The sequence below is a fragment of the Lissotriton helveticus genome, chromosome 4_1, assembly GCF_964261635.1.
Source record: "Lissotriton helveticus chromosome 4_1, aLisHel1.1, whole genome shotgun sequence".
Lineage (NCBI taxonomy): Eukaryota > Metazoa > Chordata > Amphibia > Caudata > Salamandridae > Lissotriton > Lissotriton helveticus.
Genome location: NC_136063.1, coordinates 542,850,487 through 542,922,575, shown reverse-complemented (window position 1 = coordinate 542,922,575; position 72,089 = coordinate 542,850,487). Strand labels below are relative to the sequence as shown.

Here is a 72,089-nt window from a genome sequence, read left to right as displayed (position 1 = left end):
GGTGTTTGCCCTCTCATGCTTTTTCTCATCAGCATTGAGCATTGAACTGAAGGAACATTTTTAAAAGTGAGTGTAGATCTTTTTTATTTCAGCACTGGGTGCATAGGATTTCGATGGGAAATGTATGTTGAAAGTTTTGACAAGAAATGTTCACTGTGAGATGTTCTAACATCTTGTTCCTAAATATATATCTCTTAGTGTTTGTATTGCATTTTATTGTTTTTAAGTGTTATGGGCTTTGTCCTGAAATACACTTGATTGACTGACTGGCTGTCTAATGAACTCAGCCTTACAATCAAGTATCACAAATTATTGGCTCAACAAGCCACATCTCCATTTCATATCTGTGATTATAGCAAGCATTTTACTAGTCCGTACCATGACCTGTGTGTAGCCCTTGCACACCACCACAACAATAGTTTTTCATCTAGCCCACTCTACTCAGAGTGACCTGATCAGAGCATGAGGGGACTGAAAAATACATCACCACAACTCCTCCTGCACATATACATGAAATATTCTCTTGAAAATCTTCATGAGATTGCACTACTGAGGCCAGCAGTGAATTGACCCATAGAAGTGACTCACATTCGAGATTCCACCACACTATAACTTCCGTATATGATTTGTTCATTTTTTAATTATACGTATGCATGTTCTATGAAATCAAACTAAGGGCTACATTTCTAACCATGCCCTAGTATTAGGAAAAGATGTGGCCAGTATAACTTCCAAAATGAGACCTTTTAGATACATAATAGATGTATGACTATCTAAATTAATCAAGAAGAATATAGGTAGATGATATCATATGTACCCTTAATGCCTTATTGGAAAAACATTGTTAAACAATAGATCTCAAATGAGCTGTAGGTTTCCCACTACTAAAGAAACCGAAACTTGATACTACTTTTGATTCTAATTTCTGGACTATATCCAACTTGCCATTTATGGAGACAACTCTGTGATTGAAGCAGCTGACTGGCTATAGAACTATATAGAAACATGTAATCTTCTATCAGATATCCAATCGGGTTCAAACACCACATGAGGGATGTGACAATAATTATACACATCAGAGAAAAGATTTTGGAGTTGTTTGCCTGTGGAAATAGACCTCTTGGATCTCTCTGCAGCCTTTGAAACTGTAGGCAAGTGCGTGTGGATCCCTTAATAATCTAGTTCAACATCCCAGTGAATTCTGGGACTAAATGAGATCATTTGTAGGGAAATTAGGTCAACAGAGCCAACTCAGTTAGACTGTGGTGTCCCACAAATCTCATCCCTGCCCATAATTTGTTCTGTGCACACATGCTACAATTGTCACATTTGAACAAGGGATGAGAGAGCTCCGGTGTCAGATATATGATGATGACCCCCAGTTCTTATTTGATTCCATCGAAGTGCCTGTAGAGAATCATTGCTCTTTTGGTAGTTACATGTTGGATTAAAATTAATGTGTTAACAGTAGAAAAACACAGGTTTTGTTGATGGAACAAGTGCTTACCACTTTGTTAGTGTTATTGTCACCTCCAAAGTTTGCTCAGCCTCCAACTCAAGCTGAAACTGTACCTTACCTAACTATTATATTTATGACCTTTGACTTGTTGTTCATTATTTTTAATCCCCGGTGGTGGTTAAATCAGCTACACGTCAGCTGCTCACATGATCTAATATCTGCCAATTCCTGACTTGTGAGCACAGACAGCTGTCAGTGAATGGTCAAGTCCAGACTGCACTACCACACGGATGCTTACCTGAATTAGAAAATGGCTCAAAAAGAAAAAAATACTTCTAGGAGCTGATGAGTAGTAGTGGAGTAGTGTGGCTCATTGGTTAGAGGCAGTAGACCCGGGAGCAAAAGTCGGACCGGGACCAGGGTTCAATTCCCGACGCGGCAGGGTCGTGGACTTGGGTCAGCGGACCCGATAATTCTCGCTTCGGTGCTTACTCTAATCAGGGGTTCCACTCGGCAACTCTGGGCATTAGCTTGCCTAATCTCCACAACGGCCCCATCAATTCCGGGGATGCCTGGCTCCACCTTGGGGACTCCCAGCAGGGACCATCCCACAGGGAAAGCCAGGACGGGTTCCCCAGAGTTATACAGCACCAGGAAACCTATGGACGGGTAGCAGTGCGCTTTACAAATTCAAATACATGAATGAATCTTATGTCTGTCAATTTGCCACCAATGGTTTGGTTGCAGCATCAGCTATGATCTCAACCAGACTTTGGGGTCTGGTTGGGAAAGCCATGGGAAAATATCCAAGGAATTATTTTCCATCCATCAATCTGCCTACTTATGCAAGTGCTACATGTCATGTGCGGGTTGTGATATTCTATGGGGTGTTTTGGACATTATTTGGTGAATGCTCTGAGGTAGTGACAGTGGTGATAGTTGGAGGGGGAGGATTAACTGTCCTGGCTATAGTCATCCCAAATGGGGGAGCTCTTACTGGGAAACATGTTAATAAATGCATCTTTTATTCATCCAAGCAGTACCCAAGTTCCTTTAGCTTCAATTGTTACGCTGGAGATGGTTTGTTGATGAACAACAGGAGCTCTGGATCAGGAGTGCTGACAGAATCACAGACTGTCAGTTACCACTCTTGCAGGCAGTAGGCAGTGAGCATGGATTTGAACACTGCTAATGTAACATCTCCTGTCTAGACTATGACTGCACTGTCATCACGCTACCACATGCTTGATGAGTGGCCAATATGAATTGTCTTTTATGTGTAGACTATGACTGCCCCATCTGTAAGTTACCTCAAGCATGACATATGGCCATCTTAATTGATCTCTATGCATTACTGATACATCTTTCCTGTTTGGACTGTCCTCACGGAATCGATCTACGGTCATTCTTGAATATACTTTCATATGTACAACTACATTTGACTGAACACTTTTGTTGGCCTGATTTGGAAGTTATGATTGAGAAACAATTGAGGTCATGTGAACAATGTTCTGGCAGTGATAAAGTGGCTAAAGCTATCCTGTAGAATTGCCTGATGGGCCATTGAGAAAGTTAGGCATTGATATTGTTGGTCCAGTTTCTGTTCTTCCTAAACAAGAGTGACATGGGGTAGTAATCATGGACTATTTTTTTAAATGGCCAGAAGTAAAAATAGTTGGACAATTTACTTCAGATAATATTGCAAAATGATTAGATGAGTTGTTCTGCAGAGAAGGTATTGCAGAAGTCATTGTGTCAGACAATGGGCCACAGTACTCTGAAAGTCTCCAGAGAGAGAGCATTTTGCCTGATCCTGTGGATTCCCGCTTTCAGTTGGATCTCCATGACTCTTATCTCATTACGACCCTGAGCTTACCACAACACACAGGGCCTCTGAATCCCATAAAAAGAAAAGAAGAAGGCTAATCATGCAAGTAATGCTATGTAGTGAGAAGCATTACCCGATGCTGTGGAAAAAGAACAATACAGCGAAAGATTAGTGCAGGAAACAATCTTTGCAAATCTATTAACTTCTTTTGAACTACGTATGTAAGAATTATTAAGACTTTAAGATCTGGGTACAAATATAAAAAGGGTTTGCCTTGACCAAAGAACAATTCTTGTTAATAGAAAATATTCTTTTAGAGCCTTCCTGTTGGTTCATTGCATACATGATCCAAAAGGTAAGTAGAACAAGGTATTGTTATAACCCCTTAAGAAGAGAGTGTGTTGGTGTTTAATGATTGTGTTGGAAGCCCTTCAGCGTTCAATTCTATACTTGAGGCAATCTTGGTTGAGATCAGGTGGAAGCAGAAAAGTTGAACAATCTCACATAAGAGACAAAGGATACAGAAATATATTTGTGATTTTGAGAAGACTAAAGATCTACAATATTTTTGGAAGCATTCATAACTCTTGCATCTTATTTGAAGGCCTCACTGAGGGAATCCTGAGCAGAAACAAATCAAGGCCCAGAGTAGCGCAGAAAACAGAATGCATAAGAAGACTCCTTGTCTTGCTTTTGCTCACTCTTTCCCAACTCCACTTCCTCTAAAAGCTACTTCTCTCTGCACTGTTGTCATCCGGTGAGGAGAAATTACCTTTTGGATGAGTGGGAGACTTCAAGTGAGTGGATTGGCCTGCCTGACAGTTTGAACTCAAAATAAGGATTCACTGCGCAGTGGAAATGTGTATGACCCACAAATACCGCTTTGCAAGGAAGGGTTCAATGATGGTAAAACTGATGGCAAAGTGTTGTTATGTCTATCTGCATTGGAAGTTCAATTTGAGTCTTCTGCTACAGAAGGATTTTCCAATGTGAACACTGAGAACATTGTGCCTAAATTATCAAGGTGACATGTAAAGGGTTTGGAACTCTTTGTTGATATGCAGAATATAAGGAATATTTTTAATATCCAAAAATGCCTGTTCAAGTTCAATGATTAAGTTTTGAGTTTTTAAAAAAAATCTATTTACAGTCTTAAATTCAGTATCAGATGTTTGACTCTGTTGTTATTCCTACTTTTGTAAATTGTTGTGCATTCATTAACCCTGGGCTTAGGACTACGCTAAGCTTGCGCAGCATGCGTTGTTTGCGCAACTATGCACTACGTGAATTGCACGTAGCACAGTGCAAAAACGCATAGCGTAGCAGGCATTTTTTGCTTGCTCGCGGTCCTCAACGTCAAGTTGCCGACCGCGAGTGAGCAAAATAACATCCCGGCAAGACTTTTTTCTCATTCATTCATAAATCTTTATTTCGGCACATAGCAGCCATAAAAGATACATACAAACAACGACACATAGCACATTTGTAAGTAGATGTAGATTTACATACAGTTGGATGGGGTAGGGAAATAAATACAATAAAATCCATAATTTAATTAAGAAGGCAATATTATAAAAACATAGACATTATAATATCGATATCAACAGTTCCAATAATTAATTTTATATGGGGAATTCAGAATACAACCAATTAATAAATCGGAACAAATACATCAGATACAGAGTACTCAAACACATGCCTGGTCACTTATAGGTCCAGACCCAATTTCTTGCGTGCAAAACTTACTGCCAATAGGAATCTACTGACACCAAAGACAATCACTCGTCTAGTGTCCGTTTTTATGATCCTATATGCTTCATTATATGAGCGCACGCCTATAGCATTACACAGTGGCTTAATCCATCTTTTCCTGGCTATCACGTATGCTGCACAGAAAAAGAGGATATGATTGTCATCTTCTTTAATACAGTTCTGACACCACATGCATATCTCGCTTGATGTTGGTCCAGTTGACTTAGACCACCTTGCTAGAGTTACATTAGTTTTCAGCCTTCCATACCTGAATTTTAAATATAGGCTTTTGGCCAAGGGTGGGCGGACCTCATCTAAGAAGTCCTCAAAGTATGGAATACCCTTGTAAGCCAGAGAACTGCTTTTCATTGATCCACCAGCATGGCTGTTTGGGAGATTGCATGTTATGTAAGCCCAGAAATTCGTTTTCACCAATTTCTTGGAGGTTTGCGTCAGGCTTGAGGACTCTTCCCAAAAATGTGACAGCCCAATTCCACATAGCCATGTTCGCACATGTTTCAACCATGCATTAAAATTATGCAAATCTAATCTCATTATTTCAAGAAGACCATCTCTGTAATCTTCGAGTTCTGGTGTACTCCAGAGTCTCACCCAGAAGGATAATGGCCGTAGGATTGCATAATGGTCAGTCCGCTTCATATTTAGGTCTAGCATTAGAGGTAAAAGTGGGGTTCGTTTAGGTAATCTTAGAAGGCTATTGTAAAAATTATTTTCATTTTCATAAAAAGATTCCCAGCTATTGGCCCCCATATTTCAGCGCCGTATAGCGCTGCGGACTGGGCCTTAAAGTTAAACACTTCTAATGCTGGAGATACTGCCTTACTAAGACTCGCCCCATGTTTCTTTAAGATTGGTAAAGTGTTCTGGGATAAAATAATTTTACTCTTCTCTGCTTGGGTTATCCATGAATTCTTTGAATCTAGAGAAACACCCAGGTAGGTAAAATTCGTTACTAGTTCCAACTTTTGATCTTTTAAAAATAAGTTCCCCTGAAAGGTTTTATGAGGGTTTATGGCCATACATTTTGTTTTTTTCGTATTGATCTCCAGGCCTTTTTTGTTGCAATAAAGTTGAAATGAGTTTAAAAGGGATTGTAAACCTTTGGGGGTTTGCGAGATTAAAATTGTGTTGTCTGCAAATAAGAGGGCAGGGACCCTTTCTCCATTCAACTTAGGGCAATCATTGTTACAATCCTCTAAGTGGGCAGAAATATCATTGACAAATAATGAGAAAAGCGTAGGAGAAAGCACACAACCTTGGCGGACTCCACGCATTATCAGGATAGCTCTCGTCAATTCGCCATTTGGTCCCCATCGCACTCTTGCATCATTATTTTCGTGAAGCCTTATAATCTGTTGGAGTGAGCAGACCGGCAATCACTGCGAATACAGGCAATCCCATAAAAGATCTCGTGAAACTAAGTCAAATGCAGCCCTAAGGTCTACAAATGCAACGTAAATGTGCCCTTTCCTTAAATAAACGTACTTCCAACAAATGCAACAAAATCTAAAAACTTGATCAATAGTACTTATACTACTCCTAAAACCAGATTGGAACTTCGTAAGTATGGCATTCTCATCCAAGAATTCATACGTGTTAAAATATGCCTAGCAAATATCTTTTGTAAAATGACCATTAAACAATTTACGTGCCCCTCCAACTGTCAGGGAAATCTGCGCCAGCTACTAGAATAATAAAAAGATGGATAATGTAGGGTGCCCAGATGTTTATCTCATGTTTATATAAGTCACGTGGGACTTTGTCTAGGCCTGGTGCCTTGCCATTTTTAAGTACATTAATAGCTAGCACAGTTTCTTCTATAACAAACTCTAAAGTGCAAGTGCAAGGAGAATGCCAGGGCTGGTCCTTTTCCCGAGATCCCCTGTATTCTGGGGCTTTATATAAGAGAGAGAAGTGATCTACCCAAGTCTGTTCATCAAGGAACACATCCTGAGCCACTCTTCCTACAAGATTCCCATTTGCCACCAATCTCCAAAACCCCACATTGTCCCTAATCTTTGCTGCCAATAACATATTCGCCCAACTTTCCTCGTCCCAATTTGATCTAGCTTTTGCCTGGGTCATCTTATATTCTTTTCTTGCCACCTTGATCACTTCTGGTGCTTTACTTTTTATCGCCTCTACAAGTGTAGCTTTGCCGATAAGGCAATCCTTATCATATCATTGTTTTCTGCCTACTGAACTATTTTTCTTTGGACAGTTTTTTTTAGGCATTTTTGTAACATATGGTATTAATGATTTAAAAAACCCATTATGTAGATCGATAAAAGCATAATCCCCAGCTGATGGACTTATATAACTGGAGAACGTGTCTGCTTAGAGCGAGTAAATGCATGCTAACACTTCTCCATGATCCAATATTTGTGCCCATTTGAGCGATCGTCTATCATTGCTTACTAATGGAGCATCATTCTTAATGTTAATCAAAGCGGGGTTCTCATTCTCTACGCTATCACTGGGAAATAAACATGGGCGATTAACAATTGAAGTGGACGATGGTCACTTTCAAACCTAGGCATAATCTCTAAGTCGATCAAATATGGTCAGATATCAAAGGATGCTAGGATGTAGTCAATTTTACTTTGAGAGTTATTCTTTACAAAGGTCGAGGCCTTTTCGGAATCAGATGGGAGACGACCTTTGCAGGCCCTTAGCCCATATGCAGTTGCCAACCTTATTATTTGGACTGCTAGGGCAGTGCAACGCACCGCCTCAATGTTAGATAGAGGTGGGATGTTATTAGCTCTGTCCTCTTCATCAAAAACGTCACAAGACCCACAATTGGATCATAGTTACAGTTCAGGTCTCCACCTAGTATCATACTCGGTATCTCTTCCAAGCTATTTATGAAACGATCTCATTTTTCCAATATCGGAGACTCCTTAGATAGGCTGCATGGTCTGTTATAAACAAGTAGGAAGAGAATCCTGCCTTCTTTCGTAGTAACCGTCAGACCAATTATGTCCACTGAATCAATAACTAGTAAACTTATGCGGATCTCCAGGGATACCTTTACCCATATAGTGAGTCCCCCGGAGGGCCTACCTCTGACAGAGGGCACTGCCTCAATATTGTAGGTCCTAAATCCGACCCTGTGCGGCGTTTCCAGAGCCCACGTTTCCTGTAGGAAGCAAATATCGCTAGAATCTATGTAATTACTCCATTCAGGATCACATAGATTTTTCATTAGGCCCGCTATTTTCCATGATGTTAATTTTAGGTTTGAAGGTGTACCACCCATCCTATCTATCTTTTGTCCATCTAAAATTATATTTTGAATACCTTCATTGGTGCCAGTATTTGCCCTAATTATAGCTCCTGTAACACCCATTGTTAGAGGCGGATCCTGACTCACCTGAACGTCTATTCCTATTGCCTCCTTATTCAGCACCTGAACAGCAGTTTCTACTTGGGAAGCATTAGGCTCTTTTCCCCCACACGTTTCCCTGCCTACCTCTGGTTCAAGACTTAAGGTCGTTGTTGGAATTAGTCAATCAACCATCTCTAAAGTTGGTAGATCCCAAAATCTATTGGAGATGTGAAGGGGAGATGGTGTGACCGGCTTCCTACCTGCTCCCTCGATGGTTGATCTGTAAAAATATCCCAATGGGAGGGCATGAATATTGGTGCGAGCCATCTGGGTCACATCACATACTCTCAGTAGGTGGCGTACTGTATTGGGGCGATTTAAATTTACAACAATACAGTCCCCATCTATGTCTTTCTTTTGTTCCCCCCACCCATCCTACCCTTCAAACCATAATAATCTTGTTCATTTTTTTCGGGCTAAATCCTTTATACTTTTGTAACTAATCCACAACCTTATTCCTAAGGGTGAACCAGGTTTCTGTTTGGTCTCTCCTTAGTGCAGGTACGCCTGTTAAGATTAAAACATATGGGCATGTGGCTGGAGGTAATCTTAAGTTGTCACTATTAGGGCTTACATTGGGATCACTAGGCTTTGATATAGGTACAGGCAAATTACTACAATAACCCAACTTCCCTGGTACTTGATCAACCCTTCTACCACCTGAACCGGAAATAATATTTTGAGGTTCAATCTCATTTGATAAACGAATACTCTCACTTGGGGTGATTGTTTCAAACGAGGGAGCTAACACTGTCTTGAACATAATATTCGTACTTGAGATCACTTCTTTATTCCTAGCTTCACTTAATGTTTTTTCCACAAGTACTTTAGCACCTTCCTCAAAAATATCTTTCCCCTTTTTAATCATAACATCCAGTTCCATTAATGCCTGATTCATACCTTTGAATTTGACATCTAAGTCCTACATTCTGGAGATCATAAGGTTATTTATTTGCACCTGTACAGATTGCAGGGTGGATTTAAAAATGTCAGCAACAACAGATTCCAACGACTCCACCATACTATCGGTACCGATGGGAGGTGAAGAATAAGCCATCTCAGTTTGTGTACCAAAAGATCTACATTTGTGGCTTATGTTGTCACTTGATTCAACCTGACTATTCACTGGATTCTGTTTCACCCCCACTCCTCCCTTTTTGTTGTATGTCCTTTTCCCTTGCAACATAGGGTTTGCTTTACTTTTTTCCTGAATCCCTATCTGTGCCCCCTCTATCTAGTCACCATCGGAGGTGATGAAGATACCTCTGAGTCCAACTGAATTCTATCAGTAGTTTGGGGGAGATCCACTGTTATACTCTCTAATGTGTGCACAAGGGATGATGTCTGCTCGCTTGGAATTAATTGCGGAGAATCTATGTGAACAAGTGGGCTAAGAGCTTTATATGAATGTAAGGTTGAGGGGTCCAAGGACAACCTTTTTTCCACGAATGCTATCTCATGGCTTAAAAGTGATTCAGCACGTATGATAAAACCATCCAGTGTTCCCGTTATGCATTTCTGTTTACTCATTTTGTTAACCAATTATTGGATAATCCCTTAATAATTATCCACACTAAAGTACCACCAAACTTCTCACTGTGTACACACTTTACAAATCCTCTATGCATAAGCAGGTAATTTTAGCAGGGAATAGCTGTGACAAAGCAACAACACCTAAACCTCCCAGAAATATCAGAAAGAAAAAAGCAAGGCAACACTCCCCGGCTGTGCCGCCCCCGCCAAATTTCGCCACAGATAAGCGTAAGTAAGTCGGCTAGGAATAAAACAATACAGTGCCTTGGGCCCAGCCCACCCTTTAGTTAAATTACCCGACCTAATATTAGTATCAATGGGGGTGAATCAATAACACGATACAGTCAGTGTTCCATACCCAGTCCTGGATATCGCCAGTACAACAGTTGCGAACCAAGGGGGGTGGCCCGGCCCTGCCTCCTCCTGCCCCGGAGGGCCACAGATGGCCCGCCCTTTGCCCGGGCTTAGCCCGGCTTAGCCCGCGCGCGTCCTGCGACGAGGGGGCTCTGCTGGGTTTTTATGCACCTCCGGGCGCGGTACAAGCGTGTACGGCTTCCTGCCATTGAGGATGTGGTCCCCCCCTCCTTGCGGCCGCGCCGAGATTTCAAGAGGCTGCGGCGGCAGGGGGAGACCAGCGTTAGGGGCAAGATGCGTGGTGCTGTCAGGAGGGAACCAAGAGTCACCAGGAACCAACTGAGAGAAACAGGTCAGCCCAAAGTTTAAATTGAAGCCCCCGCTCCACCGGGGCTCTGCTGGGTTTTTATGCGCCTCTGGGCGTGGTACAGGCGTGTACGGCTTACTGACGCTAAGGACTCTGGGTGATGTGGTCCCCCCCTCCCTGCGGCCGTGCCGAGATTTCAAGAGCCTGCGGCGGCGGGGGGTGACCAGAGTTAGGGGCAAGATGCGTGGCGCTGTCAGGAGGGAGCCAAGAGTCACCAGGAACCAAACGAGAGAAACAGTTCAGCCCAAAGTTTAAATTGAAGCCCCCGCTCCACCGGGGCTCTGCTGGGTTTTTATGCGCCTCCGGGCGCGGTACAGGCGTGTACGGCTTCCTGCCGCTGAGGACTCTGGGTGATGTGGTCCCCCCTCCTTGTGGCAACGCCGAGATTTCAAGAGGCTGCGGCGGCGGGGGTAGACTAGCGTTAGGGGGAAGATACGTGGCGCTGTCAGGAGGGAGCCAAGAGTCACCAGGAACCAAACGAGAGAAAGAGGTCAGCCCAAAGTTTAAATTGAAGCCCATTCAATTCGCGATCAGCAACATCAAGTTGCTGATCGTGAGCGTTTAAAATAAACCTCCCGGCAAGATTCTCAATGCGGGGAGGTCAGGTTTATCATTGCGAGTGGTCGCATATGCTCACAACCGCTCGCGATGAGAAACTACCAGTCCACGTTGAGAAAGCTGCCGCTCGAGTACAAATCTACTAGAGCGGCAGAAAATGACCGCTTGCACTGTGCAATTTGTGGTTTGCAATGATTGCACAGTGCAGACAAGCATCCGGCACTGTGCAATCAGTGCGAACAGCATTTTCCCTACCGCACTACGCAGTTCGCGTAGCCTGTGTAGTGCGAAGTGCACTTCATGCAGCTACGTGTAGCGCTACTACGCGAACTACGCTTGGGGTTAGCATTCATACCAGCCAGGTATCTTTGTTTCTTTTAAGGCAGAAGGTGTTTGGTTACTTATGCGGGTTGTCATATTCTATGGCATGTTTGGGACATAAATAAGTAGATTGCTCTGAGGTGGTGACAGGGATGACAGTTGGAGTGAGGGGATCTACTGTCCTGGTCATCACCATCTCAGAGAGGGGAGCTCCTGTTGTGTAACCATCTAAACTTGGATAAACACATCTTTATTCATACAAGAATCACCAGATACCTTTATCTTCATTTGTTAAACTCCCTCCCTCCTGCAGTGACCTCAAGCTGTCCATCCCAAAATAGAGCCTCTCTAAGCACAGCGTCGTCAGGACATTAAAGGTGTCAGGGGCTAAACTGTGGAATAGTATCCATTAAAACAAGCATTGGCATTGCCAATAGGTCTTGCTTGTGGGACCTTATAAGTATTCAGTTTTGCAGCACAATATGATGAGTTGCGTTGCGTGTGTGAGTGGCGTTGCTTGTGTGAGTGGCGTTGCGTGTGTGAGTGGCGTTGCATGTGTGAGTGGCGTTGCATGTGTGAGTGGTGTTGCGTGTGTGAGTGGCGTTGCGTGTGTGAGTGGCGTTGCGTGTGTGAGTGGCGTTGCGTGTGTGAGTGATGTTGCGTGTGTGAGTGGCGTTGCGTGTGTGAGTGGCGTTGCGTGTGTGAGCGGCGTTGCGTGTGTGAGTGGCGTTGCATGTGTGAGTGGCGTTGCGTGTGTGATTGGCGTTGCATGTGTGAGTGGCGTTGCGTGTGTGAGTGGCGTTGCGTGGATGAGTTGCGTTGCGTGTGTGAGTGGCGTTGCGTGTGTGAGTGGCGTTGCGTGTGTGAGTGGCGTTGCGTGTGTGAGTGGCATTGCGTGTGTGAGTGGCGTTGCGTGTGTGAGTGGCGTTGCGTGTGTGAGTGGCGTTGCGTGTGTGAGTGGCGTTGCGTGTGTGAGTGGCGTTGCGTGTGTGAGTGGCATTGCGTGTGTGAGTGGCGTTGCGTCGATGAGTGGGGTTGCGTCGATGAGTGGGGTTGCGTGGATGAGTTGCGTTGCGTGTGTGAGTGGCGTTGCATGTGTGAGTGGCGTTGCGTGTGTGAGTGGCGTTCCGTATGTGAGTGGCGTTGCGTGTGTGAGTGGCGTTGCGTGTGTGAGTGGCGTTGCGTGTGTGAGTGGCATTGCGTGTGAGGGTGGCGTTGCGTGTGTGAGTGGCATTGCGTGTGTGAGTGGCGTTGCATGTGTGAGTGGCATTGCATGTGTGAGTGGCGTTGCATGTGTGAGTGGCGTTGCATGTGTGAGTGGCGTTGCGTGTGTGAGTGGTGTTGCGTGTGTGAGTGACGTTGCATGTGTGAGTGGCATTGCGTGTGTGAGTGGCGTTGCGTGTGTGAGTGGCGTTGCGTCGATGAGTGGGGTTGCGTGGATGAGTGGGGTTGCGTGGATGAGTTGCGTTGCGTGTGTGAGTGGTGTTGTTTGGGTGAGTGGCATTGCGTGGGTGAGTGTGGTGTTGCGTGGATGATAGCGGGCTTGCGTGGGTGTGAGTGGCGTTGCGTGTCTGTAAGTGTTGCTGTGTGGGTGAAAGTGGCACAGAGCCTTTGATGTGGCCACTTACTGATTAGCATTATTAAAATCTGCATGAAAATGTATTTTATTATTACTATTTATTCTTTGCCAAGCACTCATCACTGATCTGGGCAGCAGTCAAAGTGCATAAATAAAAGTAAGTGAACTCTGATCCTGGGGGATTTTGGTAGATGTTTACGTACAGACATACACAATACAATGCACATACCTTAAATGGAAAATATAAATGCAACTTACCTTTATCTGTCGGGAAAAAAAATTGGGTAGGAAAACTAGTTTGATTAATGCAATCACTTTAGGCCCCTGCATGCTAAAAGCGGGGACGCATTTTTAGTTTGAAGAATGTGATAAGCTGAAGGAGGAGGGGGTGCAAGGGATGAGGGAACACGGCCTGGGGGAAGCTGGCTGGGGAGGGGGAGGAGAAATGCAAGGAAGTTAGGGGAGGAGAAGCCGAGAAGCCGCAGAGCGCACGCTGGGCGAAGCCCTTTGATGTGCTGTGCGGCAAATGGAGGGAGGCTGATGCGCGTTCATGTTTGAACACGTGGTAGCCATAGCCAATAGGTCTCGCTTGTGGGACCTTATAAGTATTTTGTTTTGCAGCACAATATCCTTGTAACTAAATACTTATAAGGTCCCACAAGCGAGACCTATTGGCTATGCCAATGCTTGTTTTTCATGTGCTTCACCCCAGCCGTGGCTTTTTTTGGCAATAGGTGTAATCTGTCAACATTGAAAACGCAACAAGAGATAGACTTCAGGAAAGCATCGTGGCTATCGCGAACCTTTTTTTTTTCTTCATTGAATACCTCATAAAACATGTCTACTGTTTCTAGGCACAGTAAATAGCAGATGTCACAATTTTTTTTTAATTGATTTTTTTCTGCAGATTTATATAGGGCGAACGTATTGGAGCGCTTTACATACGCACTAAGTTACCTTACACAAGGACACATTCATTTCTAAGTAGGCACGGGGATATTAAGCGATATGCCCAGAATCACTGACTGAAAGCTGACCAAGGACAGGCTCGAACCTGGTTCCGCCGATCCAAAGTCGGCATCTCTGGCTGGAAGGCCATAACCTCTCTTCGGCTCGCTCTCCGTACTATGGGGCTTATTCACAAGCCCCGTGTGACATACCGGCGGCGCAAGCGACTTATAAATAAGCCCCTATCATTGGAGCGGTAGTTTGTGAACTGAATTAAGAATGAATGGCAAATGAAACAATATGAAGCGATGCCAGCATTTGCAACAACAATTGGACAACACTGGCAATGGGCTGAACATATTAGGGCCGTTTGTATGGCCACCCCACCCCCACAGAGCACTGAAGGGCATGGAAGGACACAGGGGACTCAGTTTAAACCCTGGCATACATAATGTGCACGTCTGCTCCTGGTGGGAAAGGAGCGGCGGTAATTATAGTGCCCGGTAGAGGCTGTAAACTGCGCATCCCAGTGACGGGGCTGATGTATGCCCCATCTGCTGCTTATCTTTATTAGAAAGGGACCTCCAGAAATGAAACGCCGCCAGTTGTCTGCTCAAGATAAACAAACGGCGCCTGATATTAACGCGCCTTTGCTCCTGGGTCCTCGCAGGCCGGGGTCTCCCCTACTGATGCTTACCAGCATCTGTGCTTTAATGTTACTGCGGGAAGTGACAGAGCATCCAGGCACCGCGTGTGTGACGCCGGGCTCTGGCGGGAAATGCGGAGAGCGCAGTGCGTGACTTGAGGTGTGCGGCCATGCATCGGCCTTTCTCCGTCCTAAGGCTATGGTGCCACTGCACCTTCTACACGGATATTAGCTACGCCCCTACGCGGAGAGAGGGATTATATGTGGCTTTTAAGGTGACTTGCGTAGTGTATGAGGCCTGTGGGTTAAGTGTGAGAGACGTGGTGCGGAATGAGCTGTGTCTAGGTCGGGTGGGTGAGTTGTGTTTCGAGATGATGTGTGGGGTGGGCTACGGGTGAGTGAGCTGTGGGTTAGATGTGATCGGCGAGTTCGGCAGCTCATAGGTGAGAGAGCACAGATTGGTCTCTGGGTTTCGAAGTGTAAGGTGAGCTACAGGTTTGACGTGTGAGCTGTAGGTTTGACGGGTGAGCTGTAGGTTTGACCGGTGAGCAGTAAGTTTGACGGGTGAGCTGCAGGTTTGACGGGTGAGCTGCAGGTTTGACGGGTGAGCTGTAGGTTTGACGAGTGAGCTGTAGGTTTGACAGGTGAGCTGTAAGTTTGACGGGTGAGCTGCAGGTTTGACGGGTGAGCTGCAGGTTTGACGGGTGAGCTGTAGGTTTGACGAGTGAGCTGTAGGTTTGACGGGTGAGCTACAGGTTTGATGGGTGAGCTACAGGTTTGACGGGTGAGCTGCAGGTTTGACGGGTGTGCTGTGCTGTGCGGTGAGGTGGGGTATTGGATCTGTGAGGTGAGACTGGCTTGATGTGCTGGTGTAAGATCCCACAGTCACTGGGGCAGTAGCGGGGTGAGGTAGTATGAGAGAGGCTGATATGTCGGGTGAAATGTGGGACAATATGCAGGGTGTAAGACCAGCAGTGGCGTGAGATGTAGGTCCATCTGCGGAATGCCTGGTGTATACTCTGATCTCAATGTCCAGGAGGAGTGCTGCTACGGGCTGGGGAGGGGGAGGAGAAATGAAAGGAAGGCTGTGTTTGCGGGGAGAGAGAGGGGAGGTGCTGGTGTGGGAGGGGGGAGGTGCTGGTGTGGGAGGAGTGCTGCTAGGGGAGGAGAAGCCCTGGCCGTGAATGCTCGTGCATGTTCACGTGAACTGCAAGAAAACGCCGGGCTGAAACCCCTTAGTTTGAAGAGGATTTTGCCGACATGAATTCGATCCTATCCATTCCTGCGGAATGGGACAGGCTCGACCTAAAAAGAAACCTATACCCACTTATGTAATCTGGTCAACAAAAAAGTTGTTCAATAAGTGCACCTAGTGCTGACCCTCGTAGCTCATATTATTTTGTCGTTATTGTATTCACTAACAGAGGAATACCCTACCCATTGCTTATGTTTCATGCATATTGTTGTTTCAGGTTTTCGCTTTGGTGGACCGTTTCAAAAGATGTTTTATTATTTATGTTTCTATTTTCAGTTTATTGTTATTCTTTTGTTATGCCTAGAAGTCGGACACCCTGTCATTTTTTCAGCACATTGTGAGAATAAACATAAACTTAAAGATAGTCGTAGGCATCTATTTACAACAATAAATAAATAAATATATTCACATGCACTTTAATGTCTCTAATGTAATCTCTTTGCTCGTTTCATTCTTTTATCACTGTGGTGGGCAGCAGCCACTGTGCACATTATTTCATGCAATAAATAGATGGCATGTAAGGGACGCCTAATGTGGTGTAACTCAAAGGAGCATTTGCTGTGTACACAAGAAATCCTAGAACAGGAGAGAAGAGAAGGAAGACCGCGGCCAACACCGCATGTGCTTTCTCTTCTGTAGTACACGAGTCACAGCCACTGTCCCTTTTTTTCTGCGCGAGGCTGCTGGACCCGCAGTGAACAGATGCCACCCAATCATCGCACGCTGTGTGACAAAACTCCTCCCCCTTCTTTTGGCATGAGAGGGGCTCCTAGAAAGTCAGCCTAGTCTATATAAGGTGAGCATTTACAAGCAGGGAGCATTTACGGCTGTTTGACCAGCAGACTCGAACCTCTCCTCTTGCAGAGGCAGGATACCCCCCTCCCCGGTTCATTCCGAAGTCTGCACCTCACTTCTCAGCACACCACTCCGAGAACAGTGACTTCCCTCAGTCCTGACCAGGTAAGGCCGTTCTCTCAGATGCCGGGCTCGGTCTAGTATTTATAAGCGTCAGCGGGCTTGGGACTCGGCTGGGAACAGCATGATGCGCGGCACGCGCTAGATTGAGAGCGTGTGTGTGTACAACAGAGGGGCACAGGCGCTCTGCAGCCAGTCTATGCACAATCTGGGCTTTCTTCAAGTTGTGATTTCTGCTGTGCGCACTACATTTTCACTGGCAATAGAACAACTGAAAGTTCACATTATAAGGCAAAACGTCTATGGTAGGAAGATGGTGTTTTTTATAGGTTCATTTGTGACATTTGCTTATATGTTATCTGTGCAAAGTTTGGCCAATCCTACATAAGGACTTGTGCGTGCACCTGCACTTGTGTAAAATATTTTTTGTATTTTTCTAAACATTGAAATCATTTATCTGCCCACACGTAGAAATGTGGGCACTGATGTAATGTTCGCAGTTTCCCAGACTTTAGAAGTACAATGTTACAGCTGCGACCTGTTCCTTCCCGCTAATCCGATCATTTTATTTCTTGGCTGAAGGCACATCCAGTTGGCGGCTGGCCTCCCCAAAACATTCAAATGATGTCCTCTGTCAGCTGCGCGCTGCTGCTCGCCTTCCTCTGGGAAACAAGTGCCATGGCGCTGCTCAACTCCACGGGCCCCTTCCCGCCAGACAGTAACGTGACATTAATGAACTCGGCTCAGAGGGCGCGTCTGGACTCAGCAAACATCCCGCGGGCCAGGAGGAGGCGCTACATCTCCCAGACGGACATGATCGTCATCCTCGACTATCACAACCAGGTCCGAGGCAAGGTCTTCCCACCTGCTGCAAACATGGAGTACATGGTGAGAGGCTTCTGGTTTCGAGGCGTTCGTTATTTGGGAATGTGGGCAGTGTTGCTGATTGGCCAGCCTGTGCTCTGTTTCTGACATCAAGGCTGCCAGTGAGATGCGTTGTCACTGAATACGAAGTAATGTTTTCAGTTAAGCACGTGCTGACCCTGGAAGTGTGAACCCGTGGCGTTAGCAGTGCAGGTGAAGATACTAAGGGGCATGCCATACTGTGAGGCATTCTGCGGCTGCAACTGTTCTTTTATTTCCGTTGTCTCACACGAACACACCTTTCCCCTAGACTAAAGAGTTGGACGTTGCATCATCAATACATTTGCTTTAAGTGCCACACTCACTCTGACCTCGATACAGTTACACTTACTTTAACACCCAATACAGTTACAGCACCAGTGTTTCTTGTGCTTATCACCACCACCTGATGATATGTAGCTCCCCTTTCCCTGTCTCTTTCCCTACCCTTCCACTTTCCTCCCAATGTCCCTTTCCTTTCCTTTCCTTTCCTTTCCTTTCCTTTCCTTTCCTTTCCTTTCGCCCTTCCCATTAACCCTTCCTCTTAACCCTTCCCGTTAACCCTTCCCTTCACCCTCCCCTCACCCTTCCCTTAACCCTTCCCTTTCCTCTTTCCCTTCACCTTTCCCTCAACCCTTCCCTTCACCCTTCCCTTAACCCTTCCCTTTCCTCTTTCCCTTCGCCCTTCCCTTTCCTCTTTCCCTTCCCTTAACCCTTCCCTTTCCTCATTCCCTTCCCCTTAACCCTTTCATCTTTCCCTTTCCCTTCACCCTTCCCTTTCCCTTCACACTTCCCTTTCCTCTTTCCCTTCCTCTTAACCCTTCCCTTTCCTCTTTCCCTTCCCTTAACCCTTCCCTTAACCCTTTTCTTAACCCTTCCCTTTCCTCTTTCCCTTCCCCATAACCCTTCCCTTTCCTCTTTCCCTTCCCCATAACCCTTTCCTTTCCTCTTTCCCTTCCCCTCAACCCTTCCCTTCCTCTTTCCCTTCCCCCTACTTCTTCCCTCCCCTTCCCTTCCTTTGCCTTCCCATCTCTGCTCCACTCTACTCCTCGCCACCCTTCCCATTCCTTACTCTTCACACTTCCACTTCTCTTGGTCTATTATTGTGAACTTTGCCATGTCAGTGTCCATCTCCGCTCTCCCCCCATCCCCTCCTCCTCAGCTCAGCTCTACCCTCCCCCTTCCCCTCCCCCTTCATCTCCTCTCCTCTCGAAGGTGTAGGCTTTTGAGAAAGTCTTGTTTTGCATACGGCACCGTATCTATTGTCCATAATGCACTCCACGCCTGTGTACATGATGGACGCATACATTATGGTTTCCAAGCAAAGTGATTACACCCACGGTAACTGTCTATACATTACTCAGGGAAATACAGTACAATCTAGGTGTCCACCCACAAAGCAGTAACATTAAAAATATTCAGCAAATGCTGGAAAGCACTAATGAAACCTATTTCCAAAATTAACTTGCACCACTAACTTTCATGCATAGGTTGTGTACAATGTACCTGACGTTCACTACTCGCATAGGTTAGCAGAAATTATGAATGGGGTTGCTTTAATGTAGAAATGTTTAACTTTGTGAATGGGCCAGTTCCATACTACTATCTGATCCTATTGCCACTGTTTCACAGCAGAGCTCTGTGCTACAGAACATTGCATTATCTCAGAAACATTAATACGCTAGAAATACATTTGTTTTTATAAGCAGGACGTTTCCTAAAGAGCCTTTGTCATACCTATTCTCCTGAAATGCATTAGTAGTGTTGTACCTTATTTTTTGGCAAGTTTATTCAATAGAATACTATTCTGAGAACCATACAGTACTCCATGAAACTCCAGCTCTATGCTATTCCCCAGGTAACAGTTTACTTCATAGTTTCTGACTACGGTGGGCCTGCCTCTCTTTTTCGAGGTACATGTGCAGTACAGAATCATGCTATAAGCTTCAGCTTTCAAATGTTGTTCAATGACTCTTTCTATTGGTTAGTTACCTATTTCTAAGGTGCACCTTTTGAGTGGTCCATTGTTTGGGATGATATTTATTTGTCCAACACGATACAACTCACTGAATGTATTGGGTACGGTAAATAACTAAACCGCCATAAGCAAGCGTGACCTGTCATTATAAAAAAAAACTAACTTCTTGGGAATTACCTATTGTTAGGGGTCCTTTGTTGTTTAGTATTGCATCTCCTAATATGTGTTGGATCATGGAGTTCACAAAAAGTGAAATGTGTGGCCTCACAAATCTCCCTGGGTGTCATGCTTCATCACTGGCAGCACCCCATTCACCAGAGAAAAATCTAGTCTTGAATTGACTTCTCATTATTGTAAGCAGTAATTTTAAGGGGGTGAGTAAATATGGAATCAGGATCTAGAGAATCTAATAGTACTTGTGCCTTAACCCAAAGACTTCTTTTTAATGAGGGTAGGCCTAAGGGATGATAACAACTTGGGGGGATGCACAGGACTATCTATTATCTCATCATCTGAATTGGTCATCATGTTTCAGCCTGTGTAATGGCCATCAAAGGATATTAGGCTTTCTTCAGGACATTGATTTTTTTTTCTACCTCCTCTGCTAAAACCAGTAGATCCAGTAATCAACAGGCACACTATGCTATGAATCCAGTGTTTGCTGGAATTGCGATGTTTATGTTTCGATCCTAACTTAAACTATTGAGGATCTCATGAAGAAGTTTGAGGACAGAACCCTTGTAGTCACACATTCATCAAGGGTATTTTCCCTATGGATTACCTAAATATTCGAATCAAACCCTCCGAATTATTTTTGTCAATTACATTTTATGTTAATTCGTTGGTCCGATACATATCAGGATGCTCAAAACGGAGCAACAAAGGACTCCTAACAAATAGGTAATTCCCAAGAAGCAAGTTTTTATTTCTTAATGACTGGTTATGTTTGCTGATGGTAGCTTTTTTTTTATAGATAGAGAAGATGCAAAAAAGTGACCGCCCTCTTCCTCTCATTCCTTAGGACCCGATATGGTAATTAACTCCCAATTAGAAATTTGTTCCACAAGGGGGGCGTGGCTTGGACGGCAGTGCGAATGGCCGCCTAACCTCGAGCTCCGCAACTCAGGAGAACGACTCCATCAGTTTCCTGCTGACCCGCTGTCCTATCCAGCAGCAAAAGCGGTGATCCTGATGCCTCACACCTTGCTGAGCCCTCCGGTGCCTTGATCTCTCCTCTCGAGGCTTCTGACGAGGAGTTTTGCATTCTTTGGGGGGATCGCGCGCCAGCGCCGATTCTGCACAAAATGGCGCCGCGCCGTCACGGCGGAGATGCCTGACGACCTCTCCGGTCTCTTGTACCCAGCAACACCTGGACGAGTTTATCGCAGCCGGGGGTGTCAGCTGCTCCCCAGTTTTCCCCTCATGCCGGTAAGAAGCGAGAGCTAACACGCTTTCACAGCGCTGTGCTGCCACTCTCTGCCCTTCTCGCCTGACCTCAAGATGGCGGCTGCCATCGGAAAAACGCTCCGATCCCTACTTGCTCCAAATAACTGCAATTCAGCATGAAAGCGCCTGTAAAGAGAAGCGGTTCTCCTCTGCCCTCATGCAGAAGACCACCTGTCTACTTTCTGTGAGGCTTTCCTCGATCCTTGGGGGGTCACATTTCTAAGTTACCTTGGCATCGTGCCCCTACCCAGCACCTCACTACCAGCACCTAACTTTGCTTCTCCTATCAGCTATACAGGGTAGCCTTGGTTCGAGAGGTCAAGAGTCAGCACAGGAAATAGCACACCCACACTAACAGCGTCAATCAGCTAGCCAGCACTAGGCTCGCCTGGCGCTGAGAGAATCACCGCGTGGAGCCAGCCTTGAGCGTCTTAACAGCCCTAGCCTGTTTGTCAACTCCCTGTCTGATCCCACCATCGTTGACCCAAGACAGGTGTTCCTGACAAGCTAACTGATAATCACATCTCTTCTCAAACCTCACGTCCAAAATGGCGGGCAGAGATGAAAAGACAAATTCTAAGAAGGTGAAACCTGGGCCGCATATTTCTGACTCCCCTATTAAGAGCAAACCAGACATGGCGGACACGATGGAAATGATTTTGAAAAAATTAGGAGACCTCACTGTTATCTCCAAATCCACTAAGGCGAATACTGATGCTATGCAGCTTGAGCTAACGGCCATCAGAGCTGATATACATGACCTAAAATCCGGGCTGAACACAGCGGAACAGCGCATCAGCGACGTGGAGGACCTCGCACGTCAATCAGCTACTAGAATACAGCGCCTTGAAGACACCACTAACACCCTCAGACGCCAACATGCTGAGTTGGAAGACCGCAACAGGCGAGGGAACATTAGAATTTTTGGCATACCCGAAAACGCAGAAAAAGATGCAGACTCTTGCGTGACTTTCCTGGAAGCATGGATCCCCATGATCACCGGCATTGCTTTCCCGCATGGTCTGGAGCTAGATCGTGCGCATAGAATCCCCACATTCACTACTAACCGCGAGAAGGGCCCCAGACCAATGATATGCAAACCACTCAGATATCAGCACGTCGATCTGATCCTACAATACGCAAGGAAGCAGCACTCCATCATTTGGGAAGGTCAGAGGATCATCTTTACACAGGACTACTCCAAGGACACAGTGGAGATTCGCAAGGGGTTCCTGGAAATCCGCGCCAAGCTTAGATCCAAGAGCATACCCTACTCCTTTGCAGGTCCAGCCAAGTTCAAAATCACAATAAACGGCCGCGCAAAATTCTTCACGGACCCGAAAGATCTGGAAAACTACCTGCAAAACGGCCCACCTCAGGAAATGGACCAATCGAATGGCCCTTCCAACAAAAGGAAGACCACGTGACTATCATGACAAAGTAGAGGTCTATCGGATCTCTATCCTTTCCAGGTCGCACTATTGTGTACTTGTGTACTTGTGTACTTGTGTACTTGTACTTGTAGTTTTGTAATAGCTTTGTAATAGTTGCCTTCTCTAGTTGTTTGCTAGTCCGCCCACTCGATAAGTGACGTTTTATTATCTCCTTTGGTTTGCAACAGGGTTGGTGGTTGCTTGCATAATGTCGAGCAGGTTCTACTCTCACACTTAGACTCTATTGCACGACGCAAATAGTCGCTACTAGTTTGTCATTATTGCTATTATATGCTTCTGTGCACATATATTGCCCTTACTACAGGGAGTTCAATCCACTTTAACGATTCAAGTTTTCTTGACGCAACATTTAGCTGGTTCTAACCTTCTTACTGCTTTCGTCTGCACGTTGCAGACAGTCACTCCTGGTTTAATACAGCATATTATTGCGCACAAACACTATCATTACGCACGTATTATTGCTGCAGTAAATATTACCCGCTGGCACACAGTCTGGACATCTAAATCCTCTTACGTTTTGACATTGGAACTAATGAATATCTATTGCTAATGTTTAATAACTCCTGTTTTGCCTAGCTAGGTACTGTCGTCGTACTCCCTACGTACGTATTGGGGGGGGAGGGGGGGAGGGGGGATTGGGAGGGCTTGCATGGGGATTGGGAAAAAGAGAGAGTTTTCAGCAGATAATGATTGTTGGTACTTTATAGCATTGTATATCTTTTTGTGTTATTTTTTGTCCCTTTTTCTGTCTGTTTCATTCCGCTACAACACAAGGACGCTAGTTATATCCCTAGCCATTTCGCTAGCTCTGTCCACTTGTTATTGTATTAGCACACAGGCTCCCACGGGGATGTTTGTCTCATTGTTCTGCCCACCACCAGATCACCACTTAGCGATAACCTTGCCCACTAATGTCTAACACTAAGTCAATAGTGGATGACCTCAACATAGTTTAGTTAAATGTTAAGGGTCTTAACCACCCTGTAAAAAGGAGGAAAGTGTTCGACTACATCGCCAAAACTAAGGGGGATATTATCCTCCTACAGGAAACTAAACTATCGGAAGAGGACACACGTTTCTTAAACGTCCATTGGTCTTCCCATATACTGTCATCCCCTGCACCGCACAAGAAAGGAGGTCTAATTACCCTGATATCAAAGAAGTCAAACATAACACTAGTTTCACACACTCATGATACGGAGGGAAGGGTTCTGGTGGCCCATCTACGCAGGGAAGATGACCCAATACACGTAGTGAACATTTACGGCCCTAACTCAGACGACCCCGGGTTTTGGGACTCCGTTTCCCGCTCAATGGAGCATATCCCTCAGGACGACCTTCTCATTGTGGGAGGCGATTTTAATCTTCCTCTAGACCCCTTACTAGACAGGCAGTCCAAATGCGCTTTTCACCCATCACGCTCACATGAGGCACTCCTGCGGCTATGCGAAAGGTACTGCCTTAAAGACTCATGGCGTCTACAAAACCCTGATGGGAGAGACTTCACCTTTTACTCCACTCCCCACAACTCCTACTCGCGTATTGACTTTATCCTAATATCCTCCACATTTGCACACCTAATCGAGGAAACCGACATCGCCCCTAAACTGATCTCCGATCATGCATGTATCCACACCAAACTTGCAGGCTCCCGCTCAATCAGACCGCCCAGAAGATGGCGTTTCAACGATGAAACGCTAACCAACCCTGACGACAAACTACAGATTACTAAAGCCATTGAAGAGTACTTACTCTTAAATAATGTCCCTGACACAGACCCAAACATCCTCTGGGATGCGCTCAAAGCCACGATCCGTGGAGTTATTATTAATATAAGAACCAGAGCCAACAAAGCGATAAACAAAGAACTGGAGCAATTGGAGCAGGAGATCAGATCGCTAGAATCCTTACACAAAACCAATCCTCAAGACTCCAAACCCCTTGACCAACTCATAAAAAAGAAATACGAGTATAATTCCATTGTGAGCAAGAGAGCAGGCGTGTGGATCAACCGCTTCAAAGCCTTGAAGCTGTGTGAGGGAAACAGAGCCGGGAAGCTGTTGGCCTCCTACCTTAAACACAAGCAGAAACTAACAACCATATCCTCTATAAGAGATCCCGCTAATAATACGCACACCAACCAGTCCAAGATTCTTGATACCTTTAAGCAATTTTACGAAGAATTATACAGGAATGATAAGCCCCTGGACCCACAGACATGTATAGAGTACCTAAAGGCCCTAGACCTCCCCAGACTCTCAGAGATAGACGAATTAAATCTAGGGTCCCCCATCAGCATCACAGAAATCTCGACGGCCATAAAAACACTCAAAAGCAACAAAGCCCCGGGCCCTGATGGCTTCTCTGCCTCTTTCTACAAAGCCTTTGACAGCCAACTCTCCCCGACACTCCAAACCGTGTTCAACTCCACCGCCACCAGTGGGAGTATCTCTCCCTCGATGAGTGAAGCCACAATAATTGTTATACCCAAGGAAGGGAAAGATCCCCTCCAGACAAAAAATTACCGCCCCATTTCACTCATAAATATTGACTGCAAGATCTATGCCAAGATCTTAGCAACTAGACTAAACGCCGTACTGCCCAAATTGATAAGTCCGTCACAAGTAGGATTTTTGAAACACAGGATGTCGAATGACAACACCAGACTCCTATGCCACATACTTGAAAAAGCGAAAAACTGCAAAATGCCGATGGTTGCAATAACCCTAGATGCTGAGAAAGCATTCGACAAAGTCTCATGGCCATTTCTTCAGCATTGTATGGGCGCATTCAATCTGGGTAACTCTTTCATTAAAATGGTGATGGCCTTATACTCCCCCCCCTCTGCCCGCATATCTATTAATGGAACACTCTCTGACCCGTTCCGCCTATTCCAAGGAACTAGACAGGGTTGCCCACTTTCACCGGCTCTATTTCTGCTGGCTCTTGAGCCACTACTCACCGACATCAAGAAAAATGAGGACATCGCAGGTGTCACATTCGGAAACACTCAGATAAAACTAGCGGCATATGCCGATGACATCTTAATAGCCACAGAACACCCAACCCTATCAATTAAGGGACTTATGTCCTCCATCAGTAAGTACTCGGCATTGTCCGGCTATAAGTTAAACAAGGACAAATCCGAAGTTAAACCCCTTAATGTACATACTACCAAAGAGGTCCTTGGAAATTCAGGTCTAGCCTGGCAACCGGATGTCATTAAGTACCTAGGAATAGAATTCACCGACAACATACTAAGTACACTCAAGCACAATGAATCGACCACACTAGCGAAAATTAAAAGAATCTTGGATGGTTGGTCGCCACGATTCATTACATGGTGGGGTCGGATAGAGACGATAAAAATGATGATCTCCCCATTGGTCAATTACCTGAGCTCGATGCTTCCCCTAACGCTCTCTAACGATTTCCACTCAAAACTGGATAAGGTGATTACCTCCTTCCTCTGGCAGGGGAAAAAAGCCAGGATCAGCATGAAAAAGCTACGACTAGATAAATCCTTGGGTGGCGTCAATCTGGCCGACTTTAGACTATACCAGACCGCCTTCCTGGCCAGGCAAGGTGCGATCTGGCTCACACCACAGCCTGATTACACACCTGTGTGGTTACACATCGAAAAATCCCTAGTGGAAGGCCTTGACCCCTCCTCCCTCCTTACCATCAAAGTGCGTCCCGATATCGACTCTAATATCATATTTAAAAACACTAAGAACTCCCTCCTCCATATAAGTAAATCTCTACCCCATCAATTTCGCAATTCAAAGTGGGAATCTCTATGGCGGAATAACGCTATAACATACAAAGGTAAACCGCTGTATAATCCTTCTTGGATCAGGAAGGGAATACACTTCCCTCACCACCTCTACGAGGGCCAAACACCACTCACATTCAAGGAATTACAGGATAGTTTTCAACTCGAGAACATTGACTTCTACTATTTTCTACAAGTTAAGGTGGCCCTAACCAAAGCAAACTTGGGCAACACATCCCCCTCACTCCCTGGCCTTTTATCCATCCTTAATAGACTTGGCCACCAGGTATCCAGAATGTACAAAATGATCAAACCACAGACATCTAACCTGGTCTCTGCATTACAATCCTATTGGGAAGCATTTTCCTCCACTCCCACATCTGATAACGAGTGGGCCAGAATTTGGGAATCGACCACAAGACACAAAATTAGCCCAACTCTATCCCAAACTAAATTCTGGCTCCTACACAAAGCCTTTTGGACCCCCAGGAGACTTTTTCTGCACAACATCAAAGACAATGACTCCTGCTGGAACTGTTTGGAAGCGGGAGGAGACCTTGAACATCTAATATTTAAATGCCCCCGGGTTGCCACATACTGGGACAGGATATTTGACTTTGTTAACAAAGCCCTGCACGTTTCTCTCCCGAGAGAATTTGCTACTCTAGTTATGGGTTCTTCCAAAGCTGTCACTTTAAATGAAAATGACAAAGCCCTACTTGATCTTTTACTGACGGCGGCGGTTAAAGTCATAACGTCCAACTGGAAAAATACAGCCAAAGCCTCCTTCCCCCATTGGCTCAACTGGGTTTCTAACCTCAGGGGTGCCGATACCATTGCACTTGCCTCTCACCCATGGCGCCCACAACACAGGAAAATATGGGTCTCACTTGACGCTCACTTTGATCTCTTCAAACCTCCGTGAGACACCTAAAACTTTGTTGTGGCAAGCAACTTCTCAATATGTCATTTGATGGTTGTGATTCACCCTGCTGTGCTATATGACCGATCTATCTGCCGGCTGACATATCCCTTCGTGTTGTACGGACTTGATGCTTAATTGTCATTTTCTTTATTTACCTGTTTACTTTTTTCCCCCCGCATGTTATGTTTACTCCATATTATGTTACTTCACCGCTTCTCGATTTATTGTGTACTTGTACCATGGACTTTATCTGCTATTATTTGTTCTGTTCATATCACTACCAAACTCTCTCAATAAAAATTTTGTGAAATAAAAGAAATTTGTTCCACAAAAAAGGCAAATAACACACAGATTGTGGTGCTTATTGCACCCAAATTCACACTTCTCGATAATTATTAGTCATTTTTTGTTTGACAAATTTAAACAGGATCCACTTTCCGAAATGTATCATGGCACAACTGTGGTAGAGCTGAGTTAGCCACCAAACATCTAATTGTGCTATGTGCGGTAACAGGAGATACTGCACATATCGCAATTAACGAAGCCACTCGTAATTAAGGCCAAAGTATGTGGGTAACCCAGCATTAAAAATCATGGCTCTTACACACAGATGAACAATGAGGGACTTGAAGGCCATGTGTGCTAAGAAGGTGAGCCTAAGTGCAGCATTAAGCATATACAAAGTTGTGCTTTTGCTCTCATTCCATTTTCCTTAGTTCTGCATGAAGACATTGAGTGTTGAGCATCCAGGGCCATTACAACTATTCACATTTAGTCCATCTCATTATTGCTCATGAGGCAGACATATGATGTGTAACTCTATACGCATGGCTGCTCTGGTGGACCCAGCTCCTTCATTCATTCTGTAATGAAATCACGTTATGACCTTTGTCTTTTAAAGTGAGAGGCTGAAAATGGCTTTGGAGGGTTTATTTTTAGGTTGAACATCAGGTACGGGGACAGTTGCTGCTTTCTCTCCTGCTGCTAAGCATCTCTTTTAGTGAACACACTCGATATGATTCTGCATGGATGATTTACCTTTTGTCCTGTACAATTTACAAACATATGTTACAATCCAATGTGGCCCTTTGGCATGTGTAAAACACTCTTATTTTGCAACAATGCAGAATTCAATATGAATTGCAATTTTCAAGGTAATTACTGAATCAGTGGCTTTTGTGTTGGGATGGGGTAGTGTGACTCTCTTCCAAGCCTTTCTTTTCCCAGCCCTGCCAGGTTCTGTCAACACATGCCCCCACAGAATAACTGGACAGGTACTTACAATGGAGCAGAAAGAAATAAAAACACAATGATACTGCTGAAAGTAACATTTGCCTCAAGTAGCATTAAAATATTTGAAGAGTCTTTCTGAATGTATAAGTTTGTCTATAGCTAGGACACTTAGGCCCTAATTAGGATGCCTGTCAGTACAGCTCGTCGGAGGCTTACCGAACCACATTCTTTGTTTGGATTCCAACCACCGTATAATGATTACTACGGTCGGAATCCAAACCAGCCGGTTAATCCGGCTGGCTTCCGACGAGCTCAAGGAGCCCATCGGCTAGTTGGAAACTGAACATAATCCCTTACGGATGTCATTTCCGCCGCCGGGATTATGATGTTGGTTTCTGACAGACTTTCCATGTCCATGTCCCATTTCCATGTTTCCTCTATCAGGGCCCCCTTCTCTCCGCCGCTTATGGTTGTGGACCGTGGCGGCATCTATGATGCCTCCCTGAAAATCCCTGCACCATGTGGCAGGTACCGTGAGGTGGCCGTCACGTGGTGCAGGGATTTACAGTAACTCCCATTTGTCCATGGGAGCCCTTGTGTTACGGCCAGTTTCTGGCCACCTCACAAGCTTCCATCGGGAAATGGGAGTTTGCGACTGCACCACGCGCAGTCTCATCGTAATTGTTGTTCCGAACCAACGACAGGAGGTGGGTCGGTTTCCAAACTGCAGGGATTTCGGTCAGAGGCAATTCCGACCAACATCCTAATTAGGGCCTCAGTTATCGGCTCCTTATTATGGTCATGGATCCTTGTGGAAATGTCATCTATCAGTATGACCAAATCAGACATTCTGTATTCCTTTATTAGCACCCAGATTCCAACGGGCATCTTCGTTTTCCTCTGTAGCATGTGGTCATAGTTTTCCACTGTCAGATGTATATTTAAAATGCACACCCAAGGAGTTGGAGGGCAAGATTGTATCCTCTTCTGAAGCTAATCCCACACAAAAGGGGACTGCAGGATTTGTGCTGATATTTACTTCTATGGGCAGGTGCAATCTGACATTACACCTTTTGTTGCCCTACTGAAGTTGACAAGCATTAATTTGGATTGTGCTAGGCTACTTGTAAAGGGAAAGTGTTTGTCCACTACAACCACAGGTCACACCTATTTTCATAACCCTCCCCAATGATAGAGAGAGAGGGGGGAAACGTTTAAAACCTTGCTTGAAAACTCACTAATTCAGGAAACTTTGCAGGCAAAGTTTCTTGATTTTTTTTTTAACCCAAGTTCTGTTTATTGATTTTTCAAAAACATTACCATACGATTTCAGTTGAAAACCATTACTATACAATTTTCCAAGACTCCTGAAAGAGAGGGAGTTTAAGGTATACGTATTTACTCCTATTGAGAAGCCTAAGGGAGCCTAAGCAGAGGCCCTTGCACTGTTGTCTCTTGATGGTGTGGGTCTATTTGAAGGGTGAAACAAATTAATAAACAAATACTAGGACGAGGGGAATGGGGAAGATTAGAGGGTGCCCAGTCGATCTGTCATGTCAGTGAAGGTGTAAGAAAAATAGGGGGAAGCACCACTTGCAGTGTGAAGGCATGCTATTAGACCCCTAAGGGGGCAGTGAGGAAGGCTTTTCATTACACTTATGTATCAAACAGGTGAAGTGTGCGCAATATGGGAGTCTGGAAGTACAAATATTCTAAGCTGGACATATATTCAATAAGAGGTGTCCAGAGGCGTCCAAACAGTTTGTGTGTCATCTGGTCCATAGCCATGGTGTAACAGAGTTGTGTGAAACAAGACACTGCAGATGAGGCAGAGGGGGACAGCCAGGGTCAAGCTATAAGCTGTTTGACCACACCGGTCATGTGATGCACCATATACTAGTCCACGTGGGTCATGGCAGTCATGGATGTGAGATGGATGCCCATTATGAGAACATGGTAGTCATCTGGAATAGGGCAGCCCAGAGTGCCCTTAATAAGACTCAGGATCTCCTTGCAAAAAATCTTTATGGAAGGGCATGCGCACCATATGTGATGGAAGTCACCCACTTGTGCTCCACATTGCCAACATGGTGCGGAGACAGGCCGGAAATAATGCCACTGAAGCATTAGTGCTTCTTGCTGGGAGTAGCTTCTATGCATTCGTGGGATTTTTCGCCAGAGCTGTTCCCTTTGTTTCTGGGTGATGTTGTGAGAGTTTTCTGGAGCCCATTTCCATTGGTAGGGATGATGGGGAAAGAGGCGCAACTGTTGCTGGACATCATATGTCTTAGACACCGAACCGTAAATGCCTTCAATGCTGCAGACAAGTTGTTCAAAGAGAGTAGGGGGGCTGGTAGCGGTTTGTGTGTTAGGGGGCTGAGGGCCCAGTGTCAGAGCTAGAAAAATTGATGACCGGCAGATTCAGGGAGGTAGAATGCTTTTCGATACTGATCAAAAGGCTTAATTGTATGGCCCTGGAAGATGTCCTGCAAAAGTCTGCCCTCACCCATAACCCAATCTGGGAAGGATTCCAGTGGGAGAGCAGGAGAGAAGTCAGGGTTACGTGCAATTGGAGTGTTTGGGAATATGAATGCGGTCAGCCTCTTTCTGATAGCCAGTCTATCTCATATCTCCACCACTGTGCATGTCAGGGTGGCAAAGTAGGCACTGTGAGGGCAGGATTGCTTAAGCAGCCAAGTGAGGTCCAAGAGCTTCCAAGAAGCGACTGCTCTGTCCATGAGTAACCAGTATTTCTCACTCTCTTGCACCACCCACTCACAAATGCAGTGTTGATGAGTAGCCCAGTAATAATCCTGGAGGTTGGGAGAGGCGAGTCCTCTCGGCTTCTTGGGAGCATAAGAAGATGCAGGGGCACTCCACTTTCCAAAAGAAGGAGCTATGGTCTACCTGTAATTGTTTAATGTCTTCAGAGGGGCAATGAGTGAAATAGGTATAGAAGCCGGGGAAGGACATTCATTTTTACCACATAGATGCAGCCCAACCAGGAGATGTGATGCTGTCTCCACTGCTGGAAGTCCTCTAGCATTGCCTTCCGGTAGCGTGGCAAATTAGCTCACGTCCAGGTGGCTATGGAGTTTGTGATTGTGAGGCCTAGGTACTGTATGGAGTCGGCGGTCCACTGAATGTGGTAGAGTGTCTGTAAGTAATAGAGGCGCTGTGTTGGGAAAGTGAGGTTGAGTGCTTGCAATTTGACTAGGTTGATCTTGTACCCTGATATCTGCTCATATTCCTGCAGGGCTTGGACTACCACAGGGAGGAAGGTGTCTGGCTCTGTTAGGGAAAGTAGAAGGGTGTCTGCATATAATACAACTTTATGGTCCTGTCCCCAAAGTAAATGCCCTTAATGTCTGCCGACTGTCATAGTTGGATGGCAAGCGGTTCCACTACAATGACGAATAGGTGGGGGGGGGGTAGGAGCAACCCTGTTGGGTGCCCCAATACAGAGGAAAAGAGTTAGTAGGAGTTAGTAGTCTGGGCATTAATGCAGATGGAGGTGGTGGGTGCCAAGTATGAGGTCATGATCTTGCTAACTATGACAGGGCCAAATCCTATTTTCTGAAGAAACGCTTTGAAGAAGGCCCGCTCACCTGGTCAGAAGCCTTTTTGGCATTGAGCGAAAGGAGGAGAGTGGGGATGGAGTGCTGTTGGACCTTTTTGACTAGGTGTGCAAGGCATCGAAAATTGTCAGATCCCTGTCGATATTGTATAAAGCCCACCTGATCTGTGTCTAGTAGCCCAGGGAGAAGGTTTTCCAGACGGTTGGCCAACATCTTAGCGTAAAGTTTCACATCAGCTTTCAAAAAGAGTGATTGGTCTGTGAGATGAGGTGAGCATTGGGTCTTTTTCCTGGTTTTGGGACCAGCGTGATTTCGGAATTAGGCATAGTCGTAAGACCTGTGGCATGGGAGAAAGAATTATAGAGTGCAAGCCAGTGGTCTTGCAGGTGAGGCAGGAAAAACATGTCAAAGGCAGGGGTATAGCCACCTGGGCAAGGGGATTTACCCTTGGGGAGTTCTTGAAGAGCACTGAAAAGCTCCGCAATCGAGAAGGTTTCTTCCAGGTCCAAGGACAGCTCTGGAGGTGCATAGTTATCTCAGTTGGATCATCATCCCTGGAGGTGTAGCGGTTCTAATAGTAGGCTTGAAAAGCCTCTTGTTTGTCTGGTTCCCTGACAGCCCAACCAGAGTTGCTCATCTGAGTCTTAGAGTTATGAGACCTAGCATGTTAGTGTCACAGTCTACATGTAAGGAGAGAACCTATCTTATCCTCTTCCTCTTAATATTTTAGTTTGAGAGTGAGAAGGGAGCACTCGGCTTTGTTGACCCGATATGCTCAGAGTTGGCCACGTAGGATAGCCAGTTGTTGCTTGACCCGTAGCGTAGGATACTGTCCTGGCTGCAGAAATGGAGGTTATCACCCCGTGTATGGTGGCTTCAAACCCATCCCAGAGGACATGGGTAGGGGTATCAGGTAGATAGTTCATTGCAAAGTATTCTGTGATGGCATCTTGTATAGCTGCCTTGTCAACAGGGTCTTTCAAGAGTTGAGGTTGGAAGTGCCAGTGAAGGGGCATGTGCAATAAGTCAGCACGTGGTGCTCATGTGAGCTCAACATATACATGATCTGAGATGGAAATATTTTAAATCAGCTCAGAGGTGAGGGTGTTCAGTAAGGAGGAAGTGACAAACAAGTAGTCAGTGCAAGAGTAAGTGCATGTGTGCATAGAAAGAATAATCTTTTGTGTCTGGATGAGAATACTGCCAGGCGTCAACTAGGCCTGCATCTCAGAAATCATTCTTAAGTATCCCTGGCATTGCTCCTGTGTCCTGTATGCGTGTTGTATTCCCATCAAGATCGGGGTCCCAAAAGAAGTTAAATTCCCCCTCCACTATAATATGACCCTTAACAGGTCTAAGTTGTTCGGAGAAGGTTTGACATATGAATGCATATTGCTCCATGTTCGAAGGGTAAAGGTTGAGGGACATTGGGGTATCTCTACCTCTCTATACAGTCAGAGTGAAGAATCTCCCACCTGGATCCCTGGTCAATTTAATATATTTTGTGTAGAAGCCCCTCCTACAGATTATGGGAAGTCCCAGGTTCACAGAGTCAGTGTATGCCCGGTGTGGGTGTGGATACTAAATGTGAGCCATGTCGTGGCAATCTGTGTAAAGCAAATGGATCTACTGCAAGAAGAGAATGTCGGTGTCACGCTGCATGAAGTAATGCCAGACCTGACGCCAATTCCTAGGTGAGTTAAGCCGACGGATGTTAAGGGAGAACAGCTTCAATGTCGTGTGGTGGTCATGTAAGAGGTTAAACACTTGTCCCGCCTACCAGTAATTGGAGAGCCATCCCCAGAATAGGGGTTGGTGAAAAATCTCCCCTGTACTGCCAACATATATTAATTGCCACAGCAGAAATGTAGAGACCTAGTGGGAAGGGTGTAAAGATGTGCGGGGGGAAACTAGAGGAGCCAACAGGGCCCAACCTTGTGAACCACTCCATGGTGGGTCAGGGGAGAATTGCCAGACCCTATTGAGGTGTCCCCTCAGCAGAGGAGAGCTCATGGGGGGTTCGGGAGGCAAGAAGTAACCCCGGTAAGTGATGTGCTTGGTAAGCTGATACTATGATAGGAAAGACAAAAATGTAACAGGCACCAATAAACAACTGGAGTCCGAACTCCGCGCCCTGAGCCCTGCTTGGTGAGCTGTTGCCCTGTGGAATGGAGAGTAGCAGAAACAGTTCCAGAAGGGGGCATAGATATGTTTGGCGTAGGTTAATTTTCTTCAGCTGAGTAATGAGCATATACCGTCTTCATCTTTTGGAGGTGTGCAATAATGTCCACTTTTGTCGAGTCAGAGTCTTGTGCCGCCTTTTTGTTGTGCCCACATCCACTTCACTTCACTGTGTGCCACTTGGGTCACCAGGAGTTTGGGCGCATAGAAGGGCGCAGCAATATGTTTCTACTAGAAGAATTGCTTGGAAGGCCGAGGATTGATTTGGCCTCAGCAAGCGAGTGGTCCATTATCTGTTCCCGTTACAGGCAAATACGGCCAAAGGGGTGGACCCATGGATATTTAATTCCCTGAGCATATAAGTGTTCTGTTCACAGGTTTAAAATCTCATTGCTTCTTCAGGGTCAGTGGGGAGAGGTCCTGATAAATCTGCACAGTGTGGCCTCAGAATACTATGTCTGCTTTACCACTCACTGATCGGAGCACTGTTTCTTTGTCTTGAAAGAAGTGGAACTTAGTGAGGATGTTTAAGGTATATTTGTTGACCTGGAACAGCTCCAACTCGACGTTCCCTGTCAAGAACCAGGGGAGCCCCTTCCAGCTCTCCCCAGAAGAACATCAGAAGGTGTCTGGTGAAAGACATAATGTCCTCCCCCTCTGCCCCGTGGTAGATGCCTCTGATGCGCCAATTGTTGTGTCACCCTCAATTTTTCAGGTCTTCCTGTTAGGCCTGGAGCTTGATCTGTTGTGTTTCCAATGCATTGAACCTCCTCCAAAGGGCCTGCTAGTCCTCTGCACAGGAGTTGATGGTACATTCCAGGTCGTCCACCCGGTCGCCCATCGTGGTGATATCCTTACGTACATCATTGAGGCAGCTTTTAAAGTTTTTCTTAAAGGAGCCTTTCTCTTTGTTAATATTCACTAAAAATTTCTCCAGATAGTCCTGCATGATGGCGAGCGCTGGGGAGGCCACAGAAGACTGCAGGGATGGACCCTGCTCATGTCATATGAAGTTGTTTTAGCCCAAAGGGAAACAACCGAACTGTCCCTGGCAGACTTGCCTCTGGGCATAATAGGCTAGTCTGCAGTGTGGCGCACTGTAGGGGAGATGAATGGAGAGCTGTAGGAAGTATTCCCCACTGGAAGTGAGCACAGGCAGGTAGAGGAGGAAGCTAGGGGCCACGCAGCTTAGGGATCAGTGTCACTGAGAGAGCACCATGATGCTGGAGCAGAGCAAGATAGGGAGGCCAACAGGGGGTGCAGGCAGGGCATGCACTTTGAATGTAATAATACAAAAGGCAAGTAGTCCCGGCCTAGGCTTTGATTTAAAGGGACTCAGGTCTCAGATCTCCCAGGAATATACTGGTGGTGGGGGCCCTCGCAGGTCTTCCAAGGGCCAAAGGTTCTCAATGGGCAACAGATCACAACCACAAGACCTACAAGAGTGCACTGGTTCTCCTTGAGGGAAGAGAGAGCTGGGCAGAGGGCTCAACAGATGCTCCAGTGAGACAAGCACCAGTACCTGAGGGACATCGCACAACTGATTGAAGGTGCCCGGGGCTCCCCATGATGTGGATGGTCTGCCGCGGTCGGGACCATGGGGGTGTTCACCTGTCTCCCCTTATCCAAGAAAGTGTTGTCTGCTGCAGATCACAGGACTGAGCTGTTCCTCAGCCCCATGCAGGATCTATGAAGGCCTGCCATGCATGGCAAGGGTCGCGCTGATATGAAGCGGGAGAACTGCCTGGTGCATGGGGGTGCTGTTTAAGGTACCATACCTAACCAACACACCTATCTGCCTTACCTGCCATACCTATCATATCTCACCTACCTCCAGCTCTGCAGTGAGTATCTCAAATACATGCCCCGAGGTAATGGCTTTGTGAAAAAGGGGTAAGTTATACCTATGGGATAGCCACTAAGGATTTATGGAATGGCATCATACTACAGAAAGCACTTATGCTAAAATTGGGGGACATCAAGTAGTTGCCTAAGATACTGCAGCTTGCTTGATTAAAGTGTCAATTGCAGCTCTTGAAGGGTATGAAAAAGTGAATGTTATTACTCCTTTAAAATTAACCAGACCTGTGTGCTTAGCTAATGCTTGTTAACCCCTTTGCAGCGGCGGTAATTCCCCCGCTGTGCTGGGGGGCAGGGGGGCACGCACAGCGCCGCGGTGCCCGTGATGAGCTCAGATCGTCACGCAGCACGGTGGCGCTGTGCTCATGACCGCGCCCGTTTTTCAGAACATTCAGCACAGCGGGGGAATTAGCCCCGCGTGCGAGCATTGCGCGGCTCATGACGAGCTCTGCTCGTCATGAACACACTAGCACCATACCTCATGACAAGCTGAGCTCGTCATGAGCACGGAAGAGGTTACAGTGATACGCAAGTGCTGCTCTTCATGAAATTTGTGAAGTTAAAAAATAAACTAAAGTTCTGAATTGGGCATCCTTAAAAATTCACATTTCCCTAGCATAGGCACACTATGCACTCCGTGAGTGGGACATTTTCCCAGAGATTTATTTGAAACGCTGCAGAATTGATGCCTTCTCCGCTTTGCTACAACTCAAACCCTTAGTAGTTCTGATCTCCTCGAAATAGTCATCTCTGTTGGTCTACAGCATTAGCTATCACAGTTTCAATATTATTTTCTTGAGGGAAGCTCTACGTCTGACCCATACAAAAGGACAATGAGCAGAACTGTGCTTGCAAGAAGAATGTCTTTCTTTAACCAGGCCTGGGCGGAGTTCGCCGAGTTTCGGTATGCGGAACTCCGCAAAGTGGCAAAACACTCCACTGCACTACGCGTTCAGCAAGCGGCTTAGTGACTTAGGGTGATGCCGTTTGTGGTGATTTTGAGGGCCGGGTATTTGTCCCGCTCTGTAAAATCATTGCGAACAGCACCATGCACACAAGCGCAAGAAGGAGCAGCTTCCTTTCTGCTGCTCGAGTAGATTTTCTACTTGAGCTGCAGCTTTTTCAACGCGAACTGAAGTTTTCTTAACATGAGTGGTCGCGACCTGCAGCAGCCACTCGCATTGAGACATCCGACCACCCGCGTTGAGAAATCTCACCAAGACTTGATTTTCCTTGCTTGCCAATTAGACCTTGGCAAGCGCGAGCAAGTAAAAATCTCGCCAGGAAGTGGATTTTCCTCACTCAAGCTTGTCAAAATGAGCAAAGAAAACATCTGCAAACTCCACGAATGGAGCAGAGTTCACCGCCCAGGGTTATCTTTAACATTTGTCAGTTAGAGTGTACTACACAAAATATATTATTGTAAGGCAAGCGTAGAAATTAAATCTCTACACATACAAAACCATCTTATTTTCTCTGACAAATTTCATTATTAGTCAGTACTAGATGACTTTCTTGTCAGTCTCATTTCCATGCTCTTTGGGTGGCTTTCTTCACTATTCTGTGTTTGTCATCACCCTGAAACATAGCTTGTCTATCTTAATTTTGATTAGGCAAGGTGTATCCTTCCTCTGCTGACTTCATGGAACTGCTTTTTTAGGTTTTGTCTGCACACCGCTTGCTTGTGAAATCTCTTGTAAATAGAAACAAAAGTCTTAAAAGGGACTACAGCCCACACATGACTTACTATTAGTTGGCTTTGACATCACTTTTATTATCTTGCTTTTAATTGGTCAGCAGCATCATGTTTCACTTCCTCTTCCTGGAGTTTGTCTGTTTTCTAAAAGCATGGACCATCCTCTTCTTGGTGTTAGTCTGTTCAATGGAGCATGGACCTAGGATAGTTCCTCTACGGCGTCCAGTGTCCTGCCACTAGCTGCATTTTCTCTGGAGGTACTTAATTCTAGTTCATTTCTGGCACTCCATAAGAGTGCATGTTTTTTCATTCTTTTTCCCCTTCTCCCCCGCACCCCTCCAGCATCGTTGCTTGTAGCCAGAGCCCCCTTCCCCACATCATTGCTTGCACCTTCCACCGGTCCCCGTTGTTGCTAGTTACACTTTTTAATGTCTATTTGCTCTATGCGCGCTATGCTAACCTGGTGCCCTTGCTGCTGTGTCTGCGAATACATCCCAAATACAGCAGCCAAAACCGAACCAGGGCACCTGGAATAACAAAAAAACACGCAGCGTGCTTACCACAATTCTAATGTGGTATTAAAGCTAGAAAAAACATCAACTCTTCATGATGTGACCACAGTTTTATGCTTCTACTTGGCACATGCCAAGCTAGATACACAATCATTAAAAGGATATCTAATTGCAGGGTGCATATTGTTCCATGAAAACATCCATCCAGCTCACGACTGCCCATCCCAACCAATTCAAGCCTAAAACCTGCTAAGAGACCTCAGACGTGCTGTTTACAAGTACTATACAGCCCCTCTTTTTACTCCATTGCCTTCACATATAGTTAGGCTTTCCTGTTTTCAGTTTCTATTTTTGGTAAATTTTGGTGGGGTTTTTTCCAGTGTTTTCAAGTGATTTAATTACCTTTAAAAAACTGTGGTTATCGGTGGTTACACATTTGTGCGCCATTAAAAAGAACAGAAACAGTTTTTTTCAGGTGTTTATGGAACTTTTTCCTTTTATTATTGCTTGCTTTCTGCACTGATTGTGCATGGTATATAGACAGTGTACGTACAGTACATATGAGGTCCAAATGCATTTTTACAAATTAAACTTATCATAGTACACCATACAATAGTTCTTCAGTGAGTCGTTAGTCATGCACGCTCCCTCTTTCCTTCTCATGTAAATTATTATCTGTGAAAAAGCCCTCTCAACATTGTCACTTGAGATGGGCTACACCAAAGCAGCCAGTACACAATTTGCTAACTCTGGCCACTGGCATAGCTTTCCATGCCAATACTGGTGCATCTGAAGATTGTGATTCTCTGTGACAGGTTCTGCAACATATGCGTTGAACTGGGTGCATATGCTCTCAGAGTTACTGAAGTGGTCAAAAATGAGCCAGCACTTTTGAAACACCAGAGAAAATTTCCCTTTATAGAAGGGATCTAAAGCTTGTGCAGAGTACCACAGTGAGGCTTCATTGACTTCAAATGCCATGGTTGGTGAAGGGCTATTTATCATACTTTGTAAAATGAAAAATGTCCTTGCTTACCATGTGGCAAGCACTCTAACATGGAACATGTTGCAGTGCCAAAGTCACTACAAGTATCACCCAGCTTACTCTCAAAGAGATATTTCACATCTACACGAATTTTGTTGAACACTTATCTGACAAGGGTGTTTTCAGACTCTGTTTTTTTATTATGTCCACTACAGCAGTCATGCTTTACTGTAAAAATCTAAGAATGCTGTAGAGTGTACTTTTTTTCACATCACTCTAAATATGCGACTGAAGATCCTCACATTTCTTGCCTTTGGCATCATCACTCAGCAAAAGTTCTGTAAAAGGTTGCCACTCCGATAATATAGCATTTACAGGCTCTAGGACTGAGAACCACCAGCTAAGTGACACAGTTTGGATGCCTCTTCCTTTGATGGCACACATAGCATAGAATGAGAAATATTTGTGTTTTAGTTCCCATGCATTACAAAACAGTGCACCAGAATGGACTAAAACGTCAATAGCATTCTTTATTAACTCTGAATATTGTAAAGATGCTTTCAGGATAACATCTAACAAGTGGCAAGGATCTCTTACAGGGAAGCGCTTCAGCTCAGGTATCGATCTTAACAGGTCATCACACAACCTTTTCATAGACGTAGCTGAATCACTGCAAATACAAACAATATCACACCAATCTTCGTTGAACTTGGTAAGTACTTTTTGTAGCATCATTCTAAGTGACACTGCATTCTATGTTTTCCAAAAGGTTGGTGTCATGTTTTAACCAGTGTCCCAGATGCTTTGTGACTGCACTCTTTTCACATTTACATGTCACTGTACCTTGCATTGAATGTTTAAAGCCTGTGGTGTTTGGCAATTTACCTACAATCAATACTGACTCATTAGAAAAGGGGGATGATGTATAAAGGATTTTTACCCATTCTCTGTGGGTAAATGTGATGGTAATTATTGTGAACGATTCTTATGACACCTACATTTTTCCTGTCAGTGAAAGACTCAAACGTAGCCAAAAAATCAAATATGATTTAGATATTTCCTGATTCTCTACAGTTTATAAAATAAATAAACAACACCTAAAACATGCTTCTAACCCCTGTATCTTTAGACCAAAGACCACAAAACTGAAAAAAGGCTGACAAAACAATATTTTAGAGACATCCCTAAACAACAAAACTCAAGCAGAATAATGTTAGTCCAGTCTTTCTTACTGCTATCTTTATAACAAACTTACATTGTATTGGCCCAATCAGGAAGAAATAAAAATGACTCTTTCACTCTACTTTTCCTTTCTTTGAATGGCATTTAGTTTGTGGTTTTGCAGGGGCTTTTTCAGTGTTTATATGTTTACACTGGTAAGGGCTATTTCCCTTTAAGTGGGGTTTTATCAGTTATTATAGGTTTAAACCTAAAACCGGACAGCCTACATATAGTGTATTGCCCTGTGAAGATATTGGAGTCAACTGGGCATAGTGGGGGACTGGCGGAGGGATTATCTTGACATCTCTTGTGGCGAAACCTTGCTCATAGTTTGCTCTCACTTGAAGCCTTTTGGACAACAAAGAAGCCATGGTGGGGAACCCTGGTCTGCTAGTGTCCATCAGCCTCTGCCTTGGTTCTGCACAGGTAAAAACACAGGCCTCAGCTCTTTATGGGGTGCAAGAGAAGGGAGGATGTATTTCACACAGAATTGGGGTCTCAGTATTGATGTGTGTGGCGATATTTTGTATGTATACACCTTTGGATGTATTTGGGCGTCAATGTACAAGTTTATGGAGCATGTGTATATTATTTATATCTGTATACATGTGTAAGGGGTGGGTGGGATCTATATACTGTCTGTATACATATGTGCATATTTGGAAGCATATGATGCATGGTGCACATACACCTGGTCCACGGAAATTATGCAAAAGGAGAGGACCAAATTATGCAACAGGGTTGACTTAATTACAGGGGCCCACAATATGGTAGACCACAATCTTTAGCCACCTGTTCTCAAGAGGTGGTACATCAGCAGTCATCTCCACATAAAGTTCTAAATCTGTCTCACTCAGGTTTCACCCTGTCGTCTGTTCTTTCAGTGCTGAGGATTTCTTCTAGTGCCTGCGTGAGAACAGTCTCCATCCAGGTCTACTTTAGATGTGGTATTTCGGTGCCTGAGGTAATAGTCTCATTAGTCCATGTTCAAAGGCGGAGCTTTGATTCACACTTTGGACTACTTCCCGCGTTGTCTTGGTCAGCGCTGTGATATCATCAATAGTCTCTTCTCTCTGCTAGTATATGGTCAAGGTCTGTCTGTCTTCACTAGCCTCTCTCAACTCCTCCCGCTTGCCTTTTCTGAGGCAGATTAGTGTTGGTTTGAGAAGATGACCAGTGAGGATGTGTAAGCAACTGTAAGGATCTGTAAGGATCGGAATCTTGGGGATGCATACTTGAGCATTTGTACAGTCAAGAAGTTTACGAAGGCAGAGTGCAGGGAGCATAGTGAGGGGTGCCATGCTTGGGAGCGGGGTTTCCATTATTCTTCCTGTGCTGTGGTGTCACCGGTTTCCTTGTCTCTGGCACATGGGTGAGATTTACCAAGTGTATACATTTGGTGAGCACAGGCCCAAGGGCTCCATAAACTGGTCCTAATGTGCCATGTATAGATAGGGAAGAGCTGAGCCATGACAGCTTTGCACTCAATCCAGCATATTGTACTGTGCCCACATATAGTGAGCCTTTAAGCTTTAACCTTTCTTTTTAGGTTTCGCCTATGGCGTGCACGTGCTGTCAGCAAAAGCTATTGTTGACAAAAAAAAGTTTTAAAATGGGTTAGAGCCTTACTATTACTTACCAATAATTACCATTGGTTGGCTTCCACGTCATTCTTGTTTCCTTTATTTCCCCCTTTTTTAGTGTTGTCCTCCCCTGCTGGCATTTGCCAAATCCAAGGGGGTGGCTTTGCCAGAGCAGGTTGCTTTTTAAATGCACTGACATTGAAAAAGCCCTTAGTTTTGATCGGCCATGTTCAAAATTTTCAAAGCGTTGCAGCGGTATAGAAAAGAGTGTTTTCTGTTCTTTCCAGGCCACTGAGCGGCCTCACACAATGAGGAAGTGAGCGTAAAAAAGAAAACATTATTTTCTGTACTTTCAAAATGGCTGCCACATTACATGACAGAGCATGAAGATGCTACACACGCGTTCATCACACAAAGTGTGATAATCTGTGGAGAAGTGTGGCTCACTGGTTAGAAGTGGCAGACCCTGAAGCAGAGGTCAGGCCCGGGACCAGGGTTCAATTACCGACGCGGCAGGGTCTTGGGCTCAATGTCTGCGGACTCGATAATTCTCGCCTCGGTGCCTACTCTAATCATGGGTCCCATTCTGCAACTCTGGGCAATAGCTTGCTTAATCTCCACAACGGCCCCAACAGCGCTGGGATGCCTGGCTTCACCTTGGGGGTGCCCTGGAGGGGGCATCTCACAGAGAAAGCCAGGAATTGTTCCACAGCGGTATACAGCGCCAGGATGCCCCGAGATGGGGCGGCAGTGCGCTTTACAAGTATACACACATTTACATCTTCAAAGTAGAGAAAATTGTATTTTCTATTCTTTTAACACGGCCAGTCACCGCAATTGGATTTGCCAGTGCGGCTACATTACCAAAGCTATACCGACTTGCTTGGACAATGGATGTTACAAGTAACTATGTTGCCATTCTCTAATAACTGTGTAACCTTTGTAACGATGTAACCTGTAACTATGATCTGATGCTCATGTAAAGCGCTCTGATACCTCAGGGTCTAGCCAGCGCTATATAAAACCTTTAAAATAAATAAATAAATAAATATGTGCCCAGTCTCCTTCCACAGTGGTATTAAAGCTGTCCTATAGGTTTCAGAAGCCCACCAATACCACACTACCTACGAAAGAGGCTCACACGTCTGCTCCCGAATGAAACACTCTGTGGATACGATTCTGTCACTTTGCATTTGTTTTTTGAGGACTCTTTACTTTGAAGTTGATGAAAAAGTGAAGGCGCAGGAGCTGAAGGAAAACGCACAGGTCAAGGGTCAAATCGTAGGCCTGCTGTAATTACTAAATGCGTTGCCTGACAGCTACTTGTGTTCTAGTCCAAATAAACAGGGACATCTGCGTGGAAGGCGAGGGCCTGGCTTTACGGCATCTTCAGCAGCTGACATCTGGAAATCTGCCGCGCGGTGGGGTTTTAATGCATAGCTGAGGACTTTAAGGAAGCCGGGCGTTGTTTCTGCGCTGGACAGGAATGTCTGGTTTCAAACGGCTTCTGTTCAAGTGGAATTTACTGCAAATTGCCATCACAATTGACTGGTGAACAAGTGTTTGTGAGGGGCCTTGAGGTTTCAGAAACACAGAAGTATATTTTATAGCAGTTGTTGTAACTTAATTGGAATGTATCCTATTTTAAATGTTTATAATAACTGAATCGATTACTCTCTCAAAGCAGCATGCTTACCGTTATGACTGGTTTATTTAGTTTATAAAATGACGTGTAAAGCAAATTTAACCCCAAATAGTACTAGCATTGTTTTCTGGAATACAGCAGGACAGCATGTGGATTCCGATCGAACCTCTTTGTTGGCACATACTTTATGAAGACCCGCCAAACCACCCATCGCCAGGCTTTGGCAACACTTGTCAAGAATCACACAAACAAAGCGCTATTCAGTTGATATCGTTTTAGAGAAAGTCAGACAGAGTGATGGTGAAAGAGAGCAAGAACGAGGGAGAGGACGAGAGAGCTAGACAGAGGTTAATTGAGAAGAGACAAAAATATACACAGGCAAAGCAACAGAAGCACACAAACAGACAAAAAGAGTAAAAAGATCCACAAGTGACCAAACAGAGAGAGAGAAAAGAGAGATAGAGGTGCAATGGACAGACAGATAGACAAACAGATAAACTGTTGGATGTGAGGTTGATTGAATTGTGGCAGGCGGGCCGACAAACTGACTGACAAAATGGCAGATTAAGTAATAGCGAGATACGGGAATAATTAGCCAGATTCAAATATATAGCTGAGAAACAGAGAGAGCAGGAGAGACAGAAAGAGAAAGACTGAAAGAAAAATACAAAAAAATATACTGAAACATGAAAAACCTCGTGTGATAGTTTCTATTCAAACAAAGTTTTTCTACTTTGGTGCTTTCTTGTTGGGGACCCCTTCAAACTGTGTCCTAGGGGTCGAAAAATCATGATTTCTGTAAAAGTCAAACTAATTGTGTGGCGGCTTAGACTTTTGCTGAACTCTGCATAATGCAAATCCCGACATATGAAGCAAATTGTTTTTGTAACATGTATCCATGTACGAATGATATACAGTTATACATATGTCGGCTGTGGTAATTGAAAAGACCAACTAGTTGAATTGGCTGAACGCTGTGTGCCTTTTTATTGTGTGTACAGTGTGCTCCAAGCTATGAAACCAAATGCCTGTTCCTCCAAGAAACAATATGAACATCTGTGTCTTCCTCTCAGAAAAAATTAAAAAAACATTTTGGATGTGAATAATTCCAAGCATCCCTTTTGAGTTTATGTGATTTTCAGTAATACTGTTATTTGTCATTTATTTTACTGCACGTTACATTCTATTAATGAGCTGTTTGAACGCTGCAGATTTTTTTGTGAGCATCTTGTCTGCAATTCACAAAGTATTTGCAGAGCACACTTTACGGTCCTCATAAACAAACCTACATCAAAATTCCTTCAGCGTGAGAAACAGAGCTGTTCATTGCAAGTCTTGTGAATACATGGCTGTGTTTATTTGATGGTTCTTTTTGTGGGGCAATTCGATCTCAGAATATCCCAGGTTCTAGCAAAGGGAGAGTTCACGATTTCTATACGATCGGGACACAACCACAAGAATGCAAGTGTTCAGTCTGCACTGTTAAATAAATCAACTGAGCATGTTACAGCTCGAGGCCTTTTCTTCGGTCTCTTTGGCTCCCAAAGGTTCCTTTGCAGCATTAGTGGTGAGGAATGTTATTTAGAAGGCCAGAGGGCACTGTCAGGAACTTAAGTGGGATGAAAAAACTGTTTCCCCCCCAAAAGGCGTGGCCAATGTAATTAAGGGCGTGGCTTAAAAACACATCAATTAAAAATGTGTGCTTAGCATAGTGTGCCACCGGACTTGTATTTTGCTCTTTCTGTCATTGCATCCAGCTATATGATACAACCAGTACCATCATACCTACAAAAGTAACCACTATTGGTTTTGTCAATGGTTCTTAGTTGCATAAGATGAATAGGCAGCAACTATGGCTTGTATATAATATTGAAAAAGCTTCCACTTAAAGCCTGGTGACACCACGACAATGTTGCTGCTCCTGAGTTTCAAAAAGAGAAGGGAAATCCAGAGAGAAAACGACTCTCTTTACAGGATTTCCCTTCCCCTACAATGTTCACCTGGCACGACGTCATGCCATAACTTCTCCACTAGTGAGAAGTGAGCAGTGTGAGCACCTGCACATCGATGTGCCTGTTGTCACTACAGTCCGGAAAAAACGGGTACAAAACAGAGCCTGTTAGAGACCCAGGGCCGGACTGGCCATAGCGGGCACCGGGCAATCCCCCGGTGCGCCGCACGGGTGGGGGCCGGTTTTGGGTCCCTGGGGGCCGTTTTTGTTACAGGGCCGTTTTTGCAGCAAATCGGCCCTGTACCACAATCGGCCGAAAACCGGCCCCAGCAAATAGCTCGGCGGCCCCTCCAACCCCCTGAGTGGGGAGGGGGGCCGGGCAAGCACTTTGCTAGGGCCGGTTGTGGTTCCCAGTCCGGCCCTGTAGAGACCCGTTTCGAGGCCCCCTTTAAAAAACTGCCAGTGCTCAGCACCGGTGAGATCCAGCCCACTTAAAACCCTGGGCACTGTTTCATTCCAACTAAACTCATCAACTACTCCTTTAGTACTAATGACTCTCCAAACATAATTATGACACAGCAATCACATGAAATACAACTGAGGTCCACTCAAAGCTATAGCTTTTGAAAGAAATGCGGATGCATTCACAGTGGAGGGGAGTACAGTTAAATGCAGACCCGTAAAATAAACCAGAATGTCCTTGCATCATCTGGGCCTGAGATAAGACCCCCAATAGTATAGTCTATTCATCATTAGAACCACTGGGCAAGGCTTTCTTCTGGAAGGAGAGAACAAGGACTCTTCAATCCTCAGATCTTCTACTGTGCTTTTCTTTGCAACAAATTTATCAATGGACCAACATGTAAGAGCGAGGTTTACAGTGCACCCCACAGGACATGAGATCTCAGCTGTTTAATCTGGATTTTCTTGCAATTCAGGGTGCATGGAGGATAAATGTCAGGTACATCAGTAGGCCTCAGTTAGTAGTGGAATGCTTTGACTAAGCTGCCACCCGAAACAGAACTGTGGATTAAAACCAGTGAGATCGTTGGTATTGGTTGGCAATGAGAAATAGGAGGACATGTCTAGCCAATGACCGTTATATTGGAGCAGCTAGGCCATGATGGAGGTCATGGAAGGTTTAATGACGTGCAGATAATTTTCTAATTTTAACTTGTCACAGTAAATTAGATCTTGAATCACATTATTCTTAGAACAGAAACCTCAATTGTTTTTTCTCCCATAGTCCCTGATCAAATTTAATAAATGTTGTGGCATGGTCTGAAACAGTGATGTTTGCCAACAGGTTTTTTTTACTTCAACACTCAGATTACACTAAGAACATCAACCATAATCGTCTTTTCTCCCATAGTCCCTAGAAAAATTGAATATATGTTGGGGCATGGACTGACTGACGGTGATGGTTCCCAACATGAAGTTATTGTGTTCTCGCGCGAAAGAGCAGCCAACAAATGCGTAACCAGTTCTTGTACAGGTCCTGCACAATTCACCACTAATCCTTTATGGGCTTCCTGAATAGCATGCGTCAACAAGCGCCATATAAATACAAACCTTTTTCCTCCTCTATCCTTCTGCTATCATTCCAAATCCAAATAACTGACTAACCTATCCAACACTTAAAATGTACTTGCATGTTTCACTATACTAATTCAACACTAATCCTCTATGGGTCCCGGAGTAGCGTGCTACTCGCCAAAAAATCACTTTGGCGCCTCGTCAGGGGTAGTAAGCGCTATATAAATGCAATTACAATACAATACAATACATGTGAATATTATGAGCATCCGCCAGGTTACTGGTAGCGTCTGCTCTCAGGAACAAATGCCCTCACCCACCCGAGAGTGGCATGCTTCATCATCGGGCTTTGCACCATGTTGGGCTGGCACTGCAATACCTGATGTGCTGGGGCACTTTTCCAGGGATCTATATGTAAATCGCCAGATGAATGAGAATGCATTCAGTGGGAGAGAAAATTAAAATGTGCGAATCAAGAAAAAGGTGATATAAAAATAAACTATGGACCAGCACAGCAGTGGGTCTATAGGTGATTTACACTTCGCTACATCAGAGACAGGGACCATTAGATTCCAGTGTCCCTGCCATATGTTTTAATCTCGACATCGACCATTCAGACCACATTAAATACATTGGCATATATGGTCTATAGTTGATTTTAATATCACCTTCTTCTTTTTCTGATTCACCCAGTTACACACAGAGCAGTATACTTTGTTACATTGATTCTATATTTGGAGTGTGTATACTGGACCATAATCTCCTTGTCCTCCGTGTATTTGACACACACGTGAATACTGTCAAGACTGTCTTCCTAATGGAAAAGAGTTCAAGCATCTACAAAGCTACATAAACTTTAGTCTGAGAGAACAGCACATGACATTCCAGCATATGTTTTAAGCTTTGGAATACATTTTCTCAACTTCCCATCAGAAGTCACAGATATAGGGACTGTACAGGGCAATAAGAGGGCTAAAACATGCTGAGGTACATTTCCTTCAGATCCACATATTGGTTTGCAGGCCCTAGAATTTTAACTTTACCCAAAGGAGATGTGAAATTAGAAATTACCAGTCATCCTTAAATTAACTTAACCGTTTTATCTCTTTTTTTGGCCCACCAGTTTGGTCTCAAAGTCTGGGACAACAAGATAGAAACACCCTGGTTGAGATCATTAAATCATTTAAAAAAATGCGACTTTTGTGCTTGGAGAAACTAACGTTTACTGTCTATGTATTGCTCAAAAGCTCCTATACCAACGAAGAGTTGTCCAAAATAAGTTCATTGTGGTGTGAAGCCGGCAAAGTGATGAATTATGACAACTAGGTAGGTGAAGGTAAAATGCCGACTCCAGTCCGTAATTGGCATTACTCTTTATAGTCACTTATCATATAGTAACAGCTCCAATACCAATAAGTAGTCAACATTAGAGGTGAAAATAGCGGACTACTGCTCTTGTTTCCTACATAGGATTAGAATTGTGCTGTTACAAAAGCAAATCATTTATGTTAGCCGACTTGTGTTTCACTGGGCATTGTTTTGAAATGTTTATTTATTTATTTTATTTATTTAAAGTGTTTTATATAGCGCTGGCTAGACCCGGAGGTATCAGAGCGCTTTACATGAGGTTTCACAAAATTACACGATTACATCAGTTTCGATTTACAACAGTTGCTAGACAAACAATTACAGGAGCATAGAGAACAAGATAAGTGGAGTGTAGAGGGGAAGGGGGTAAGGGTAAAGGGGAGGGAGGTAGAAAAGGCAGAAACACGAAGGAAGGTCTGCCCAAAGTCCGGCTGGGTAGGTGACGGTCGAGAGGGAAGTCCCAAAACCTATCTCCTCTATAGCTATTGGTAGCTCCCCCGAGCTTTTGCCAAAAAGCTAGGTCTCAATGGGAAACATTTAAAGAACATGGAGGGCAGAATAATGGAGCGTAGAGGGGAGGGTGAGAAAGGGAGGAAAGGGGAAGAGACAACAAGGAGAGACGAAAAGAACTCTGTCTAAAGGCTGACTAGGTAGGTGACGACCAAGGAGGGAGGCCATGGCCCATCTCCCCTTTAGCTAAACTAGGTAGCTCCATCGGGCATCTCATCTTCTCAGTTTCATGAAGATTGTCTTAAAAGATTATGGTCCTGATTCACTAAGATATTTTTTCTGTGTTCCAAGTTTACAGCCAAAAGTGCCAGGGTCTTTGCCTAGTGGGTATTCAGAACCGAATACAGGTAGTTGTAAATCTATGTACACCTATGTAATTGTACGTCATAAAAGCGAACATGTCAATAACACAGGTGTGATTCCCTTGCGGGGAGGTGCCAAGTGGGTGTTAAAAGGCATGTTTAGTCGTCTCAGTTTGTGTACACCATTCAACATGTTAGTTTGTAAAAAATATTTTCCCTGCAGAGATTAAACATGAGCAGTCCGAATCTGTACTTGACTTTCTCACAGCAGAGTTGTATTATGCATGCAAATCTACACTGGGGACTGATTCTTTCGTGAAAAAACGCACATGATTTTTTCCAGCAGTATGCATGAAGGTCTGCGCCTGGCAGAGTTCCTGGCAGAGTTTTTCAGTCTTACTCTTGAAAGGATTTATGAATTAGAAAGGAGTGTAAAAGTACGTTCAAGCAGAGGTTTAAATCTCAGGACAGTCTTCAGCATTTCTAAAATGAGGATATCTAATGTTGCTGTCCACATTCTACATAATCTATCAGTTACATATGTAACCTTTACATGTGCACACAGAACAAATTCCCCGGCTGCATGAAAGTAATCATCCTTCCTGTGATCAGCCACGGCCCGTGGAGGGAGTTTTGGTGGGGCGGAGAAGCGGGGCGGGGGAGTGGCAAGGGAGGGGGTGCTAAAAACCAGAGTATGGATAATTGAATGTAAGTAAACAATTTAATAAATAAAACGAATTTCGTAGCGCACCCTGCATCGGCGCACTACGAAATTCGTTTTATTAATTAAATTGTTTACTTACCTTTTAGCACTCCCCACCCTGCCCCTCCCCCGCCCCGCCTCTCCGCCCCTCCGAAACTCCCTCCACGGGTCGTGGCTGCCTGTGATAATAGTAGAGACACATGAATCTCATAAAGGTGTACTTTGGCTGCAAACATTCTTACATTCTTCAGTGTCTCATGTTTCTGATGGAGATATAACACATTTTGTGTCCTTATAGGTGTGGGATGAAACCCTTGCCAAGACTGCGGAAGCATGGGCTGCAACTTGCATATGGGACCACGGACCTTCCTACTTACTGAGATTTCTGGGCCAGAATCTCTCTGTGCGCACTGGAAGGTATGGACTGCACTTTATAGGCATTTATTCTTTTTTCTTCTTCTAGCAGTCTGCTATTTGGAGATTTAGGAATCGGCTGATCAGATTCCATTTTGATGGGGTCGGTCGGAAAGGAATCTGGACCAGATTTCTGAATGGCTCGGAGAGCCCGGTTGCCATTCCGGAAATCTTTCCTGCCAAGGAATTCCGATGGAAGATTCCCACAGCCTTTCTGTGCCGGCCTTTAGGACACAAAAAGGCTGTCAGATTCTTACTTTGGAGACCTCCTGCAGGGCCCCCATCGATGCACGGCCTACAAATGGCTGCCTAGTGTGTGCCTGCTGTGCCCCCTGTTGATTCCTGCACCCAGTGGCAGGCACCTTGAGGTGCCTGCCACAGGGTGCAGGGATGAACTGCAACTCAGGTCTTTGCAATGAGAGCATGCATTCCGTTTGGAATGCATGCTCCCCTTGTTAAGAATAGGATTGCGACTGGACAGGGTTCCATCGCATCCTACTTGCGGGGCTGGAACCGACGAGAGGAGGTCGTTCGGTTCCAGTTCCCAACTGATGTCAGACGGACTCCGGTCAGTCCGACATCAGAATCGGCCCCCAAATAGTGAGCCATTCAATCTAATGTGTATGTCTTACTTCAATTGCTGTTTTGTCGAAGTCTGTGAAGTTTTGAGAGCTTTTCAACTTTTCAACATTTTTGCAAAAGTTGTTAAAACTTCTCCGGAGTTGCAAAGTATGAAATGGTTATGGTAAAAAAGGTAGTGTAAAACGTCAAACTTGAAAAAGGGAGTGAAAGGGGCGCTGTGTGACAGCAGGAAAATTATCCTTTGGGTCTTGGGATGAGTGATGTTGCAGAGTGCCGACTATTGGTTTCCAGTCTGCCACAGAGGGTTAAAGACAGGCCTGAGTGAGAACAAGAAAAAATCTGGTCACAGGCCAGTTCACTGCAGCTTTAACTTCCATCCATTTAGGTGGGATATGTGTATTCAAGAAACAGGGGTCAGCAAAGTTAAACTACACCTTAGGAAAATTCAAGAAACTTTCCACATCTTTGCAAAGGGCAAATTTTTCTGACTTCTAGAAACTTTGTGGGCCTATTTTTAGGTCGAGCATTCGAGGCCTCTTGTATATACTTTAGTATATACTTATATATTAGTATATACGCATATGTGTATGTACTTTGTGGGCTCTGGAGATCAGCCCTAGGACTTCTATGCTTCCACTTAAGGACTTTTTTTCTGTTCAACTGCCTCTATTTAACTGTCTTAATGAAAAAGGACCAGTAGAGGTCATTAAAATCCTAGAATTGCTTTCTGCTGTGGGACTTTCTTTGTTTTTTCTGGCAACTGCCTCTATTTAACTTTCTTGATAAAAAACGACCAGCAGTGGTCAGTAAAATACCAGAATCACTTAGCATTCTCTAGATTCCAGTTCATAGAACTTGTCTTCCACGAGCACCCGTAGACAATAATATTTTTTTCAAATTTGTATTTTCAGAGATATGACCACTGAAGGCCCTGATTTTACATTAAAAACAGAGCTTTGGACCATACCATTTCCCGCTGAAAAGCAATATTTCTCTCCTAGTGTTACCATACCTGGCATGTCACGCAGTTTGATGCTTACTTTCCCTCCATGTTAAAATACAGTAGATGTTTCAGCACCCAGGCTAATGTGCTGCATAGCTTAATACATGGAAGGTCGCAAATGTGAGACCGATTGCATTGCAAATGCTTGTTAATTTCACTCACCCATAGTCCCTTGACTCATTTGATGATAGCCTTCAGCCATGTGGGTTCTACTCTGAAGGTGGGATAAGCGATGTGGCCATGCAAAAAAGGACCAACAAATTGTACAAAGTGTACATTTTTAAGAGAAGGGTTGCAGGCTTTGCTACAATGCAAATTATAAATAACAGCTTAACACTTTCTAAGTGGTAAAATTGATAGCAACTTTTCTAAAAAGAGCAGGTAACCATTACCAAAAAGTATGGCTTGATATCTTTTTTACATTTACATTTTTAGGGCCAAAAACAAAGGATCTAGCAGCAGGGCCGGGTAAGGCTTACCCTTCCCCTTCTTATTTGAGGCCAGGAGGGCACAGTGTACTTTGTTTATCAGTTTCTTAACTATACAAGACATAAGAAAATTGCATAATCAAACACAGTATTAGATTTGAAATACTCAGTGCTTCATTAGTTCAAGAGACCTGTATCATACACATCATACCATGCCCCTGCCATAACCTAAACCAGAGTCTACCTCCAACTTCAGCGATACTTTTGAGTCTGTACATTTTCTGGTAATATTTCACCGGCACAGAAAATGTCAAATTCTGACCAAGAATATGAATTTGCTACATATCTAAATATCTGACCTATGATAAGTGTAAGAGATTGTAAATGCATCTTCAGTTTGCACCGTAAGGTGAATTAAATACGCTTTCTGAGCTACAGTTAAAGTGCAAAGTATTCAATCACCAATGCCGCACATATGAATGAAAGGGACAGAAATATTAATATATGCATCTTGTTCACTAGATAGTATTCCTGGTATGTACTTGCCTCTCCCACCTGCCCTTATTCATTAGGCACCTGCACCTTATTCATTGGGCATGGGAGTCTTTTTGCTTTTTATTGGACGCTACAAAATCCTGTCCCACTCAAGTCATCCTCCCAAAACCAACAATGTGAGAGGATACGCGAGTCGCCAGTAAATGTGACATATGCAGTGCTTCTACTAGAGTCCTTTTATACTAACATCAGTCTTCCCTTATTCATAACAATTAAGATTACACATATAATGCACACTTAGTGCCATAAATAGGAGTTGCGGAATGTTAAGATCCTCAAATTTGAGCCATTTATAGAGGAAAAACTTGAATAGCAGCAACCTTGAGCTGTGCCTTTCAAGATTATTTTGCTATTTTGGAAATATTGGTTCTTAAATTTGTTTATGAGGATTTGTTTGTGAAGATTTCATTAAACACATTGATCCTCTAAATGGCAGCATGGCACTTTTCCTGTGTTGCATGGATTGCAGAATGGTGAATTACTCGTGACTTACTGATCCACGTAGTAGTTTAAATCGCACAGCAACTGGTTTCCGCAACATGAATAGCTAGCAGTGAAATGCCTGCTGTGAATTTGCTGCTCATTGGAAAGATTCCAGTGCCTATAAAATTCAATGCAGCAAGTAGCTTGGAAAGGCAAGTATGGCCTATTTGTGATGCACTCTCAAGCTGTTGTTGCTTTACCAAGTTTAGGATATGTTTTGGTGGAAAGTAAAACCACCGCACACATCTTCATCTGCCATATCTCGCAGTAGGGCCTTTTCCCTGCATGCCCTTCTTCTCCTTCTCTGCCTAATAAACAGAAGCATCGTGATGATGCCTGATCCTGACACTGGAAAGTTGGAAATGGTGCTTGCATACCTTTCTCCCTGAACTCGAGTAGCATGAGGCATCATTAGCATGAAACAAGTTAGTTAAGCGGCTTATCTGTTAACTTGGAAACGTTATTTATATTTTTTAATTTTTTAAATATTTTTAATTGTTTTCATAGTCATCAATCTGTTGCAATTTAAGTTAGTTATTGTATTATGCACCATTTGCACATTTTCATGTACACTGTATTGTATAATATTTGGGTCTACTTTGGCATTCTGCTTCTTTCTGTCTGCCTGCTCTATTACTTACACCAATGCAGGATCGTTGTAATTTATAATAGGTTAAAATATGAGTAGTTGTGTGTCTTGCTTGCAGGTATGTACATTGTTTGGATTGAATTGACCACTCCTTCGAAATTTTTTTACGTTCCCAAGTAACTTCATTAATTTTCATTGCACACTTAAAATGCTTACTTTCTAAAACTCTGGAGAAGATGCCCATAGAGGTAGTCCAATCTCCAAGGTTTCTTAAGTATTGCCTACTCTCTTTACTTACACATGCCTGCTGCGCCTCTCTGGCGGGGAATCCCTGTCTGCCTTTCATCTCAGAGCAGTCCCTTTACAATCAAGGGAGGGTCAGCAGTTTGAAATAAAAAGTGCCGCTTTCAGCGCTGCACTGTCCGCAGCACAGGCACTGCTTTTCACATGCATTGAGAATGGCACATTTTTTCATTACCAGGCACATTATCTAGGTCTGTGCCTGGAGCACCCAATGTGTGCTCTGTGGCCGGTGGTGGGACAGGGTACACCGGGTTTAGATCAGTTCAGTTTAAACAAAACCATACGTGCACCCCATCTGTTTCTGGACAGCAAAATCACTGTGTGTCACCAAGAAGTATTATTTTACTTTACTCTTCATGCAGAATTAATGGTGAAACCGCTTTCAAACACCCAGACCTTTTCTTTAATACCTCATGAAAGAGAACTTGGAATGGCTGGTGAAATTTAGAGTACATTATGCTATCCGAGTAATTGACTTTCTAATGAGAGACTTGTTCCAACTTCGGCAGTGGATTAACTCATTAAATATATTATCTAACAGGTATGTACATACTAATCTTTCATATAGTGGATATGTGTTTGGCTTTTTCTTTCTTAAAGGTGCAACTTATTGAACACTTGTTAAAAAATACATTAATATTTGTTTTCTCATAGATATCGATCAATTCTACAACTGATAAAACCATGGTATGATGAGGTCAAAGATTATGCATTTCCGTACCCTCAAGACTGCAATCCCAGGTGCCCCTTGAGATGTTTTGGACCCATGTGCACACATTACACACAGGTACAATTATGTATATTCTTATCTCCTTTGCTGTCAACCAAATGTTTCGTTTTTTAACTGTTTGCATGTACATGATTTAATGTTATGCTTTCTGGTAATATAAATAACAATGTTGACCTTTTCAGATGGTGTGGGCAACATCGAATCGCATAGGTTGCGCTATAAACACATGTGAGAATATGAATGTCTGGGGCTCTGTATGGCGAAGAGCAGTTTACCTGGTTTGTAACTATGGACCAAAGTGAGTATTTTTGTTGCCACCATTTTGTGCATGTTCTTTACACAAATCAGCAACATGTATGGAGTTCTGATAGGATTATTTTATTTTTGTGTACAGATAGATTTAGCATAACTGTAACGTCTGCCTTAGCAAAACCTGTCTAACAAGGAAGTAAACCATTTAACACGCTTAATTTATAGCAGGGTTCTCCAAAATCGGTCCTAAAGGGCAGAATTCATGCCATATATTTAGCATATCTACATTTAGATAAATGTGGTTATCTTAAAAATCTGGCCAGGATCTGGTCCTCCAGGACCGACTTTGGGGAACCCAAATTTATAGAAATAGAATGAAACCTCATGACCTGATTCACCAAGCTCCAGGCTTAGGTGTAACTCTCCTATGAATAAGAAATACATGCTCATAAAGAAAAACTTTATGAATCACAAAACATTTATTTTCATGAAATAGAATGCTTAACTTCTAGAAATCCATGAGCAAGACACACATTTCAGAGATTGCTTTGTGAATCAGGCCAAAATATTTAGGTTTAACTATCAGCTTGACAGGAGTAAGACTCCACAGCGCAGTAAAAAAGGGTTATGTGTTGGGTCCTCAGCCAAAGCTGTGACCGATGTGCAAACAATCGTCTAGGCCATGGCACTGATACAGATCACAGAAGGAGTCTGTATGAAATTGGGTTGTTGGTTAACTGGGGTGTGAGCTCCGGTCAAGCAGTAACCACAATTCTTGTCAGGATGAGGCACAAGCAAACCCTAAATTAACATGTGCTCAAACCTTGGGTAGCTTGGCACAGAGCACTCACACTTAACTCAGAGCCAATGTGTAAAGTATTTTATATTTTTTACAGCACTTCAAACAGTAACAAAGTGAAAACACAGTACAAAAGGACCCCACAAAAGTTTTAGGAAAATAGAATTAAGTTTTAATAAATAAAAGAGACCAAAATGACAAAAATCCAATCAGTAAAAGCAGAGTTATGAAGTTTTAAAGATTTTAATGACAATGGAACCAGAAAGTGGCAACTATGGATATCTGGTCGCACTGGACAGGGTCAAAATCATAAGTGCAGGCTGACCGCAATGGAGTGCAGATCAGCTGCGGTCCAGATTAGGACCAGACTCGGCCTGCTAAAATTTACCTTCTCAAGTTAGTGCAAAAAGTCCCGTTCACAGTGAAGTGGGCCGTGAGGAGCAAGGAGAGAGTCGCGGGAAGCTGTCGGAGTAGCGCAAAGAGCACGCCAGGTGTTTCAGACACGCAATGCTGTAGCGTGAAAACGTGACTGCTGGAGCTTTGCTCTGAATCACAGTGAGGTCTTGGTGTGAACTGACCCGTCTGTGGCTGCAAAGAGCCCAGAAATTAAATACAGCTCCCTGAGCCACACCAAGGGTCTAGGACCAGAGGGGTACTACTTGGGGGTCAGAAACTCACTCTCCTTATTTGGCCCTCAGGGCTGGTGCAGGATGTTGGGGAGCCTTGTATGCCCCAGAGGATCAGATGAGGAAGCCAGCACAGTAGCCCTTGGAGTCACTCTGGTGGTGCTCAGTTTAGGATGAAGATGCAGGCCCAGTTCTCCTCTCCCAGACAAGAGGGCATCAGTCCAGCAGTCCAGCAGTCCAGCAGAGTAGCCATCCTTTGAGCACCACAGCAGTCCTTTTTGCTGGCGGAGTATCCACAGGTCCAGAAGTGTAGTGACGATTTGGTGTCTGAAGGCCAATATTTATATCTGGTGCCTTTCATCTAGAAGGGGAGAGAAGCATCTAGAACTCCACTTGAAGTCCCCAGGCATCCTACCTTCCAAGTCATTGCTCTAGACTAACTACAGGGGGCATGCAACCATTTATGTTGAAGCAGCACACTGTCTATTCAAGTGAAAAGGGGGCTGTGATAAGTTCCTTCCTCCCATCCGGCAAGTGATGGTTCTTCTATTCAAACCTGAGCTCCTGTTTGGAGTGGCTATCTATGAGGAAAACACAAAACCCACTGCCAGCTACACCCAGTCATGTGAACAGAGACAAGCTGCAGGCACTAAATGGCTAAAGCAGGAAATGCCAAATTTCTAAAAGTGCAAAAAGAACAATTGATGGACAGAATGCAGAACAATGTTATACATCCACCCCAGTACAGAGATCTGGACTAAAATACATTGTTTTTTTGCTCACCATGCCATTCCAGTTTCGACCCAGCCATATGCAAATCAGTTTTGACCCTGTGCCCAATGGGAAAAGTCCAGCTTGAACTGCCACGCCAGGTCCTCCCTGGACTGGAAACAAGCATAATAGGACCGCTTCCGGGCTTTCATCGCTCATCAGCCTGGGTAGCTTGACTCCAGTGGCATGGAGAGCATGGGACCCACGTCTGGGTATACCTGTCCCACTTGGGGTGACAAATGCAAAAAGAAAAATTGATGGACAGAATGCAGACAATTATCAAATATTCACTCCAGTACAGAGATCTGGGACTAGAGCCATCGTTTTTTGCTCATTATGCCATTCCAGTTTGGAACTAGCCATATGCAAATCAGTCGTGACCCTGCGCCCAATGGGAACAGTTCAGCCCAAACTGCCAAGCCAGGTCCTGCCTGGATTGGGACAAGCATCCTAGGACCGGTTTCGGGCTTTCCGCCCTCATCAGCCAGACTAGCTTGACTCCAGTGGCATGAAGAGCAAGGGACCCACATGTGGTCATACCCGTCCCACTGGGGGGGGGGGGACAAAAGCAAAAAGAACAATACTGGCTGATGTGGTGTCCCTTCAACAGTGCCAAATTCCAGAGGTGTCTGAGGTTGCTTTTGAGTGTTTTTGGAGGAGTATAGGCCTGGATTGTTTGTCTTCCTATACTGAGATCCTTCTTAAGTGTTTTTTCTTATTTAACCAAAAGAGATTGCCGGGGAGTGAACCATGCTCTTTTCGTTTAATTGATTTAGCATCTTCCTAGGAGAGCAGTGTCCCTTCAATTTATCCTATATGTTTTGTGCATCACTACCTGCTTGCCTATCTGCCCTAGGGGCCTCTCCGGTTGGCCTGACTTTGTGGTAGCTCCCGCTATGTTCTCCTCTGTAGCAGCAAATCCTTTTGAGCAGCTTCTTGCAGAAGGGGTATCCTGCCTCGTGGAGCCCTCATCCGCTACAGCCTGCAGCTTTTTCCCACTGGAGATTTTAAACTTCCAAAAAAGAGACTTAGTCTGAATGTAAAAATCATTGCAGCAATGTCTAGCGCCTCTCTGGTGAAGACCCTGCCTCCTCAGACAACGCTGGCAGCCTTGCCCACTAAACTTTATCTTCTTATACATTTTGCTCCAACATTTTTTCCAAGTCCGAAGATAGGCAGAGGCAGGGCCCAATCCACTTTGTGCATCCAAACTGTACTCCATTGAGGTTGGCCATAACTTTGACTTTGCCCCAGTCTCGCATGAATACATGTCCTCAGGTGGCGCTTTGAACTTTTAGGTGCTACTTTTAAGATTGAGCTTAAAAAATTCATAACTCTGGTTCTACTGAATGGAGTTTTGCCATTTTGGTGTCAAATAATCCATTCAACTCTACTCTAATTGTCTAAATTGGTGTAAGTGTTCTTGTGTTTTACAAAAGACAGGTGGGCAGTGGACCTTAGCAAAATGCCGCACCCACACTGTTATACCCCTAAATTAAGTCAATTTGGGAAATATATTTCATACAGTGTGCACTACCCTGTGTGCGCCCTCTCCCCAAAGAGTGCTCCCCTCTCCTGGGGAAATTGTTTCAAACGTTGCAGTTAGAGGTGCACCACATACAAGAATTTCAAGATGATCACAAAAGAATTTTGGGGAGGTTTTTGACAGCGAATTTCAAGAATCCAATGATGTTCTTCTTTTATTAGTGGTCTTTTAAATACTCATCAAACCAGCCAAAGTGTTTCGTCCAATAAACAGTGGACTTCTTCAGGGCAAAGTTGTAATGATGTTAGTACATACATTCTGGTTCTGTTGTCAGAAATATAATAACTGTCTAGTAGGAGACATACATTTTCAAATGACACTGTCCAAGTCAAATTAGCAAATGCTGATCAATTCGAAAAGTAACATTTCACACATTTATGGGTCAGGTAAACAAAAGTGTGTTTATTTCGTATCTGTATTTGGGGGAAGGCATATCAGCCCGATGAACTTCATCCATACCCGATCCTATCCTCCTGCAGAGTTGGGTGACGTTCTAGGTGCTCCAGCGGATGTGCGATGTCCTAGGTGCCAGAAGAAGCAGGCTTTCTTTAAGTGTGTTGCTGAAGGATAGGATCAGGTCTGGATGAATATCAAGGCCATAGTGTAGCAAAATCAACAGCATGCAGGCTGATGCCACTTACAATGTGAACCAGCCTTCTATGGACACAGGTGCCTTTCATAGGGCGGATATGCCCTCCCCCTAACACAGATACGAAATAAATACACCTTTGTTTACCTGACCCATAAGTGTGTGGAATATTACTCTTCGAATTGATCTGCATGTTCTTATGTTGTGTTTTCAATCTTTTACTGTTTAAGTGCTGCATAAATACTTCATGCATTACTTCCATGGCCGGACTGGCCGCAGTGGGCACCAGACATTTCATCGGTGGGCAGGAAGGGTGGGGGCTAGTTTTGGACCCTTGGGAGCCAGTTTGTTACAGGTAGCCAGTTTTTCAGCAGTGCTGCAATTTCGGCCACCTGTAACAAAAGCGGCAGAGGAGTGGTGTTTCTCAATCTCACCCCCTGCCCCTTTGGAGGCCAGTCGAGCTGATTGCCATTGCTGCTTTCAGTTCCCAGTCTGGCCGAGATTGCTTCTCAGTTGTCTGACTGTTTTTGTGCCAAGCTGCCAGAGGGTTAAGCTCATGTTAATTTAGTGACTTTTGTGATTCCCCCTGACAAGGATTGTGGCTGTAGCTTGAGAAGGGCCCATCCCTCCTAACCAACAACCCAATTTCTCACACGCCTCATGTTCTGTCTCCCGTAGTACAAAACATTTACTAGAGGTTAGAGGGAAGGCTTGGGAACCTTATAGGAAATTCGATTTGCCTTAGTGGGAATCTTGTATGTGGTAAACCAAGCCAATAGACCTCCTAATTTCTAAATGATTGAGAGAAATATAAAGAAATCCACAAAAACAACGGAAGCACTTTCTGATCAATGTAGTCACTTTAGTGTTTTCTGGAATACGGTGGAACTCAAATAGGGTGCAATGGGTCTACTCGTTATGACCCCCTCGTGCATGTGCAGTCTATCCCATAATCTTAGGCTTTTTGGAAGTTTCTGTTGTACAAATGATTGTATGGCCAACACTTCCTATTTTCCAAAATAAGTTCCTGACTCATTAACATTCAGCTTGACCTGCCCCATGTTTGAAGAAATCGGCCCCAATCCATCTACAATCCAGTAGATTGCATTTTCATTTGGTATCTGTGAGAAGCCACATTTGCTCATAGTTATCCTGATTGCTCTTGCAGACAGGACTCTGCTTCTCGCTTAGAGGGCCTATGCAACACTAACACTCTTGTTTGCATTGGCAAGCAAGGAATACATTGGATATAGGGTACTCCGGTTTCAAATTCAAAGATGCGCAGCCAATCATTTGAGGTTAAATCACCTTGATTATTTTTTACATGGGGGATGTGGCAAACCACATCATCTCTGAACTAGAACATGTACTAATATTTTGCTTTCTCCAGTTACACACTTGCATACAAAGAAATCAAATGCACTTACCTCATTCTGCGTGAGTATGTATCATATACCAGCTCCAGAATTCTTCCAAACTGCAAGTGTGACCTGAACGTGTGAGCACTGGAAGAAAACACTCACATTCTCTGTTACAGGATTTATTCGGATTGCTAGTGTCAGCATCTTTGTGTATTATCTTGTAAACTCAGAAAGGATGTAGTTGACTTTGGAACACTCTTTCTGTTCTTTGCGTTCTGCATTTTACTTATTTCTTCAAAGTATTTAAACCTGTTTATATATTCAAGTTCAGGAATGCCATTAGCCTGTGATAATGGGTGACTGGTGGATAGCAGCTAATCCTGCTTTTATTTGTAAAGACTTATGTATATGCAGTTTTTAAAATGCGATATTTAGTGAATTCTTCTATTTTTTTCAGGGGAAACTGGATCGGGGACGCACCATACAAAGTGGGAGTGCCTTGCTCAGCCTGCCCGCCCAGCTATGGAGGTTCTTGTACAGACAATCTCTGCTTTCCAGGAGTGACCTCAAACTACCTCTATTGGTTTCAGTAGCCTTTGAATAGTTTACCATATTCAGCACGGTCGCTAAATGAATTCTTTTAATTCTGTTTGTAAAACAGAGTAAATTACAGTCTGGAGCCTAAGGGAGTTCCACGTCGGCGCTTTGTCAGCGCGTTTTGGTGCTCTTGACTTTGGACATTAAAGAGGTTCTAGTTTGCTGCAAAGTACTGTGTGCACCGCGTTCCATGCTGCACTATTCAACATGTAGTACACATAGACTGCAAATGTAAGAACAAAGCACTTTCCCTTTGTGCATTCAAAATCATGTATGTACACATTTACATGCCATGTATTGTACTTTAATTGCACCTCAAGTCTCATGTTGTCAAATATGTTTCTCATTGTGTGACACCTGAAATACTGTGCATGCTTGCAAGTACTAAATGGCGCCACTTTGCTGACGCAGTCAGATAAAGCTGAGGGGAAGGAGTGACTCCGAGTGTAAATGACTTGGTTTACTGCCCTGCTCTTCACAGCTCACTCCACAAACAAAGCTGTGGAAGCCTTATATGTCTTATACTGGGAGAGATTTACTAGGCCCAACAGCCTCTATCCCTTTCAGGAATTATGAATATTTGGTGCTATGTAGGGCTATGCTGCTCATTAGTCCATTGCATTCTCACCTGCGATTTGCCACTTGCTTTTCAAGTTAGTTTTTTTCGTCCAAAGCCACTGCAGCATGGAGATGGTCACCCATGTAAATTCGACATCTCCTATATTTACTAAGGTGTGCCAGCTAATTGCATTTCTGAATTCAATTGTAGAGGCATCTTAGATACTAACTTTCACCTGTTGTGGGTAACCATGTGCCAAAGTGTGTGTAAATTACATTTGCTATTGGAGTTGAGTAGGGAAAAAACTTTCAGAAGATAACAATTCAGTTATCAGTATATAACACAGTCTAAAACGTTTGAACCTTGGAAAAGATATTGGAGATGCTCATTATTGTTCAGAGTAACGTAAAGCGCTCACAGCGCTCTAAAGCAACCACAAAGGGACATGTAGCACTATATAAAACTCCTAAAAAAATAATAAACAACGTGATCACATGGTGCTAGTTAGTAACATATGACATTAAAATAGTGTTCTATTTTGTTGTGTTGTTTTGCGCCACAAAATTTTAGGTTTGTGCTCTAAAGCAGTACATGCAAACACAAAGGAAATGACACAAAATAGCTCACACTTATAGTAAGGCGTATTACAGCAACTCGGTGTGCGTTAGCATTATCCTGGCAATTAATGTAATCCAGCTATCAGAAGGTTAACATTCTTGCCAACTGAACAAAAGTTAAATACATTTTATGGAATTTAGAATAATGTGTACATAACCCCAATCCACATAAACAGTATTATATGTTAACTAATAGCTACTCTAGTACTTTAATACACGCCATACTCCTTTTTGAATAGCATATGGTGAAATCATTCCAGAAAGGGATGTAAGTTTAAACTCATTTCACCGACCATTTCTGCGAAGGCCCGCTGAGGCCTTCTAATCTCGAGTTTCAACGCTTTCATGGTATGATGATTTTGCACATATTCCTATTTTTCTAAAATATCAATTCGCTTTGTTTGCTTTGCTTTGTTAATGTTCTTTGAGATTTAATGAAAGTGTATTTATCTTTTCGAAATGTATTTCTTTCAAAGATGTTCCTTGCCTTTTGTCAAAATATGTTATATAAAAAGTTACTTTTTTTTGTACAAAGATAGATCACAATGCATGTTGAACAATTGTTTGGATGTACAAGATCATGCAAGTGAAGCATAGTTGCAAAGCAAAACAGTCATCTAATAAGTCAGCCACGAGCGATAAAGGCCACAACATTAGTTGCACTGAGTGCAATGAACAAATGTTGTTCTGCATGAAAAATCCTTAACAAAATTAGGTCACCTTCACAAAGTTTTTCCAGTAACAAGTTGTGCCCAACTCCGGAAAAGTCTGTGACTAATTTAGGAATTCATATAAGTGTGAAATACTTACCCAGCCGATTCAAAAAGCAGGAGTAAGACACAATTAGAGTTTTTTTTGTAAATTGACCCCAAGAATCTCTATATTCGTTGACAGTCACTTCAGCAGGCGAATACATCTGGACGCCTCAACAAGTTAGGTTGCTAAACTAGATACACATTTGATATTTCTTGAATGAAACCTCAGTGAGATTGTTATATCTCAGACTTTCATTCTTCGATGTTAAGACGAGGAGTACTACCTTTTTCAATACAATTCTTAACTAGTTTCCAAACTTTCTAGAGTAGTCTGAATAAAAACAGGCTTGGCTTCCAAATGGTTCTATGTCATATAAGATACTCTTATACTATTTCCAGCTTTTTATCCATGAAAACGCTGTCTTCTGTGACTTGTAGTTTGGTGTTCAGATTTCTAAGCAAAGGCTTAAATGTCCCTGGTGCTTTTGAATGGCTTAAGGTGTCTCACGTGGCATGTGACTGCGTGGCAGCCAAGCATAGAAATAAAGTTGTTAATCATGTTTAATACCAGTCATATGGCTTCTTCACGGCGGCATAAAACAAGTGATGTTTTCTGACATACCATGCCACCAATGCCACATATTGTGTTATTTAAATCAAGCCACAGTTTCCGTGAATTCATAATATGCTTACTTTGCTCTTGTAATCCTTCTTCCAATTGTAGGAAATGTATGGCGAAAGTCTTCTTTAAGGATGATCCACAAGCACTTTTGAAAAAAATAGTATGACTAGCATTTTTGTAATAAATTTATTTTGAACATTTTGTAGTAACCATGTCCTCAAATGTGTCTTTTATTCAAAGGGTGTTCTGTTTTTTTTTAATCAATTTTTTCTTTATTTTGATTTTTAAAATATGCAAATTATCAAGAGTTCAATACATTTTAAAGAGTGTACAGTAATTGCTGCAGTATGATATGGAGAGCAAGGACCCATATAAACAAGCAAGAGCAAATGCAACCCGAGTATTGGACATAGCTATTTTATTTGGGAGTCAGTATCGCAGGTCTGTGTGCTTTATTTCTAAGTACAGTGTGTAAGTAATCCCAGAGAATAGATGGTGACTAATTGTGTTGTACTAATCAGATACAACACCTCTCCATGCCCACACATCTGAAAATCGTGCAAGGTAGGAGATGCAGCCAGTACTTCCAAATCTTTCTAGTTGACAGTGTGCCACTTATAAGATTTGTCAGTGGGCTCCTCGTGGCAATGGGATTTCTGTACATACTTTGTTGTATTTTCTAAGTCAAATGGCTGAAATGACATGGTCTGTGTGTATCATTCCAGCGTATCAACATCATTTCCAGTGTGTGAGAAGTTGGCCTGGTATATGATGTTCACTATTCTAGTGAGCACCTTGCACCAGTCCAAACAACCCTTATGGTGATGGTTGTAAAGTCAACCTTATAGACCAGCTATCTTAGTGGTAGCATAGACAAAGCAGTCTTAGGCTAACACTTCAGAGAGCATGTGAAGCCAGTTGTTTTACCAATAATAACCCCTTGAATACCACATGAAAGGACACCACACAAGGTATATATCAAATATATATGTATTTATTTCTAACAAAACCCCTCTGCACTCTTTATGAGGTCAGAGTTCTAAATACAGCACAAGTTACTTAATAAGGATACGTTAAGTTGCACAAATACAATTCTGCCCTAGGGGCCTCAAGAACCATATACTAAAGAAGTGGTATAAAAACCACTTCAGGACAGGTGAGTAGACTTAGGGCCTTGGAAATCGGTGGGGCTACACAGAGTAACCAAAGGTTAGGAAGCAGGAGCCCCACAGGGTGCGTGTGCAGTGTCTAAACACACACGCTGGTTCTCATAGACTTTCAATGGGAACGTCAAGTTTAGAAACTAGTTGATTTCGGACCTTCAGGGTGGACTACGGGAAAACCCAGTTAAAGTAGGACACTTTGATAGTTATTACCCACGGGAGCACCAGAGTACTCGAGTTACCTCATCCAGGGAAGCCGGGTGCATAGGTGTCAAGTCGTGTCGGGTTTAGTCATCGAATCATATGGAGAGCTAAAAGAAGATGCTGCAGGTAACCTGGAGGAAGATGTCCGGGTGGATCCAAGGGTGGATCGAGGAAGTGAAGAACCTGAAAGCAGAGGGGACAGAGTCTGGGTCACTAGCCAGTGACCAGGACGGAATCAGGACGGAACCAGGTGATGTCGAGATGCAATCAGGTGAAGAAGTGAAGCTTGTCTCTGCAGCCACGTGGACCAGGAGGTGTCGACGATGACCAGGAGCTGGATACGGACTTTCCCACAAAGGATCTCGCTGTTGGCGGTGTCGGCTTCTGTATCGGAGTTAACAAGCCTTGGCAAAGGCAACCCATGCAAGATGTAAAGATCGGCTTCTTGTTCAGACCAGCAAGATCTGAGGAGCTTCCCTTTTGCAGGAAAGCAGGAACAATCCCAAAGCAAACAGGAAAGTAGCGTTGATTCAAGGTGATGTCTTCAGGAGGGCCACTAGCCAATGGGCTAGCAACCGCAAAGACACATTGAGGAGAAACGCAGGCGCAGGCCCCATGCGGCACTCGTGGAGTGTGCAGGGCTGAGATTCAGTGCAATTACTGCTTGGGGATTGGGTTTCTCGGATCCCAATGCACAAGTTTGAGGACGTCTCAGAATCTGCACAATTAGCAAAAAACAGGTACTGCAGGTTGTCCGGTCCCACGACTCTTGTGTCTGCCACGGGTCTCAGCTTTGCTGTGGATGTGGGTCGGGGTCAGAGAAGTCTGGAAGTCCAGAGGCTGCATCACTAGGTTGTCAGGATCCGGCTGGAGCATCGACGAAGCAAACCGGCAAGTTACTGGTGGTGCCTGTTTGCACAGGGTGGTCACTCCTTGACCACAAGGGAGATTCTTTAGGCTTCTAATTGCAGTAGAATGTTGAAGGTCCAGAGTTTCATTCCAGAGTTTCAGTTCAGGATAATCTAAAGTCTCTAGACTCAGCTCCTACCTATATACTGATTTGAGGGGCTGGATTACCTGCTAGGCCCCTCCTATGGGTGGGACCAGGGAAGGGGGTGGTTACACCCCTTTCCCTTTGTCCAGTTTCGGGCCAGACCTGGGGCTGGAGTGCCCCAGCAACTGGTTTGAACCGGGCTATGCATGGGGCACCTTGTGTGCCCCAGACAGTGTCTCATTTCATTCAACCCACCCTGCCCCAATACACAAGAGCCTGTCTGGGGCAAGGCAGGAAACCTATTGTCTAGGCCTCCCCTGCCGGAGTTTCATCCAGCAGCAGGAGGTCAGACTCGTGTCTGTGGCAGCAGCATCCATTTTGTGATGCTGAGGCTCTGTTTAACTTTAACCGGGTAAAGCTACAACTACATGTCTTCTTCCTCTAGAAGGGTGGAATGCTACCCCCGCTATAAGGACATGGTTCCGAAAGCTGCAGACAGGCTCCGCTCATGCTAGAGCACCATCTCACATAAAACCAAGCACTTTGCCTCCAGGATTGTTAAGGCCTGCCAATGGAGTGACTTATAGGTATATATTTGTCTATATATAATGGTAGGTATAGGAATACTATACCTAAGCAAGGGGTGTTTACACGACCTTGCCCCAGCTGAGTGATCAGCCAGTTGTGTCAGTTTGGATGGCCAGCCAGGGGTGGCATAATATATGTTGCAGCCCCTGGTAGGCCTTGAATGCACCTATGCCCTGGGTACCTATGGTACACTATACAGGGGCTCACAAAGGTGACCAAATACCCAATTGGATATGTACCTAAAGTGCATGGTATGAATTTAGAGAGAGAGCAGATAGCCTGGGGCCCTGAATAGCAGGATCTCAGGCCAACTAAGTCAAAAACCAGCTAAACACTAGGCAAAAAGTTGGGGCAACCATATAGTCAGATATCCACCTTCCTACACAACCCCCCCAAACGAAAGGAGATAAGGCTATCCTTGACCAGGTAAGCCTATATTGCCTAAGTGGTCATATAAGGAAGTACCTGCACTAGCATGGTTACCCCCTGTCTCATGATCCACTAAGCAACCCCTTACCCTAGGGGTATCAGAGGGTCTCCACCATAGGGAATCTCTACCTGTGGTGTGTTTTGGAAAAGTAAAAGGCTGGTGTTGGGATGGAGTACTGAAGTGAGGCTCCTTTAATGTAGGGCTCAGCTTCCTCCAATCACTCTCCACCATGTGTGCCTTGCTTTCCATGACTGAGTTGCACCGTGCTCTCAGGGTCAACCTCTGGCTACTTCCAGCTGGAGGCTGGGTCCCTTTTGTTGGCTTACTGGAGGGACAGGTCAGGTTTGGGGCCCTTAGGTCCCATGTTTGGCTGTGGCCAACAGAGTCCATCTGGGGGAGGTTCCTAACTAAGAGTAAGGGAGTTCCCTCAGGAGTTTTTGGAATTTTCACCTCGCTAGGGCTGCTAGCTTTGGTGCCCCTAATCTGCTGATGGGGGGGTCCTGTGGACAGGGGTCCACTGGCCTCCAAGACCTCTACAGCCCTGGGCTGACTGAGGCAGGGTAGAGAGGGGCAGGTTACCTGCTCCAGACTGGATCCCACCTTGGAAGGATCCACTGACATCAGGGGCTCTGCCAGGCTAGGCCTGACTACCTCTGGGGCAGTTCCTTCACAAGGGGTAGGGTCAGTTCCCTGAGGAGGCTGACTCTCACCTAATATCTGGTGGGAGGGAGACTTTTCTTCCTCCCCAATACTCTCTGTCTGTGTGGAGTGATCCATAGTTTCAGGCTTCACAACACAAAAATCTGTTTGAGTTTGGGCTGTGAACATCACAGCCCTACCAACCTTTTCAGGAAGGAACTCTGTTTGCATGTGGGCTGTGACCATCACAGCCCTACCAACCTTTTCAGGGAGGAAATCTTGGGCTGGGGCTGTGGCCATCACAGCCCCACTAACCTTTCCAGGAAGACCTACCATTTTGGAATGGGTGTCTTGCTGTACCTCAGCCCAGGCTGAGATCTCTAGATTATTTCCTAGCAGACAATCTACAGGCAAGTGTGTAGACACTGCCATGCTCTTTGGGCCTGTGACACCTCCCCAGCTGAGATTTACTACTGCCATGGGATAATCTTTCTACACTCCATCAATATTGATCACCTGGTATGTGAACCCAGGTAAACGTTGTCCTGAGGGGACTAGACTCTCAGTCACCATAGTGATGCTAGCCCCTGTGTCTATATAGGCGTCAACATTCTGACCATTGATGAGGGGCTCCTGTCTGTACTTGCCCAAAGTGTTGGGACAAGCAGTGAAGTTGGCAAACCCCATGCCATTCTCACAGACAAGTGTAGCTATGGTAGGGGACCTGGTTAGGCCAGAGTCCACCTGGGTTCCCTAGGTAAACCCAGCCAAATTCTTGGGGGCACTCCCACCACCTGGGGGATTACTACTAGTAGTAACAGGAGGTGTTGGAGTAGTACTTGGAGGAATGTTTTCCTTATTGCTGGCTTTTGGGCAACTGCTGTCAGTTTTCCAATGGCCAGGTTGTTTACATACATGGCAATAAGGTTTCTTGACATTAGAGGAAGGAGTTTGGGACCCACCCCCCTCAGAGGATTTTTGGGGCCCTGCAGGGGATTTGTCCTTAGATTTATACCCACCTTTCTCTTGAGGCTTGGTAAAATCTTTCTTCTGGTCACAACCCTGATTTTTAGGCCTAATCCTGGTTCTGACCCATTTGTCTGCCTTCTTACCCAATTCTTGGGGAGAGGTCAGATCAGAGTCCACCAGGTGCTGGTGTAGAAGCTGGTTTTGACAATTACTAAGGATCTGCTCCCTCATAATCAAATTATACAATCCTTTATAGTCATGTACTTTGCTGTCCAATAATCAGCCCTCCAGAGCCTTAGTAGCACAATCTACAAAATCAGTCCAGTCCTAAGTCTGTATCTTCTGGGTATCCCTGAACAACAACCTATATTGCTCAGTGCTTAAGCCAAACCCATCGATCAGAGCACTCTTCAGGACTGTGTAGTTGTTAGCATCCTCATCACTAACTGTGAGGAGCTTGTCTCTACCTTTTTCTGAAAAGGAGAGCCATAAGATTGCTGCCCACTGACTTTGGGGTACCTGCTGTACTTTACAAGCCCTCTCCAAAGCAGTTACCCATTTGTGGATGTCATCCCCAACTTTGTAAGGTGGGACAATCTTGCTTAGGTTTCTAGTATCATAGGACCTATATTTATCCTTAGGGATATTGCTGCCACCAGTGGAATCTAACTCACTTAACTTTTGTTCTCTTGCAAGAGCAAGTCTCTCTTTGGCTAGGGCAAGTTCTTGCCTCTCAATTCTCAGATTGACTTCTCTCATTCTGGCCTGATGCTCTTTTCTCTCAGGGGAAGACATTCTCCTAACAACATCTGACCCTAATGAGGCACCAGAGTGGCGAGATTCCCTGGATAAGGATCTCCTCCTCTTGTGCTCAGTATTAAGCCCGCTTGGGGGTCTGTATGGGGTTATGCCCCCTCCAGCCCCATGTAGGCTTAGGTTGGCCTGGCTAAGTACTACCACTTGGACCTGGCTATCAGCATCCCCATCAGAGTCCTCCTCTTCTACCTCATCTTCATCAATTAGATTAGGATCAGGGGAATCTTCTGTTGAGGGCTGTCCCTCATCTGTATTAACTGACAGACCTGTTGTTGGAAAACGAGGCAGCATCTGTGAGGCCTGCACAAATAACATGACACATTTGTTCTTCACTGGGAACCAAACACCCTAGGGCAGCGCCTGACTCTCAGAGGGTAGCGTTGCAGAGCAGTATGAGGCTTACTCAAGGGAGGTGGTGTGGGCTAGTAATCACCATTTGCAGGTGCGCAAAAATAACACTCAATAATTGATTGTCCAGTCTGTACTTTGCTTTATAAATGTAAGAGTACATTTATTAAACACACACACCACTCAATACTATACACCAATTTACAAATATACATAAGCTGTTGGAATTACTTTGTGACATTGCATAACATCTCCACCCCTCCCGCAGGGGGGGTGGGGTCTAGTACCACCACTCCCATGTATGCACATCATCTTGCCCCCAATGCAATTAGTTGAACCTATCCTGGAGCGAGGGCCCTGCACACTGGCACCATCCCAGTGGCGTCCCCCTCCCATTACCTCAACAAGCATTAAACAGGGATACACCTGCCTTGGTGACACATGACCCTGACTAAGCATCTCCTACAGACCCTAAAGTATACATCTCTACCTCTTAAGGATTAACAGTCTGGGGTCTTCACCTAAGCGCAGCAGCAAGACTACATGTTTACGCACACTTTAGAATGACAGTACTCAGCACATTTGGATATCATTAAAAATGCATTGCAATTACAGCCCCTAAAGGCATCACAGATGATCACAGGATTAAGTTGTAAATACCGTCAGACACCCTAGCAGGAGTGTCTAGCCACTTAAATCCACTTTGCTTGTGACGTCACCTTACACCAGTACTTCACATTGAACATCAGTCCCTATAAAGGAAAAAACCATTAATAAATGCATTTCAGTGCAATTGCGCCATTTCACCTCCAGGGGATGCCCTTCTCGAGACATCTCCAACTCAGCCCTTCAATCTTTGATGCACTTCTCAATGAACCCCCAGCTGCAGAACAAAAGTTCCAGACTAGGAGGTGATGCAATCTTCGCTGAGAGTTGAGGGGGTATTCTTTTTAAATCCTCAAGAAACTTAGGGTGGGACTTAGCTTTGTGCTGGGGGCGAGACTGCGCTGCTCCAGCAGCTCCCCCCAGCACCTTTTCACACTCAAGGGTGACCCCTCTCCTCTGGGGGCCACCAAAACGCCAAAAACAATACATTCCTCATGCCTTGCAAGGCATCATGGGGCACTTCAAGCTCCTGCCGCTTTCTGGGGCCTCGGTGGGTGGGCCGGTCCCACCCGGACCCCCGGGTAAGGGTATACGACGCGGGGAGCCCACACCTGGCTGCTCCGTGCTTTGGTCGGGGGCCCGGTCCCACCCGGGTCCCTGGCTCCTCCTTCCTTGTCCGGGCCCCGGTCGCACCCGGGACCCCCGCAGGCTCTGCACGTTGGAGGGCAGTCCCCGGGACCTGACCCACCCCGGGGGCCTTTCCTGGACCAGCTGCGGAGCCTCACGCGCTTCGCCGTCAGGGGGCCACAGGTCCAAGGTCTCTCACCTTCTGGGGGCCATATCACAGCCCCTGGAGGTCCGATCTGCCCCATTTTAGCA

General features: G+C 44.6%; 1 protein-coding gene across 1 annotated transcript; it reads left to right on the top strand.

Moving 5' to 3' along the window:
* The first annotated feature begins 16,843 nt into the window (after positions 1-16,843).
* PI15 (peptidase inhibitor 15) lies at positions 16,844-62,022 on the top strand. Its single transcript, XM_078687131.1, has 6 exons — positions 16,844-16,972; positions 17,510-17,815; positions 50,571-50,689; positions 55,284-55,416; positions 55,542-55,657; positions 61,761-62,022. The coding sequence occupies exons 2-6, from the start codon at positions 17,549-17,551 to the stop codon at positions 61,894-61,896; spliced, it is 771 nt and encodes a 256-aa protein (XP_078543257.1). The 5' UTR covers positions 16,844-16,972; positions 17,510-17,548; the 3' UTR covers positions 61,897-62,022.
* The last annotated feature ends 10,067 nt before the right edge of the window (positions 62,023-72,089 follow it).

Coding starts and splice junctions, on each gene's coding strand:
- PI15 (XM_078687131.1), top strand. CDS start 17,549: ATGATGTCCTCTGTCAGCTGCGCGCTGCTGCTCGCCTTCCTCTGGGAA. Junction 50,690..55,283: donor CTCTCTGTGCGCACTGGAAG/GTATGGACTGCA, acceptor GTTTTCTCATAG/ATATCGATCAATTCTACAAC. Junction 55,658..61,760: donor GTTTGTAACTATGGACCAAA/GTGAGTATTTTT, acceptor TATTTTTTTCAG/GGGAAACTGGATCGGGGACG.